Source organism: Miscanthus floridulus, chromosome 2 (genome assembly GCF_019320115.1).
Source record: "Miscanthus floridulus cultivar M001 chromosome 2, ASM1932011v1, whole genome shotgun sequence".
NCBI classification, from domain to species: domain Eukaryota; kingdom Viridiplantae; phylum Streptophyta; class Magnoliopsida; order Poales; family Poaceae; genus Miscanthus; species Miscanthus floridulus.
In genome coordinates this window covers 14,354,253-14,424,609 of record NC_089581.1, presented here as the reverse complement: position 1 = coordinate 14,424,609, position 70,357 = coordinate 14,354,253, and the positions used below count along the sequence as shown (strand labels likewise).

Sequence of the window (70,357 nt, the reverse complement as noted above, 5' to 3'; positions counted from 1 at the left end):
GGAAAGCCTATCGAAGTATAGATGGTTTAACGGATTCTTCGATTTTAGTTTGTTATTATCATCATAGCTGCCATCGATCTAGTCGAACCACACTGTTGATGGTAACAGATTAGATTTAGAGCAATTGTAGGTCCATTTGTATTAGATAGTCGATTTGTTTGCATGCTATATCCTTTCTTGATTAGATTCATCAGCTCAATGATTCATACTGTTAATATCCACCTAGTTGATGATTTCACTTACATCTACGGGCATTGTACTTATCAACATAAAACCAATTGCTACCCACGAGCTTTATAGTTAGTAACAACCAATTTCTATGCGTATCGGCTATTTAGTTGTTTTTCGTCTGGCTGCTCCCGAAGCGGCACACTTAGAACTGTCTGGGCGTAGACCGGCATGTTCCACCTTAAATTACTGATAAAGTTTCTCTTCTTATCAATTGTAGTATCAAATTAACTAGCATGTCTCGGGAGGAATATGCAGGATCGGTTATTCCTGCGTTGAAGCCAAGCGGATCTCTAGCTCCATCAAGCAGATCCTTCTGGCTTGCTGTGTGCGACACATTTTCATGCCGACACTTGTGAAGTTATTTAGCTCTTCATGCATAGAATTCACTCAATCAACATCTAATAAAGCTTCATCTATCTTCATAGGTTCAATGGAAGACACAAATGAGAAGTGTTCACAAAATGATGTCAATCTTGATCTTGTTTGTACACCTCTAGAGATATCACCAATGATAGAATCAAATGGATGATCCCTTACAACATTGGTTGGTTGGAGCACTCGCACTTGATTGCTTGCATTTGATTGATCACTTGGTTGAGATGATAAACTATCTTTACTTGTTTCAACTTGCACATTTGAGTTAGAGAGCACTTGATCTTTGTCATCTTCAACTTCAATCATCTCTCTAGGCCTTATGTCACCAATGTCTATGTTCTTTATTGCATTGACTAATTGAGTGCCTCTCACATCATCTAGATTCTCATCTTCCTTTTGGGAACCATTGGTTTTATCAAATTCCACATCATAAACCTCCTCAAGAGTACCATTAGCTAAATTCTAAACTCTATAAGCCTTGCTAGTAGTGGAGTAACCAAGCAAGAAACTCTCATCACATTTCTTCTCAAACTTGCTCAATCTTGTGTCTTTCTTCAATATATAGCATTTGCAACAAAAACCCCAAAAATATGCAATGTTGGGCTTTTTTCCATTCAAGAGCTCATATGGTGTCTTCTCCATCATGGGGTGACAATTGAGTCGGTTGCTATAGTAGCAAGCTATGTTGATTGCTTCGGCCCAAAATGAATGACTCACATTATACTCACTCAACATCGATCTTGTCATGTCAATCAATGTTCTATTCTTCCTTTCAACTAGGTCATTTAATTGTGGAGTATACTTGGCCAAGAATTGATGTCTAATCCTAAATTTATCACACAAATCATCAACTCTTGTATTTTTGAATTCCCTTCCATTATCACTTCTTACTTTCTTGATGGTTGTTTCAAACTCATTATGAATTCTTTTAATAAACGTCTTGAAGGTTGCAAACATATCACTCTTGTTGACAAGAAAGAACACCCATGTGTATCTAGTGAAATCATCCATAATTACAAATCCATATTTGTTTCTACCAATGCTAGTGTAAGTGGTTGGTCGAAATAAATCCATGTGCAACAACTCAAATGTCTTAGATGTACTCATCATGCTCTTCTTAGGATGTGTGTTGCCAACTTGCTTTCTGGCTTGACATACACTACAAAGCTTATCCTTCTCAAATATGACATCTTTCAAGCCTCTAACTAGATCATGCTTAATTAACTTGTTCAGTTGTTTCATTCCAACATGACCAAACCTTCTATGCCATAACCAACCCATGCCAGATTTAGTGAGCAAACATGTTGACAATTGAGCTTCACTAGCATTGAAATCAACCAAGTATAGATTTTCATATCTAAATCCATTGAATATCAAGTTAGAGCCATCTACACTTATGATCCCTACATCATCAACTCCAAATATGCACTTGAAACCAAGATCATAAAATTGGACTACCGACAATAGGTTGAAGTTCAAGCTCTCTACTAGTAGCACATTGGAAATGCTCAAGTCATTGGATATTGCGATCTTACCAGGCCCTTTGACCTTGGCTTTGCCATTATCACCAAATGTTATGCTATCAATCCTATTGTCATCATTAGAGTTGATTGAATTGAATATTCTTGAATCACCAGTCATGTGTTGTGTGCAACCACTATCAAGCACCCAATGCCTTACTCTGGTTTTATAATTGACCTATAAAAAAATTAATTCTTTTTAGGTACCCAAACTTGTTTGGGTCCTTGAAGGTTAGTCACTAAGGTATTTAGTACCCGAATGGCTTTCTTCTTTGAGCCCACAATAGGTGTACCAATAAACTTAGCCTTCACACCATTCACACCCATGGTATGCAAGTAACAAGAATCAAAATAAATTGAGGATACATTAGCATTGATCTTGTTCATGTTCTTTATGCAAGATTGCTCTAAGTGTCCTACTTGCTTGCATCTATTGCAAAACCGATCATTGCTCTTCACAAAGCTAGCTTTGGGAATAGCAAAGGCTATCTAGCCATTCTTAGGGGTATAGCCCAATTCCTCTTTGTTAAGAGAGAACCTTTGGCTACCCAAGCACTTTAGCAAGTAGGCCTCATCGACATAGGCCTTGCCTAGGGCATGAGTGAGCTCATCCACCTCTCTCTTGAGAGTCTTATTTTCAACCATTAGTGAGGCATCACAAGTAAAACCATCACTAGTAGTAGAGGTTGGAGTGGTAGCAGTGGTACAGTGGTGGATGATGAGCTACAAGAAAGGTTAGTGGGAACAACAACAATAGGTTCATGAAATGAATCTTCAATAATGTCACATGTTATTTTCACATCACATGATACTATAACCCTTTCTTTTTCTTGTTCAAGAGGCAAGGAGTGAGCCTTTTTAAGCTTGGTGTGAGCTTTGCCAAGCTTCTCATGGGCTTCCACTAGCCTCTTATGAGTAGCATTGAGCTCATCAAAGGATTGCTCAAGAGCACTAAGCTTCTTTAGGAAATCTTTGCACTTCTTGTTTTTCTTGTTAATTATTGAGTCGGCTTATTCTAACATGTTCATTAGTTGTTCATTTGAGAATTCATCATCATAACTATCATTTTCACTTTCACTATCATCATTTTCACTCTCATCATATTTTACCTTGGAGCCCTTGGCTATTAGCATGATGGAGTGTCAAATAGTGAAGGCTTGTTGTTGATAGCAATGCTTGCTAGAGCCTTCTTCTTGGATGCCTTGTCATCATCACTTGAATCATATTGGTGGAGGCACCACTATTCCATGTGACAACATATGATCCACCCTTTTTCTTCTTCTTGAAGGTCATCTTCTTCTCTTTCTTCTCCTTATCTTTTTTGCTCTTCATCTTCTCATTATCCTCATTCACTATTGTAGGGACAATTCGCTACAACATGATCGGGGCTCTTGCATTTGTAGTACAACCTCATATACTTCTTGTTCTTGAAGCGACCTCTCCTCTTCCTTGCACCGTAGCCTTTCTTCTTCTTCATCTTGCCAAACTTGCGTACAAAGAGAGCTAGTGCATCATCATCACTATCATCGTGAGAGCATTCTTCATCACTTCATTATTCTTTCTTAGCCTTGCCCTTGCTCTTGTTCTTGGAGGATGAAGTGTCGGCCTTGAATGCCACTCTTCTTCTTCTTGTCTTCCTCCTTCACAATTTCTTTACCATCACTATTGTATTGGTCCTCAATCATCACAACGCCAAGCACCTCATTTGGAGTAACATCCTTCAATCCACCTCTAAAGATGATGGTTGTCAATGTCTTGAATCTCTTTGGCAAATACATCAAGAACTTGTGAGAGAAGTCCTCATCCTTCACCTTCTCACCCAAACTCTTGAGATCATTGATGATGACTTATAGACTATAGAACATCTCCGGGATAGACTCATCATCATTCATCTTGAAGTTTGATAACTTGTCTTTGAGCATGTAGAGCTTGGCACTTTTTACCATTGAAGTGCCCTCATATGTTTCTTCTAATCTCACCCAAACTTCACTTGCCATCTCAAGATCTTTGATTTGCTCAAACACCTTTGAATCAATGATATTGTATATGGTGTTGAGTGCCATAGTGTTGCATTGCTTATTGATCTTGTCATTGTCGGTGAGATTGGTAGGGTCAACAATCACAAACTCATTCTCTACCACATCCCACACCTTGACAATGATTGATCCAAGGTACATCTTCATCTTTTTCTTCCAATAATCAAAAGATGTGCCATCAAAGAACGGTGGTTTACCTCTAACATGGTTGAACACAATTTGAGCCATAATTTGAACCAAGATTGTTAAGCCTTGAAACAAACAATGATCACAGCTCTGATACCACTTGAAAGGTCCTAATATGGCTATAGAGGGGTGAATAGCCTATTTAAAAAATCTACAAGATCAATAGAGCAATTTGATTAGTATGATAAATAGTGAAATGCAAACTTGCTCTAGCTCTATGAGGGTTGCAAGCCATATATCCAATAATTCTAGTTACTATAATCACTAGGCACACAAATGGCTAAGTCACTACTTACTAAGAGCTCTCACACTTGCTACACTAAAGAGCTCCATAAGATGATCTTAAGCTACAAAGCAAGCCCTTAATTCTAGCTATACTAAAGAGCTTGCCACAACTAGTTTATGGGAATGTAAACAAGTGAGTAGGATGATTATATCGTCACGAAGAGTGAACTAATCACAAGATGAGTATCAATTCAATCACCGGAAGATTACCAAAGGGCAAGAGATAACCAATTTTTCTCCCGATGTTCACATGCTTGTCGGCACGCTAGTCTACGTTGTGTCCACCAACACTTGGTGGTTCAGTGGTTAAGAGGTGTTGCATGAACCTCATCCACACAATTGGACAACGCAAGAACCTACCCACAAGTGAGGTAAATCAATGACACGAGCAATCCACTAGAGTTACCTTTCGGCTCTTCGCCGAGGAAGGTACAAGACCCCTCACAATCACCGGAGCCGATCATGAACAATCACCAACACATGCCAAAGCTCCTCCGCTGCTCAAGCCATCTAGGTGATGGCAATCACTAAGAGTAACAAGAACTCTGTAGCCATAACGATCCCCAAGTGCCACTAGATGCAATCGCTAAAGCAAATGCACTAGAAATCACTCCCAATCTCACTATGATGATGAATCAATGATGTAGATGAATAGAAAGTGTTTACATAGGCTTACAAGAATGTCAAGTATGTCAAAGTGCCAAGAGGAGGAGCCCAAGGCCGGCCATGGTCTATTTAAAGACCCTTAAACGAAATAGAGCTGTTAGGCACAAGAGAGGGCTCCCTACGCAATGACCGGACTCGTTGGTCGGGATGACCGGATGTGTCAGGTGCATAATTGCAATAGCCTACGATGCAAGTTGCAGTAGCGTCCCATCAAAGTTGCAGTAGCATTCGGTCGTAGACTTATTTGAATTCAACCGTTGGCGCCCAATGGTCCTCTCGTTGCAGTAGCATTCGGTCATTGTTGCATCAGCGTCCGGTGCGATCTAGAGAGGTATTTTGGTGACCGGACGTGTCCGGTCACTACTGACCGGACTCACCCAGCGTTAGGTCATCCAACCGCATGTGTTGCCTATCTATGAACAGTTGCACAGGCGTGTCCGATCAATGTTTCAATAGCATCAGACGCATGTTGCACTAGCGTTCGATCCAAGTTGCAGCGTCCGGTCATGCCTGAAATCATCCTTTTCAACTCAAACTTCACCACCCTTGCTTCCATGTGCTAACCACCAAGTGTATCACCAATATGCATGTATGTTAGCATTTTCACAAAGCATTTTCAAGGGTTAATTGTTAGCACACTAGGTCCCTAATGTATATGTAAGAATCATATCACCTAGTGGCACTCGATAACTGCTTAGCCAAAGATTTCCCCTCTTTATAGTACGGCTATCAATCCTAAATACACTCACACCCTCTATAGTGTCTTGAATGCCAAAATAAAAACCAATTTGATACCTCTACGTTGATCATCTTGGTTTTTTTTCTCTTTCTTCTTTTCTAAGGTGAGCTTGATCATCTTCAACACATGTCCATCTCCATCTCCATGGACTTCATCACCATGCTCCATCACTTGGTATGTACCAACCTTGCTCACATGACACTCATGACAAAGGTTGGTACTTAGGTTTCATCAATTAGCCAAAACCAAACTAGGACTTTCAATCTCCCCCTTTTGGTAATTGATGACAACCTTTTCACAAAGATATACAATAAAATCTTTTTGGATTCATATTGCTTGCCCAAACATTTTACCATGTATAAAGGATATGGACAAGTTTCATAAATCTGAATTGTTAGCATTAGCTCCCCCTACATATGTGCTAAGAGTTTGGATTTTACAGCTTGCACATATGTATAGTTTGAAAGTGTGGAGAAGTAATGACTACCAAATGATGCTAAGGTGTAAACAATTGATCTTTGAAGCGTGATACCAATCGGAGTTGTCATTTGAACACCATCCTTAGCACCAAAATTTGCTAGATATCACTTGAAAAACAAAGACAAACTAGATACCTCGTGAGATCAATATTAAAAGCAAGGTTCTAGTACCACTTGTAAAAGTTCAAGGAATATCTAGCTATCCTATGCATGCTAGTTTTTTATTTCATCTATGGTGTCTTTATAGTACGGCTATCGATCCTAAATACACTCACACCCTCTATGGTGACTTGAGTGCCAAAACAAAAACCTATTTGATACCTCTGTCTTCATCATCTTGGTTTTTGTTTTTCTCTTTCTTCTTTTCCAAGTTGAGCTTGATCATCTTCAACACATGTCCATCTCCATCTCAATGAACTTCATCACCATGCTCCATCACTAATCACTTGGTATGTACCAACCTTGCTCACATGATACTCATGACAAAGGTTAGTACTTATGTTTCAGCAATTAGCCAAAACCAAACTAGGACTTTCACCCGGACGTGCGCCGCCGACTTTGTCCGCCTCCCTCCGCTGCTGAAGGAGTCCACCTCCATCTGTCGTGCTGCTCTGCTCGCGGCGAGCTCGACCTGCTCACGCGAGGAATGAAGTAGAAAGGAGGAAGAAGAAAGAGAGACTGACAAGTGGGTCCCTTTGTTATTGTGTAAGTAAATAGATTTGGGGGCTCAAATTTTGGTGCTGTTGTTGGAGTGAAAGCAGAAAACTGAGCCAACAAAAATGGGGGGCAGATTTGGGTGCTGTTGGAGTTGCTCTAACTATGAATTCTTCTGTTTTTTTATCACAAGTTATTTTTAAAACATCAGATAATCTATATTAAATTTGCAAATAATCCCACTAAATTTTATCGATTCCATGTCCTATCTTGCATTGACACAAAACTGAATTTGGAATCCTACACATAACTGAATTTGGTTTATACATATTATATTAAAAACTCTTTCTAAATCTTCAAAATTCAAATTTAGATCGGATCCAAATATTACCCGTGCCACTTTCACCGCTAACGAGGACACTCAGACATCTATCAACTGCATTGAAAATACAGTAAATCTACTACACGAACAATTAACCAAACTACAGTTGTTCCTCGTAAAAAAACCAAAGCTACAGTAGCAAGCATAATGACATTTTGAAAGACAGTGAGAGCAGTTCAAGGCTCTGTTAGGCTGCCATTATAAGTCGGCTTATTAGCCATGGTACAGTATTTTTCTCTCCCAATAAATCAGCACAAGCGGCTTATAGACCAGCCGAACAGAGCCCAAATGTCTGACGAAATTAGTGGCCCAAGCGACGTTCCGAAAGATGGTAAAAAACAGTTCATATGGCTCAACGAAGTAGTAACTAGTCCAACAATGCATGGTAAACACCGTCCGTCCGGACGTCCGCGCCTGCAAGTCGTTTTCGTGTCGTTTCACACACCCACGCGAGGCCTGCGTCGGCCCGAGCGTCACCATCATCGAGAAAAGAGAGGGGAGGGGGCGGCGGATGCCTAGTAGGCGCCGGAGGAGGAAGAGACTCTGATGCGAGATAGAAAAGCGAGGAGGGAGATGCAAACATCTGATCTACTTTTGAAACATCCAGATGCAACACTTACGACATACGTCTGAAGGTAGATGAAACACTTCAAATATGTATATGAAACACTTGCTGCAACACTAAATCTACTTTTGAAACATTCAGATGAAACACTTGCAATATACATACGAAAACAACTAAAACACTTGGAACATATACGTCTGAAACACTTGCAAAAACATATGCAACATACAGATAAAACACTTACAAACATACGTCTCGAAAAACAAATGAAATATTCGGAATATACATTGAAACATATGTGTATAGCCATTGCAACATGTGCAACATTTCGATCTACTTTTGCAACATCAAGATGAAACAACGGAAATACATGAAACATACCTTTGCAACATGGGCTTTGAACGCAATGTCATCTTGTTGCTTGGATGAATAGGCCTGTCGTTGTGGAGCTCAACGGCGGCACATGGAGCTCGTCGTGCGCCAGCGACGCGGGCAACTCGCCGACAGGACGGCTTCACACGAAGCTCAACCCCCCCCCCCCCCCCCCCCTCGCCTATTTGCTGGAGCGTCCGTCGTGGAGGCTCGCCTGCTTGCCAGATCGGTGGAGGCGGCCGCGACGAGTAGGTAGCACGATGGAGCACGAGCGCACGTGATGGGCGTGCGACGGGACAGCGCGGTGGAGGCGGGCGCGCGATGGGGGTGGGCTGCTCAGTGGAGGCGGACGGTGAAGAATTTTATTTTTGGCTACGTGCGGATGAAAGAGAGCGAAGACGTGTTATCCAGTGGAGAGACACGTCCGTCTGCAAAGACGCCCGGTGGAATCATTATCGAGGCAACAAAGGTGGAACATCTTTAGCTAGCAGAGCCGTGCAAGAGCGGTCACCGCATGGGGCAGCCGCCGGCGGGGATATCTGCGACCGTGCGACGCCGCCTTCCACGCCCTGCGAGTCGGGCCTGCGCACGCTCCGCAGCGACGCGAGGAATTCACTCGGGGTCGACCGGGTCGTGAGTTGATTGGACTCCCAGGCCAGATCGCCACAGTGAGCGGATTTCGTCGGGAAGGGCCGGGGTTAGTTAGAAACCCGAGTGGGCTAACGGAACGCAACGTTCATTGTGGGCTGGGGGTTCAATATGCGTCAGAGATACCCCGTGGATCGGGCCGCAACCCCGTCCCGATTTGGATAGAGCAATTCTGCTCTCATCATCCTAGGGCTTATTTGGATAAACCATTTCTCCGAACAAGCACTTTACTTGTATGCGGTGAGCATGTTTCAACAATTCAGCTACCATCATTCTAAAAAAAAAAAAAATCGGCTACCGTCGAGGCAAACGAATCACTGCATCCTGCGCCTGACCCAACGCCATGAGCCAACGGGTAGGTTTCGAATACGATAGTCATTTTAGTTTGTCATGTGTTACATTTTTTTGATCAATTTTTCTTAACCTTTGACCAAGTTTCTAGAAAATGGTGTGAAAGTAAACGGATGAATGAAACACCTTGACGAAGCATACAGCCGATAAACAAAACTCAGGCCTGCGATAGTCAGCCTGCCATTTTACAAATATATATACCCCCTCAGTGAAAACCGAGTTATTGGTTCCTTGCCTAGCCTAGCCTTTTCGAACCACTTTGCGACTCTCGTCCTGTGGATCTGCTTTGCCCGAAAGCGATGGAAGCGGGATCCTAGTACTGTCGGATGAACAACGCACTGTGCAAAAGTCTTCAACGAGTCGTCTCCTATTTGCACTGCACCGATGACTTATAAGGATCTTTGCAGCCTGTCTCTTAGTTCACTCATATAATAGTTAGTTCTTTATTATTAATACATAGCTCATTGGTCTCTCTTATAAAAATTTACGGTTCTTATGTCTAAACCGACTATAGTCTGTTTTTTCTCTCTTTCCTCTCCTATCCTCTCCTCTCTCTCCTCCGCTCCAGCATTCAACTTGATTATAGCGTGCTATTATATGGAGTACTTGCTCTTATGAGCGTCATGCATGATATTGCAGTGGCTTGTGCAGTTCCAACCTCGAGGACCAAGGATGGCAAACCGATTGCCGAGATCAACAAGCAGAGAGGATACCGAAGCCGTCGCCGCACGACTCCCGAGCAGGCAACATCGACGGTAGAAGCATTCATTCAATGCCTGCCGGGAGGCGTGACAGCACAGGGACATTCGTGCCCAAAGATCTCGGCATCCTCGCATCACTGTCTTCTACTACCCTTCTCTTATCTTAAGCTAAAGTTAAGAAAACTTTAACCCCCCGTCCAAAATATGCACACTTGCATTTGCATCGCATCCTGGCTGTTGTGGCATTTGTACGGTTATCTCCAACAATAACATTTAAAATACAAGACTAATTTATTGTTTGGATAACACTACAGACAAAAGATTCAATAATTATTCGGTATCTTCTCCAACAATAAGACCCAGAAGAGAATCATTTCTGTAAATAGGTTTTCAAGAGAGAGGATGACCATATTTAGGTTGTGTCTCTCAAACAATCCAAAATAGATCTCCCATATAAGTACTTCGTTGGAGACTGATTTTAAATTTCTTGTTATCCAATTTAGGTTTAGGTGTACTTATTGAAGACAGTTAATCTGTGGAAATATGGATCCCTGCGCCTTTTTTTTCCCACCAAAAGCAGCAGCATCCGGCTCCCCAAAAGTTTACTTTAGACAAAGGTTACGGAGTACGGCTGGGACTGATTAGCCCCAAAAGAGCCTACTGAAAGCCCTAAACCCTTCACATCCCCATCCCCATCCCCATCTGTAAAGCAAGTGTGTCCACAGTCAGCTAGGCCAGGCGCCCATGGCGAGGGTGACCACCACCAGGCAGCAGCATTCCGCCGGCAGGCCCCTTGTTGTCCGCGGCCGCCTTCGCCACGGACCAGAGGTCGGCGCCGTTGCCGCCGTGGCTGTTGCCGGCGAGGTGCTCCGTGCAGGAGACGGGCACCAGGCACAGGCTCCGGCTCCTCAGGTCGCTCGCCCGCGGCGGCTCCACCACCGTCCCCGCCGCGCTCTCCTTTGCGGCGAAGTACGAGCACGGGTGTTAATTAAGTTAAAAAAGTCCGGTTAATTACTGGGAGTAGAATAGAATAGTTATAGTAGTAATTACTGGCAGTAAGTTTTGGGTTTGGGTTGGCGTTTGCCGCTTGGTGCTTACCGGGACGTGCGCTGAGGCCGGCTGGCGCTGCATGTTCGGCGAGCTCAGGACCTGACATGAAAAGCGACCGGTTTCAAACAGCGGGTGCACGGTGCACCAGACCTGACCAGCAGACCTAGCCACCACAGGAGTATACGCAAAAGATATACAGACATTTTACTGGGATTCCGGGATACATACATTATACATAGACATGGCAGGAACACACACTGTACCAAGCATCGTGTACTGCGCTAGTTTTCGTATGTATCGAGAGAGATACTAGTAAGGACTTGTTTAAATAAATTTAGTGCGTAAAGTTTTGGTATATCAAATCGGGTGTTATACGAAAATGTCGCACGTGGTGTTCAGATGCTAATAAAAAAATAACAGAATCTGTAATACACAAGATGAATATATTAAACCTAATTAATTCATCATTAGCACATGTGTTACTGTAGTACAACATTGTTAAATCATGGCCTAATTAAGCTTAAAAGATTCTTCTCGTAAATTAATATAATTAGTTATTTTTAGTCTATATTTAATACTTCATGTAATGTCCAAACATTTTATTTAACCGATAGTGAACGGAAGAAACTAAACGAGACCCAGACGGCGCACCTGAACCTGGTCGTGAAGGAAGCGTATGTATCCCAGCGCCTCGTGCAGAACGGAGGCCGTATCAGACTGGCAGCACCGCATCACAGTCGCAGGCAGCGGCAAAGCAGGGCCGGGTCCATGCAAATGCAGTTCATATCAACCCGTCAGTCAAAGGTCAAAAAAGAGGGAAACAGGGTTAATCCACTGCGCTAATTAACTGCTGCTGTTGCTACTCCTAGCATGCAGATGCAGCACCAGCATAGCAGCGCAAACAAGAAATCTGCACTGCACGTCGGTTAATGCGTATCAGTACTCCATGTCACTTTGACCGCTTTCTTTGGCTCAGAGTAGTAATGTGACAGGGGATGCTGCCTGCAAGTCTGGGCCTGTTTAGAATCCAAAAAATTTTGCACAGTACTCGTCACATCGAATCTTGCGGCACATATATGTAGTATTAAATGTAGAAAAAAAAAATAATTACACAGTTGGTCGAGAAATCGCGAGACGAAAAACTTTTGAACCTAATTAGTCTATAATTAAACACTAATAACCAAATACAAACGAAATGATACAGTGAGATAAAATCCAAAAAATTTTGGATCTAAACGGGGCCTCTGTGTTGCATTGAGCGGCCTGTTTGCTTTCGCCGGTGTGGTGTTTCACGGCAGCAGAAAGGCTCGCAGTTAATTTGGCTGTCTACGTTTGCACCAGCAAAGGAAACGCCGAAAGGCAAGTACAGGTACAGCGAGCGAAAGTAAAGGGCGTATCGCCAAAAGCCTGAAGCGTCTGCCTTTTCTACCTTTCCGAACGGAGAAACCAGCTGCTGCAGAGCTATGATCCTCTCCCCGAGCCTCTCCCTCCTCACCTAAAACAAAGATGATTTTTTTTTATGATTTTGGATGAATGAATGAACTGATTGATTAGCAAAACATGAACAGCTCACTAATTTGGTGTAGTACTAATAAGTGCCAGATTGGACCACAGCTGATTAGCAAACATTACTGCCACTCGAGCGGAAAGAAAGCACTAACCCTCGGCCTCTTGTTCGTAGCACCACCAGCAGCAGCGGCAGTGGCAGCGGCAGAAGCAGCCTTTCTTTGCTCACTGCTCCTTGATCCCTTCTTCTGCACAAGAACCAACAACTACCAACTACTTACTGTACTCCGTAGTTTATTACAGAAATTGCAGCGACAACCGTTCATGAACCGCGCGAAGACCCAACAGAGACACCATCCAAAACCATCACTTATTCACAATGCAAGAAACCAAGAAAAAGAACCAATCCGGCTTGCAGCCAGTAGCGACGATGGCCTCAAGGGCAGGCTGAGAACGCACCTTGAAAGCCTGTGGCTTTGAGCAGGAGACGGCGGAGATGGCTGTCGCAGGCGGCGAGGACGACATGGAGGAGATGGAGGAGGAGCACTCGGTGGTCGGGCTGGACTTCTGCGGGACAGCCGCCGGAATCGCGTGATCGCCTCCGTAGCACTGGAAGCCGAGGACGCCGTCGCCCTGGTACTGCTCTTGGCCAGCGAAGCTCAGCATGTGGTGGTAGGCGGGAGCCAGGTCCAGGTAGGAGGTGCAGGTCGTAGGCAACGACGCGGCAGCAGTGGTGGAAGTGGTGGCGCTGGTGGTGGTGGCGGAGGCGATACTGGAAGTGAAGTAGGAGGAAGGGGACAGGCACAGCAGGTAGTCGTCTTCTCCGAGACCAAGCAGGTCCATGTAACTGCGCCCTCCTCCTGCCTCGGCCATGATCTCCTCTTCCTTCACCATGATCGCTACTAGAAGCTGGTACTACTGCCACTGCAGAGGAGAAGGAGATGACGAGTTACGAACAAGGAGGGATGTGGCAACAAGGTCAGATGGGTGGGCGATTTTGGATGCAAGAAGAGAAAGAGGGAGAACCAAGATTGGTACCAGTCGGGGTCCTCTGTTTGGGTCAAAGAAGTTTCGCGCCTTGTTGTAGCCTTCTGCGGAAGCTGTCTCTCTCTCAGGTCTGAGCTCTGTCTCTGTGTTCAGATTCATACACGCTTGAACACGCCTCCATTTTTGAAGGGTTTTATTGGGGAGCGCTGCACGAGATTGGAGAGAGACGGGCTGAGCTGAGCTCGGCTCAGGTCTGGTGAAAGGGGACCATTTTTCCGTCGTCTGTGCTCGCTCGTTTCGCCTATAGGCAACAATCGATTGAGCAGTGTGTAAAAGAGAGCAGCACAATATCGAAGGGAACGGAGGCTACTACTACTAGAGTACTAGTGATGTGGGACCAGATTTTCAGTGGGTCCGACCAAGCCATTTTTTGGTAGAGATGTACGTTCAGCTCATGAACCATTTTTTAGTTACTATAAGTAGGTAATGTGTTCTTTTATTTTTCTTGTGAGACATGCGAGTAAAATGACGTGAAAGAAACCAAAAGTTGGGCTGGATCTGGCTTCGGTTATTGTTTGGCTAAAAACAGCAAAAGGTTATATTTATTTTCCAGATCTAAACACCAATATATATGGTTTCAATTATTCGATGGACTAAGATGAGGAGGATATGTCTGGATATCATGACACTAAGCTTCGCAAGTATTAAGGGCTATGTTTCTTGAGCCTCAGGCTTCGTACTACAGTATTGGAGGAGTCATAAATCATGACTCCTCCTAACTCTATGTTCATTTTGCTATGAACCGTGCCAAGCCTTGCCAAACACGCCATAAGGTGATCTTTGGTAGGGTTTGAGCTTCTAGAAAGGAAGGAGTCGATAAAAACCCTATTTTAGTAGATTTGGCTTCTAACCCTAAAACAATTTCATCTTCACCTTTTTTCATTAGTTTTGGCTTTAAAAGTTGTTCTTTGTTTACTTGTTTAGTAGGGCTTTTTAATTAAACAGATAGAGAAGCCTCAACAATAGACCTGAGTAAACCGAGCCCGACCCAGCCCAGCCTACGGGTTCGGCGGGTTTTAGCCTGCCCACAAACCTTAGTGGACAAGGCCTAGACAGAGATCATGCTGCCCAAAAGTTTTTTTCTCGGCCCGAGCCCAGGCAAAATATGTATTTTAGCTGTTACACTACAAACGGCACCGGAGGCCCGCCCGAGCCCGGCCCGACTCGCCCATGCAACTCAAAGTGTTCCTTTCGATCTATGCATGCACAAGTGAATGAATTGTGAATTACTACGAGACAACTAAAATGACACTAAGTTGTCTATTAAGCTAAGTCATGATTACGTGAAACTATAAGGTGGTGGTATATTATTTGTAGCGATGGTTCCAAGACGTGAAAAGCATTGCAACCGATACTATTGGAAAAAAGAAGTTATAGTAATAGAAGATGCAAGATCAACTTGAATTTAGATCTACAAGAGAGCCAATATATAATTTACGGAAGATTTGGAAAGTGTTTTTTACGCTAATATAGCTCATCAAGATGAGACTTAAGGCTGCTTGATTTGGACCACTAAAACTGCACAGTCATGGGATTAGAATAGGAGAAAAAGGGAGAGACGGATAAAAGATGTCGATAGCTCTAAACGAGGATTAGAGGTTATGACTTTAGATAGAGTAAAGACGTGTAGAGACAAGACAATTATCATGTATCTTTAGCTAGATCGTTGAATATATTTTTAGAATAAATTTATTAGAGATATAAATATTATTAATATTTTTTATAAATCTAATTAAATCAACATGAATAATATAACGATACTTTGAAAGGGATAGAGCAATACTAGTTCGAAAGTCAGTTTATAGAAGCCATGACCAAACAAGGCCGAAAGCCTGAAACTGTGGTATGACACCCGGTGAAATACTGCATAATTTTTTTTTACACTCCATAATAAAATGACCAGCTCCTATAGCCTCTAGGCAGACCTAGGTTCTAGCTACTCCTAGCTGGCTAGCCGCCGTGACTTGACATTCCTGTTTATTTGAACTTATCAGCTTAAATCTATAGTATTTTTCCCTTATAACCAAATAGTTTCAGCCAGTTTATCAGTCGGCTTTAATACGTAAGTTTGTGGTGTTGCCTCTGCGTAGACGAGGCAATTAGGTCCACAGATATGCCTGGGTTGTGGTTGGTCGTTTAACCCTAGCCTTGTCCCCGCATCGCCGCCTACGCGACAGACCAACGACCGCGATGCGCAGCGGGCCCACACCGGAGACACGTTTGCGTAGGACTTGTCGTTTCCCTTTCTTCTGTGTCTGTCGATATAATATACTACGGCTACGACTACCGTCGACTCCGGGAGGGGAGTACAGGAGACGGGACTTGCCTCTCGCCCCGACTCTCCACTCCTCGGGCGGGCCGAACCCCAGGTGGGCTCGAGCTGCTTGCTCTATGGGCTTTTTTTTTTCCTCTCTTCTCTTCCCTTCACGTGTATCATCAGTCATCACACTATAGAGCTCTGGCTGGTTTGTTTACTGGGGCCTCGGATACCGTGGGGTCAAATCCCCGACATGCCGAGCCCGAGAAGCCCTAGAAGAAGGCGCGGCTTCGCCTGTCCTGTAGCTGGGTACGTCCAACTCCCAACCACGCATGCCTCGATCTGTCGCGCATCTCTTCATAGAATCTACCGTAGTACGTGATGCTGTATAGCACTAGTACAATCGCGTATACCTGCAAGAAAAACGTGTTTCATCAAGAATAGGTAATTTTGGGAACTTCAATTGCAAATTTGTAATACCAAGAGGCAAGAGCTCAACATGACAAGTGGTACAGGGCCAGGACCCAGGAGGAGGCATCTAAACGCTGCTTTCTGGTCTCGGATAAACGGCTGTGGACCTTCTATTCTGTGTAGGCATCTAGTGCTAGCTTTTAACTAGATTGAGAAAAGAACCCGTGCAAGAATCAAATGGATGGCCTCGACTCTCGACCGAAGTCAGAGGCCGTCCGTGTTCCGCCAGACCTGCCTGCCATTACCAAACCAAAAGGAATCGCGGTACTAGCATGCAAGGAGATGCAAATCGTAGTACTGTATGTCATTTGATTTTGACGGGAGAGACGTCTTTATTACCAAGTTGAGTGCATAGTTAAATCCTGGCCATTTCAGCAGAGCATACTTAGCCGCCTGTTCGCTTGCTCGTAAACGATCGTAAATTTCCAGCCAGGAATAGTGTTTTTCTCTCACACCAAACCAGCCAGCAGTAAATAATCCACGATCGTTTACGGCCTCCCGAACAGGCTGTAGGTCTTTAGGGTCCATACTCCGTAGCCCATAGTTGTTTGCCATTGCCTAACTAGGCGGCAAACTCCAAATTCGATGGTTCCTCAATCTTGCGGAAATGCAATGCATACGGACGCTGGAAGAGGCCGCAAAATCCAAATACCAACAGACTTTCAGAGGCAATCAGCCTGTTCGGGAGGCCGTATCGTATCGTGGATTATTTACTGCTGGCTGGTTTGGTGTGAGAGAAAAACATTGTTCCCGACTGGAAATTTACGATCATTTATGAGCAAGCGAACAGGCTGAATGATGGCCTCATTTCCTAATGTTGATTAGCCTACTCTACGGCCTCACTTCAAGTGACGCTGGATATATAGACGAACACCAGTTCAGAGTCCAACTCTACGATATTGTAGTACCAGTAGTATATTACTTTGCCGCATCAGTCCATATTGCAAGATGCTTCTGCAGGCTGAGCTGTTAGCCTCATGACAGTCTAACAAGGGCCCACTAATCAGTTAGAGGAAAATGTATTGTGCAGACTCTAATATGTTTCTTACGACAGACAGGAACAACAAAAAATGAGGTCCTGAATAGGCCTGCAATCATAATCTGTTCATACTTATTAGGCCCCGTTCACTTGGCTGAAAAAACAAGTCGAAACACTGTTCCGGTTAATTTATTGTGAAAGAAAAATATTATTCTGGCTAAAAAAAATAAGTTGAAAAGTACGGATAATAAAACAAACGAACAGGGCCTTAGTCATCATTTGTTTGGACACGAACGGCTTTGGCTGGCTGCGACGAACAAGACACGAAGTACATCACGATCCAGACAGATGATATGAGAAATTTTATGCTATGAATCATGAGGTAACAACAAATAACTAAATTAAAGGACAGTTGGTAGGCGTCCATTTCGGCACGCCTACGTAACTTGGCTGCTCGTGAAGGGGTTCTTGTAGAATGAGAGCGAGGCCGAGGCTGCTCGGATTAAATACACGAACGTTGACATCACAATCAAAATAACAAGACTATGGAATCGTCTGCCTGTGTTCAGGTCGCACAAGGTGGCCTACCTTCATTTGATTTTTTGAATGCAAACTTGTCTCCTTTTGTGCATGTATGGCCCAACAGATCACGGGTTCCGCGTTCCGTTTTTTGCCTACTTGGCTTGGAATTTGGCAAACGGATAAATAACAGCTGCTGCTAGTCTCTTTCCTCCAAAAAAAAACATAAGCAAAAGTTAAGCCTTTTTTTACTGAAAGTGACAGAACAGAAAAAAAAGATGTACTCTACAGTCCTGTTCACAGATTCAAATTTCACTGCATAATTTGAGCTTATTACCGAAACAGGACAAGATCTAAAGGTTAGGCTATCACGCCTCACAACTATTGAGCTCATTTCACCACCACTCTAGTTCAACTTGATTTACTAACTTTTCAGTTTCAGCTAGACAAACTGAAGAATTAGTTAATTAAGTTGTAAATTGGATTCATGAATAAATCCATGGCCATTCTTAGAAAAAGGGTTTACAGTAGAAGAAAAGGCACAGATTTTGAGAAGAAATGCAGCTTAAAAGATAATGAATCACGCATCCCGCAGCAATATCTTAAAGCAGAGCTTAACAGTAAGCCCACCGCTTGCCTTTGTGAAAGAACCCTAAACGACAAGAGAAACACTCATGGCAAACTCCAATTGGGCTTTGCTTGTGGTTCAGGATCTCTAGAAGGCCCTAATAGACAAACGATGGGCCAAGCATGGGCCTGCCAAATTCCGGTTCGTACAAAGCAGCCACACTCAGACTACAGACGTGAACCCCATGTTTAAGATCCTACACCGCACTTCCATTTTCTTCGGAACATGGTCTCAAATTTTGTAAGGAAGGCTTTGACTAAACGATTGGATGCTCCATATCAGCTAAAGTTATTGGTGTCCACTAATCAGCTGGTCAAACAAAGATACATTAGCAGAGAAATGGAGAGCCACTTACGTGATCTACAGCTGCAGCTGTCCGATAGGAAAACCAGACATAGTGGACCAAGTGCCCCCCCCTCTACTTCAGCACCTACAAGGAAAATCAGGATGCCAAATACTCTTTATTAGACTAAAAATTGTTGAATATTTGGTCAATTTACGACTTATATTAATCCATAGAAACGACTTAACCAATAGTAACAATACCACTAACCATACTGTAACACCACCACTACTGCAGGTAGTATTTAACGGAGCAGCAACCAAGTACGCTATCAACGCTAACAGAAAAGCATATGAACAATAGCGCACAGTGGGATTAGGTTTACACCCTAGGGTGGGACTGCCGGTACCCGTGGACAGTGAACCACCATCTTCTCCATCGGTGGCATTGGTGCGGGCACTAGTCCTCCTCGTGTCCACCATGTTGCAGAGGAGGTCGCGCCGGGAAGCTTCAGCAGGTGCGGTGTCGGAGCAGTAGCACGGACTCTCCCGTCAGGAAGCAGAAGCAGGTGCGGTGTTAGAGCAGTAGCACGGACTCTCCCATCAGGAAGCAGAAGCACCCGAACAGGAATCTGCAGAAGCGGAGACGGGGCAGCAGTCGCGCCGGGAAGCCGGCGCTCCCCAAAAACTTGATTCCCCGCCTACCCGTGCAGGTACGCTTGACGGGGGAAGTTCCGGAGGCCTGCTACCGAAGCTCCCTGTGCGCGTAGGGGAACTCCGGTCGGAGATGCAGACGAACAGCTCAACGCTCAGATGTTGCGGAGAGGAGGAAGAGGAAGAGTCGGGGTGTGTACCCGTCGGACAGGGGCGCCACCCCCTTATAGCCGCGCCGTTCCCATCTGTCCGTTAGGCCCTGTCGGGGGAATAAACCTGGACAGGGTGGTTGGGCGTTGGGAGTTGGCTGCGGCGGCTAGGGTTTGGGTTGGGCCAAGCGACAAAACCAGGCCAAGCCAGGCCATGGCCCACGCCCCACGCCCCACGGCCCGGCCCGGCGCGTCGCGCGCGCGGGCGGCCTGGCGCGGCGCGGCGCGGCTCGGCTCGGCGGCGGCGGCGCACGCGTGTGGCCTCCCGGTTCTCCCTCTCAACTTGTCTATGTGAGAGTCCTAAGACTCACTATTTAAGTTGAGAATCTTTTTAGTGAATTTCCCATGTGGTACTAATCACTTTTCCACTTAACAATAATTGTGGCCCTTTAAAGTTTATTTGATTAATTAGAATAAATAATGGGCCTGGCCCAAATTAATCTAACAATCCCCACCAAACTTCAGAAGTCCACAGTTAATGTCTTTAGTTCTGAGCTTGTTTGATATACCAGTGTTTCGATGGAGACTGTTAAGTTGAACATCCATCTAGAAAAGGAGTTTACACTCATTTACAACTGACCAATGGACTATGCCTTGAATTGACAGTTTTGTGCAAAGTGAGGCTCACTCAATTTCTTTACTGATACTAGGCTGCCTGTAGCATCCCCTCTGGTTGGAGCATATAAGTCATACTCCTGGCCTGTTCATGAGTATCTAGAGATCACCCAAATCTCATAGATTGTGACTAGCAATCGAACTCACATAGGTGTGTTTCTTTAAGATGCCCTGTAGGCCGACATCTTTACTTCTCATTAAGCCACTCGGATCACATTGAGGTATTTACCAACCTGCCATACAGATAGGAAGAGAAGTGCATTACTCAAGAGATTGACCTTTATTAAAAGGGTCTCTTCCCTCGGTCTACCCATAGCTTGTTTCACCATCCTAATTCACGGGATCTCCGATCACATAGGACAGGTTGCCACTACGATAGAACTTCATGTGGGTCTTAGTCCCATCTCACTCGATGCACTATCTATCACATTACGTGATAGTCCCTTAGTAAATTGATCTACCAGATTTTTAGACGTATGGACATAGTCCAATGCTATTACTCCGGAGTTTCTCAATTTTCTGACAGATTTTAACCGCCGCTTTACATGCCTAGTGGTCTTCATGTTGTCCTTTGAACTGTTTACCTTGATAATTACTGTTTGGTTATCACAGTTCATAGAAATTGCGGGCATAGGTTTGTCAACCACCGGCAAATCCATAAGGAGCTCACGGAGCCATTCAGCCTCAATAGTAGCGGTATCAAGTGCTGCAAGTTCTGCTTCCATTGTTGACCTCGTTAAGATGGTCTGCTTGCAAGACTTCTAGGAAACAGCGCCACCTCCAAGTGTGAATGCATATCCACTTGTGTCCTTTAACTCATCAGCATCAGATATCCAATTTGCATCATAATAGCCCTCGAGTACCTTCGGGTACCCAGTATAGTGAATGCCAAAGCTCGATGTTCCCTTTAGATAGCGCAATACTCTTTCAAGAGCACGCCAGTGATCATCTCCTGGATTTGAAACAAACCAGCTTAATTTGCTCACAACAAATGAGATGTCAGGCCTCGTTGCACTAGCCAAGTACATTAGCGAGCTGATGATTTGGGAGTATGTCAACTGATCCCTCATTATTCTTCGGTTCTTTCTCAGGATCACGCTTGGATCATAGGGAGTGGACACTGGCTTGCAGTCACTATAACCAAAGCGACTCAGTACCTTTTCCACATAGTGAGTTTGTACAAGTGTTACCCCACCATTTTCTTCCCTTAGTAGTTTGATGTTTAGTATCACATCAGCCACTCCCAAATCCTTCATGTCAAAGCTCTTTGACAGAAAGTCCTTGACTTCCTCAATCACATTGAGGCTTGTCCCAAAGATCAGTATGTCATCCACATACAAGCATAGGATTACTCCTTCTCCCCCACCATAGCGGTAGTACACACATTTGTCGGCTTCATTCGCAACGAAGCCAGCAGATGTCATAGTTTTATCAAACTTTTCATGCCATTGCTTAGGTGCTTGTTTTAGGCCATACAAAGACTTCAATAATTTACACACCTTTCCTTCTTGACCTTCTATTATGAAACCATCAGGCTGATCCATGTAGATCTCCTCATCTAACTCTCCATTTAGGAAAGCCGTCTTAACATCCATCTGATGAACGAAAAGACCATGAGACGCAGCCAGGGCAAGTAGTACTCGGATTGTGGTCAATCGGGCCACTGGTGAATAAGTATCAAAGAAGTCCTCGCCTTCTTTCTGGGTATAACCCTTAGCCACAAGCCTTGCCTTGTACTTTTCAATCGTACCATCAGGCCTAAGCTTTTTTTTGAACACCCATTTACATCCTACAGGCTTGCACCTATAAGGACGATCAACAATCTCCCAAGTTCCATTGGTCATAATTGAATCCATCTCACTTCGCACTGCTTCCTTCCAGTAGTCAGCATCGGGAGAGGAAAATGCCTCAGCAATGGTGCTTAGAGTGTCATCCACGAGGTATATAGTGAAATCATCACCAAAAGACTTTACAGTCCTCTGTCTCTTACTCTTTCGAGTAGCTCCACTATTATCCTCCTCAGGATTCTCAACACATGTTTGTTCAAGATGTTCTGTTGGCGCCACGGGGGAATTAACAGGTTTTTGACTAGATGTGCTAGGTACATTTCCTCTCATAGGAAATTCATTCTCAAAGAATGTAGCATCTCTGGACTCAATCACTGCACCAACACGCATGTCAGGTACTCCAGAGCTTACAACTAGGAATCTATAGCCGACGCTATGTAAAGCGTAACCGAGGAACACACAATCTACAGTTTTTGGTCCAAGTTTGCGTTTTTTGACGATTGGCACATTCACCTTGGCCAAGCATCCCCAAGTGCGCAGGTATGAGAGAGTCAACCTTTTCTTTTCCCATTCCTCGAATGGTGTTACTTCTTTATTCTTTGTAGGAACTCTATTCAGGACATGACATGCCGTCAATATAGCCTCACCCCACCATTCGTTGGAAAGTCCCGCAGTGTCTAACATGGCGTTAACCAAATTAGTTAGAGTGCGATTCTTTCGTTCGGCAATCCCATTGGATTGGGGGGAGTATGGAGGCGTCCTCTCATGAATAATTCCATGTTCCTCGCATAATGAATCAAACTCATGTGAAAAGTATTCTCCCCCACGATCAGACCTCAACCGTTTGATTTTTCTTTCCAATTGGTTCTCTACTTCAGCTTTATAGATTTTAAAATAATGCATTGCTTCATCCTTTGTTTTTAGCAAGTACACATAGAAAAATCTAGTGCTATCATCAATAAGAGTCATGAAATATTTCTTTCCTCCTTTGGTTAACACACCATTCATCTCGCACAGATCAGAATGAATGAGATCTAGCGGTGCCAAATTTCTTGCCTCTTTCACAACCTTGTGAGGCTTGCGAGGTTGCTTCGCTTGAACACAAGCATGGCACTTAGACCCTTTGACCAGATCGATTTTAGGGATTAATTTTAAACTAGCTAAACGCGTCATACAACCAACATTGATGTGACAGAGTCAGGAATGCCAAACATTAGACTCATCATCATTTCTCACATGGTTCACAATTTTATCACAAGAATCCATCAAAGAGAAGCGGAACAAGCCTCCGCTTTCATAGCCTTTTCCAACAAAGGTTCCATACTTGGATACAACACATTTATTGGACTCAAACACAAGTCTAAAGCCGTCTCTACACAATAGAGACCCACAAACGAGATTCTTCTTGATGGAGGGGACATGCTGCACGTTCTTTAGCTGCACGATCTTTCCCGAAGTAAACTTCAGATTGATCGTACCAACACCAAGTACAGCAGCATGCGTACCGTTTCCCATCAGCAAGGAGCAACCTCTTTGTTCCTGATAAGAAGAAAACAAAGAAACATCTGAACATACATGAATGTTAGCACCTGTGTCAACCCACCACTCAGGCGAGAGACAAACTGAAAAAACTGTAGGTAGATGATTACCGTACCCAGATCCTCCAGATTCGCTAACAACCATGTTTGCAGTCTTCTTCTGCTTGTCCTTGCGGTCAGGGCACTCTTTTGCCCAATGGTCAGATGCACCGCAAACAAAGCAAAGACCCTTTTCTTTTTTCCTTGCCCTTCTTCTTAAAAGTTGCGGCTTTAGGCTTGACTGCAGGCTTGTTTTTCTTCTTCCTCTGTGTGGCATGAAAGTTCTTCTTTTGCACTAGATTGGCGCTAGAACCTTCCTCATGTGCTTTCTTGCCATGAGTGTCCTTTGCCCTAGCATTCTCCTCCACACCAAGAGTAGCAATGAGATCAGTCACACTGAACACTTGCCTCCTGTGCTTCAGAGTAGTGGCAAAGCTCGACCAAGTAGGTGGCAGCTTAGCGATGATACCGCCGGCCACAAACTTGTCAGGCAACTCACACTCATTGTTCTGGAGTTCCTTTGCCAGCATATGTATCTCATGAGCCTGCTCTACTACAGATCGGTCATCGACCATCTTGTAGTCATAGAACTTCTCCATGATGTACAGCTCAGTGCTAGCATCGGCAACACCGAACTTGGCCTCAAGTGCATCCCACATGTCCTTGCCAGTGTCCATATCCATGTACACTTGTACCATGCTTTCAGCTAATATGCTGATGAGAGCCCCCTTGAACAAGTTATCTGCCTCATTGAACTTGATCTCCTCCTCGTGAGAGAAAGGAGGTTCAATGCGCTTTCCCTTGATCACGTGCTCACAACGCATACTAGTGAACCACAGCTTGGAACGGACACGCCACACTTTATAGTTGGATCCATCATCTTTCAATGGTGGTGGTTTTAGTGACGCAGCAAAACTAGCAGCCGAAAAAGACCTATCAAGTTTTTAGATTGTTGAATATTTAGTCAATTTACGACTTATATTAATCCATAGAAACGACTTAACCAATAGTAATAGTACCACTAACCATACTGTAATACCACCACTACTGCAGGTAGTATTTAACGGAGCAGCAACCAAGTATGCTATCAACGCTAACAGAAAAGCATATGAACAATAGCGCACAATGGGATTAGGTTTATACCCTAGGGTGGGACTGCCGGTACCCACGGACAGTGAACCACCATCTTCTCCGTCGGTAGCATTGGTGAGGGCACCAGTCCTCCTCGTGTCCACCATGTTGCAGAGGAGGTCGCGCCGGGAAGCTTCAGCAGGTGCGGTGTCGGAGCAGTAGCACGGACTCTCCCGTCAGGAAGCAGAAGCAGGTGCGGTGTCGGAGCAGTAGCACGGACTCTCCCGTCAGGAAGCAGAAGCAGGTGCGGTGTCGGAGCAATAGCACGGACTCTCCCGTCAGGAAGCAGAAGCACCCGAACAGGAATCTACAGAAGCGGAGACGGGGCAGCAGTCGCGCCGGGAAGCCGGCGCTCCCCAAAAACTTGATTCCCCGCCTGCTACCGAAGCTCCCTGTGCGCGCAGGGGAACTCCGGTCGGAGATGCAGACGAACAGCTCAACGCTCAGATGTTGTGGAGAGGAGGAAGAGGAAGAGTCGGGGTGTGTACCGCCGTTCCCATCTGTCCGTTAGGCCATGTCGGGGGAATGAACCTGGACAGGGTGGTTGGGCGTTGGGAGTTGGCTGCGGCGGGCCAAGCGACAAAACCAGGCCACGCCCACGCCCGCGTCGCGCGGGCGGCGTGGCTCGGCAGCGGCGGCGGCGCGCACGTGTGGCCTCCCGGTTCTCCCTCTCAACTTGTCTATGTGAGAGTCCTAAGACTCACTATTTAAGTTGAGAACCTTTTTAGTGAATTTCCCATGTGGTACTAATCACTTTTCCACTTAACAATAATTGTGGGCCTTTGAAGTTTATTTGATTAATTAGAATAAATAATGAGCCTGGCCCAAATTAATCTAACAAAAATAACAATATGATCTTGTACAGGCAGATGGGCAATAACTTGGATTGCACGTTTTGCTGGAACAAGACATGTCTGCATGATAAGAAAATGAAAGCTGGTAGTATTATTCAAGGCGTTGCACAGGATGACAGGAAGCTTAAGTATGTGATTCCTGGACAGACAGACTACACAAGGTTCTGAGATCAAACCAAATCCATGGAAGGGAAAAGATATACAAACATGATAACCGAGATAGTTATGTTGATTACAGCAATAAATGGGGCACTGGAATCTAAGATAACAATGGTCATCCCTCATAACCGTGTTTGATAAACTAACCTCCTTTTCAAACTGTCAGTTTGGGTTACAATTACTTAAGCCATTAGCTGGGTAAACAGCAAAGAACCAACTGGTAATTAGATTGATTAGTTCCTCCATTAATATCATACAACAAACCATCGCAAGAAAAGAGCTCTCAGATTCCAAATCTCAACCAACTGGAATATGTTATGAACGACGTATAGGAATATGAAGTAAAGAATCAAGCCACAGAGGAGACACACGATTTAACGTGGAAAACCCCTCCGATGTGAAGGGGAAAAACCACGGGCACCAGCCAGCAACAATCTCACTATCTCAAGAGTTTTGGGTTACACGCCTATGACGACTTATAAGAGAATCAAGTCTCCACGAAACCCTAGCAAGGGTGTATATACCTTACCGTCAGAAGCCCGGCCTATATCCTGGAGTGAATTTGGAACAACTCCAACAGAATAAACCAACATGATACAGCTATTCTTTTTTTATGAAAATGATGAGTGCAACACCTAGATAGCCATGCTTAAATTATTCCAGCCTGACTATTGTACTCCAGCTATTGGCCTGCAAGCTCCCTTCATTCGACGTCCACATGTCAGCAGTACAGGAGCTCGGAAAAGAATATTTGACGATAATGGCCAGTTAATAATTAGACATGATATTTAAGTTGCAACCTGATCTCATCTGGACGTGCACTCAACCAATACCTTATATCTCTGTAATCAATCCATTCCCTCCAAAAGCGAACCACAGCCATCATCCATCCCTGCACCCTTTCCCTCTCTTCTTCAAACCCTGAGACCACTTTCCTCCCCATGAGAAACCACCAATAAGTTTTGCTACATACTGGTGCTTCTGATGCCAACATCAACAAAGATGGCCAGAAGCATGCTTGAGTGGACAAGAGTACCAATGTTTATCATCCTCTCCATCCTTGGTATCACTAGACACTAGTGTAACCAGCACCAATGCAATTGCATCACAAAAGAGCCCGTTTGTACCTCAAGACAACTACCTCATTAGCTGCGGGGCATCTGGTTCTGTGCAGCTTGATGATGGCAGGACATTCCGCTCTGATCCAGAGTCGGTATCTTTTCTACCCCAATGGACATCAAGATCACAGCTAACAATTCTCCAACTGCTGCTTCACCATTATCCCCACTGTACCTGTCTGCAAGAGTTTTCTCTGATGTTTCAACTTATAGCTTCTTTGTCTCACAGCCTGGCCGCCATTGGATCCGTCTCTACTTCTTACCTATCCCTGACAAAAAATACAACCTCACCTCAGCAACATTCTCTGTGTTCGCTGACAATATGGTTCTTCTCCATGACTTCTCCTTCATAGCCAGTCCCCCTAACCCCATCCTTAAGGAGTATATTGTTGTAACACAGGGAGACACCTCGAAAATCATTTTCACCCCAAAGGACTCAATAGCATTCATCAATGCTATTGAAATTGTCTCAGCACCACCCACCCTAATTCCAAATACCAACAATGGCCTGCCTCCTCAAGAACAATTTGACATCTCCAACAATGCATTGCAGGTAGTGTACCGGCTAAATATGGGGGGGTGCACTTGTGACAGCCTTCAACAACACACTGGGCAGGACCTGGTTACCAGATGCTTTTTGAAGCTTGAGGCAGCAGCACAGGCGGCTTGGGTTCCTCCTAGAACCATCAAGTACCCTGATGACAAGGCAGTCACACCACTCATTGCTCCAGCAAACATATACTCAACGGCACAGCAGACAGCATCGTCAAATACCTCGCAAGCAAGATTCAACATAACTTGGGAAATGGAAGCAGAGCCAGGATTCAAGTACCTCATCCGCCTACATTTCTGTGATATTATAAGCAAGGCACTCAATAGCCTCTACTTCAATGTCTACATAAATGGCATGATGGGTGTATCCAACCTTGACCTCTCAAGCTTGACAGTGGGCCTTGCAGTAGCCTACTACCAGGACTTTACCGTGGATTCATCCAGCATCATCAACTCCACTCTTCTAGTGCAGGTTGGCCCAAGCACAACCGATTCCAGCAATACTGATGCCATCCTTAATGGCCTTGAAGTCATGAAAATAAGCAACCAAGCAAACAGCTTAGATGGCCAATTTTCACCAAAAACAAGCTCACAACTTGGTAAGAGGATACTAACTGGCATAGGTCTTTCTGTGGCAGTGATTGCAGCTGCATTGGCCATAGTGATGTGCTGCAGGCGAAACCGAAGGCCAGAGTGGCAGAAGACAGACAGCTTCCATTCGTGGTTCCTTCGGCTCAACTCCAACCAGTCCAGCTTCATGAGCAGCTGCAGCAGGCTCTCCAGAAATCGCTTTGGCTCCACAAGGACCAAAAGTGGTTTTTCTAGCCTGTTTGCATCTAGTGCTTATGGACTGGGCCGCTATTTCACCTTCGCTGAAATTCAGAAAGCCACAAAAAACTTTGAAGAAAAGGATGTCATTGGTGTCGGTGGCTTTGGGAAGGTTTATCTTGGTGTTCTTGAGGATGGTACAAAACTAGCTATCAAGAGAGGCAATCCATCTTCTGATCAAGGTATGAACGAATTCCTGACTGAAATCCAAATGTTGTCAAAGCTTCGTCACCGCCACCTGGTTTCACTCATTGGTTGCTGTGATGAGAATAATGAGATGATCCTGGTTTATGAGTTCATGTCAAACGGTCCACTCAGGGATCATCTATATGGTGGTACAAACCTGAAGCCTCTATCTTGGAAGCAACGCTTAGAAATTAGCATTGGGGCAGCAAAAGGCCTGCATTATCTTCATACAGGTGCAGCTCAGGGTATAATTCACCGCGATGTCAAGACTACCAACATTCTCCTTGATGAAAATTTTGTGGCCAAGGTTGCTGATTTTGGCCTATCAAAAGCTGCTCCATCCCTTGAGCAAACCCATGTCAGCACCGCTGTCAAAGGAAGTTTTGGCTACCTTGATCCAGAGTACTTCAGACGTCAACAACTAACAGAGAAATCAGATGTATACTCGTTCGGGGTGGTACTCTTTGAGGTACTGTGTGCAAGGCCAGCCATCAATCCAGCACTTCCAAGAGACCAGGTGAACCTCGCAGAATGGGCCCTTACATGGTACCACAAGGGAGAGCTCAACAAAATAATTGATCCTCACATTGCAGGTCAAATCAGGCCTGATTCACTTGAGATGTTTGCTGAGGCTGCTGAAAAATGTCTTGCTGACTATGGAGTCGACCGTCCATCAATGGGAGATGTTTTGTGGAAACTTGAATTTGCCTTGCAACTTCAAGAAAAGGGTGATGTTGTTGATGGAATCAGCAATGGGATACCAATGAAGCACTTCAACGACTCCCCACTCAATCAAACAAGCAAATCAAGCAATAACTCAATTTCTTAGGGAATGGAAGTGTATGATGACATGGAGAAATCTAGCAGTGCAGGGCCACCTGTTCAAGGAAGATAACAATATGACCACATCACCAAGATTTGCAACTGTAGTAATCCAGTATAACAGTATTACATTTTTGTTGTCCAGTCAAGGAAAACGATAGGGGCTCCAGATATAAAGATGTACATTATTTTGTTTCTACTTTGAAGATCTAGTTATTCTTTGGTTGAGGCTATATTCTATGAACTAGAGAGCATTCTCAAACTATTTGTAAACTAAACTGTAGCGTCAAATTCTTAATTTTAATTATTTGATTCTTGGAGGTAAATTAATTGCTTGCTCTACTGAACTTAATTCTAGTTCCAAATATTTGAAGTGTAGAAACTAGAAAGTGATAGCAAGTAATAGTGAAATACAATTGTTAGGATAATTGTGAAACAGGTACTATGGAATTGTATATATGTTATACTGTTATACGAATATGCACCCCTAGAGTTCACGTTGTGCTACAGTAACGTGGGTACTGTTTGTGCGAGGGAGAGGGCAGGGACGGCTGGCTCCCAAGGGAAGCCAGCAACTTAATTGTTGCTTTCTGCTTAATTTCAATCATCCCCGATTACAAGTATTTATCCTTCCCTATAGATGCTATAATTAAGGAATTATATCTATCCCTAAGAAAATACCAAATAAGCGATAAATCGGGCCTCTAAGCCCTCTAAGCCCCGATCGGCCCCCTAGCCACTATTGGGCCTACGCCTGGCATAGGGGATGCCGGTCATAACATCTCTCCCCACCTGCGCAAACAACTCATCCTCGAGTTGGAAGTCGGGGAAGTGCTTGCGGAACTCGTCAAGAGTCCTCTGGTGATATGGCCACGTCCCCGTATTCGGCGGGCACGGCGTCCTCCTCAATGTAGTCCCCGGACTCCAGGTAGAAGAGCCGCTGACACACATGTCCAGGGACGTAGGGCTCGTCGCAGTTGTAGCATAGTCCTTGGCGACGACGTTCCAGCTGCTCCGCCGGTGTAAGGCGGCGAAACGGGGGCGCCGCGGAGGCCGCATTGGCCGCAGCGGGGGCCTGCCCCGCCTGGGCCGCCCCGGGTGTGCGCGCCGGAGGAGGCTGACCCTGACGCGGAGCCGGCACTGGCTACATGGCAGCCGCACGACGCTCGAACGCCCGGGCGTAGTACATGGCCGTCTGGAGGTCCGGGGGGTCGCGCATCTCCACGTCCACCCGGATATGATCCGGAAGGCCACCAACGAAGAGCTCGGCCCGCTGACGCGCGGAGACGTCCCGGGCGTGACATGCCACCGCCTGGAAGCGATCGGCAAACTCCTGCACAGTGGAAACAAACGGCAGCCGGCCCAGCTCAACCAGCCGACTCCCGTGGATCGGAGGGCCGAAGCGCAGACGACACAGCTCCTTGAAGTGCTCCCACGGTGTCATGCCCTTGTCCTGCTCGAGGGCATAGTACCAAGTCTGGGCCGCCCCCCAAAGATGATAGGAGGCGAGTCAGGTACGGTCGGAGGCGAGCGTGCGCTGACCCCGAAAGAATTGCTCACACTGGTTGAGCCAATTCAGGGGATCAACAGAGCCGTTGTATGTGGCGAACTCCAACTTGTAAAACTTGGGCGGCGGCGGGTTCTGTGCGGCGACCGAGGGCGCCGCGCCCGTGCTGTCCAGCGAGGGTGATGCGGCGGAGAGCATCGCCATCAGGCTGCCACCGTGGAACAGGGGGCGTCCACCCCGCCGTAGAGGACGCCTGGAGCCGGGGCGCCGCCAGGCGCCATGACAGCCCCGGTGGTCGGGAGTGGTGGTAGGTGCGGCTGGGGACTGGGCGCCGTGTAGATGGGTTTCGACGAACCGGCGATCCAAGCCGGAAGCAGTGATGGAGATGGCGGGAACTTGATCTGCTGGATGGGAACGCCCTAGGACGGTGGCGGTGCGGCTGGGAACGAGGTCGTCGCAGTCCCGTCGTAGGGCATCCCATACTGGTACAAGATGGCCGGCACCGTGGTCGCAGCTGAGGGCGGCGACGGTGGGGGTAGCTGCTGTTGGTGTGGCGGCGGAGGTGGTGGCAGCTGGGGCTACAGCTGGGGCGCATAGGGCCCGACGAGGAAGGCCCTGATGCCCGCCACGGCCTGCCCTAATTCTAGGACTGCGGCCGTCATCTGCTCTGGGGTGAGGACGAGGGCGGACGGCGCCAGGGCAGAGGGTGCAAGCGCCCCTGAGGACGCCAGCGCGCCCAATGCCGACGCGCCCACTGTGTGGGGCAGCAGAGCCGACGAAGACGCTGGTGGCGGCGGGTGGGTGTGCGGCGGCGGCGGGTGGGAAGAACTCTGTAGAGGGCTGGACATGATCGAACCAAAGATCTCTGATACTAGATTGATAGGACTTGATACCCTACCAGTGTTGCTGCACAGGTTATAGGGATGGAAGAGGGGAGGACGTGGTCTGTACTCTCGACGTCGACGAGGGGCCGTGTCGGCGAGAGCGGCGGCTGCTACTGCAGCCCTAGAGTTCACGTCGCGCTACAGTAACACGGGTACTGTTCGCGCGAGGGAGAGGGTAGGGACGACTGGCTCCCAAGGGAAGCCAGCAACTTAATTGTTGCTTTCTGCTTAATTTCAATCATCCCCGATTACAAGTATTTATCCTTCCCTATAAATGCTATAATTAAGGAACTATATCTATCCCTAAGAAAATATCAAATAAGCGATAAATTGGGCCTCTAAGCCCCTTAGCAGACCGGCCCCCTAGCACTATTGGGTTTGCGCCTGGCATAGGGGATGCCGGTCATAACAGTGTAACTAACCAACAATAGAACAAGGCACATCAGTTGTAAACCTATGCATTATAAATGATCACTTCTTATCACAATATTCTACTGTAGCAAATATACTATCACTCACTTAAAGTTATAATTGTTATTACCAAAATATCAGGTAATCATGGATCAGAAAAATGATTGTGATATATAGGATTCAATGAATTTTCACAACAATATGAAAAATACTTGTAATCTAGGGGACTAAAAAAGGCCCGCATGACATCCCGAGTCTATGACTCCAGGGGAAACAACCTAGAGAGAAGGTCCTAGAGCTTGGATGCTCCGCCAAACACCAAAGGCCACATTCATCTTCCACTATCTATAGGAGGCCCTGAATACTGGGAAGAGCTCCTTTAAACACACATGCATTTTTGAAAATTTACACCTTCAAATAACACAATAAGCTGCGAAGAAAGAGGTAATTTGGAGTACTGTTATTTGATCTATCACTTAATTACATATAAAAAATCATACAATTGGGGATGCAGTAAAAGTAACTCCGCCTATGTTGTCTCAACATATCAGGTTCCAAGCCCTGGTAAAGGAGGAGGGTTGTGATAGGCGTGGCGAGCCAACGTTAAATCTAGGCATTCTAATGGAGATGAAACTCGGAAGAAAACCATTGGGGCGTAACCCTCTTAGCGACGCGCCATATCGGAACCCGGGTATGGTGTTAAATGGGTAAGGGCCGGGTCAGCACCCCCTTGGTGTTAAACGGATCTGGGCATGGTGTCAAGTGAGCAAGGATTGGGTCGTCGCTTCCTTAGTGACGCGCTACATCGGCGCCCGGGTGTAGTGAAAAATGAGCAAGGGTCTTCACATCTGAGTCGACGGGTGCGAAGGGTAAGAAAACTAGTCGAACCAACTAGGATCCGTTTAGGTAGTTGGAATGTAGGGTCGCTTACAGGTAAGTTAAGAGAATTAGTTGATACCGCGACTAGGAGACGCGTAAATATATTATGCGTTCAAGAGACTAAATGGAAGGGTCAGAAGTCGAAGGAGGTGGACAATACAGGTTTCAAGCTTTAGTACACAGGGACAATCGCGAATAGAAATGGAGTAGGAGTTTTGATTGATAAGAGCCTCAAGAATGGTGTGGTGGGATTGAGAAGGCAAGGAGATAAGATTATCTTAGTCAAGCTTGTCGTTGGTGATATGGTCTTGAACGTAATTAGTGCGTATGCCCCTAAGTAGGCCTCGACGAGAGTGCTAAGAGACAGTTTTGGAAAGACTTAGATGGCCTGATTAGAGCTGTACCTAGTAGTGGGAAGCTTTTTATAGGTGAAGATCTTAATGGGCATGTAGGTACTACAAGCGCAGGTTTCAAGGCAGTTCATGGAGGTTTTGGGTATGGTAGTAGGAATCAGGAGGGGGAGGAAGTTCTGGACTTCGTGGTAGCTTTTGACCTGATGATAGCCAACACTTTCTTTAGAAACAGAGAATCTCATCTAGTGACCTTCAGTAGCGGACAACACTCTAGCCAGATTAACTTTGCCCTCGCAGGAAGAAAGGACAAACGAGCATGCTTGGCTTGCAAGGTGATACCAGGGAAGTGTGTTGTTTCTCAACATAAGTTTTTGGTGGCAGACTTTTGTTTTCAGGTGCGTGCCTGTAGGGATAAACAAGCTAAGATTGAAAGAACAAAGTGGTGGAAACTGAAAGGGGAGACGTCAGAGGTATTCAGGGAAAGGGTTATCAAAGAGGGCTCTTGGAAGGAAGAAGAGGACATAAACAACATGTGGGAGAAGATGACAACCAACATTCGGAAGGTGGCCTCAGAGGTGTGTGGAGTAACCAAAGGAAGTGGAGGCGAGACTAAAGATACTTGGTGGCGGAACGAGGAAGTCCAAAGGGCTATTAAGGAGAAGAAAAAATGCTATAGACGCTTGTACCATGACAGGAGTGTGGACAACATAGAGAAGTACAAGGTGGCAAAGAAGACTACAAAGCGAGCTGTAAGTGTGGCAAAGAGTAGAGTGTACGAGAATCTTTACCAACATTTGACTACGAAGGAAGGAGAGAAGGATATTTATAGGATGGCTAGAGTTCGTGAGAGAAAGACAAGGGACTTCAACCAAGTTAAGTGCATTAAGGATGAAAGGGAGCATGGTGAAGGAGAATGAGACCCGACATCGATGGCAAGAGTATTTTGACAAATTGTTCAATGGTGAGAATACGGACACAACCTTTCAGTTGGATGACTCTTTTGATAACACCAATAGGCGCTTTGTGCGGAGAATCCAAGAATCTGAGGTCAGAGAGGCGTTGAAAAGGATGAAAGAAGGTAAGACGATGGGACCGGATGGTATCCCAATCGATGTGTGGAGATGCCTCGGAAACATAGCTATAGTATGGCTAACCAAGCTGTTCAACCATATTTTCGATCGAACAAGATGCCTGACGAGTGGAGAAGTATATTGGTACCGATCTACAAGAATAAAGGGGATATTCAAAGTTGTACTAATTACCGGGGAATTAAGTTGATGAGCCATACTATAAAGCTATGGGAGAGAGTTATCGAGCATCGCTTGAGAGCAATAACACAGGTCTCTATGAACCAATTTGGTTTCATGCCCGGAAGGTCAACCATGGAAGCCATTTTCTTAATAAGACAAGTTATGAAGCAGTATAGGGAGAAAAAGGACCTACACCTGGTTTTTATTGACTTGGAGAAGGCTTATGATAAAATACTAAGGAATGTTATGTGGTGGGCTTTAGATAAACATAAAGTCCCAACGAAGTACGTCGGGCTCATTAAGGACATATACAACAATGTTGTGACTAGTGTTCGAACAAGTGATGGAGACACGGATGACTTCCCGATTAGGATATGACTACATCAAGGGTCAGCTTTGAGCCCTTATCTGTTTGCCTTAGTGATGGATGAGGTCACAAGGGACATACAAGAGGACATCTCTTGGTGTATGCTTTTCGTGGACGATGTAGTGCTAGTTGATGAAAGCCGGACAGGAGTGAATCAGAAACTGGAGTTATGGCGGGAGACTTGGGAGTCCAAAGGTTTTAGGCTCAGTAGAACTAAAATTGAGTATACGAGATATGACTTCGGCACTACTACTCGGGAGGAGGAAGATATTAGTTTGGAAGGTAAGTAGTGCCTAGGAAGGATACCTTTTGATATTTAGGATCAATGCTACAGAGAGACAGGGATATTGATGAAGATGTTAGCCATAGAATTAAAGCAGGGTGGATGAAGTGACGCAAAGCATCTGGTGTCCTATGTGATAAAAGGGTACCACAGAAGCTAAAAGACAAGTTTTATAGGACGACGATTAGACCTGCTATGTTGTATGGTGCAGAATGTTGGCCTACGAAAAGATGACATGTTCAACAGATAAGTGTCGCGGAAATGCGTATGTTGCGTTGGATTTGCGGTCATACAAGAAGGGATCGAGTTCGAAACGATGATATACGTGATAGATTAGGGGTAGCACCAATTGAAGAAAAGCTTGTCCAATATCGGTTGAGATGGTTTGGACATGTCCAATGAAGACCTCCAAAGGCACCGGTGCGTAGTGGAATCCTAAGCTAGGATAGTAACGTGAAGAGAGGCAGAGGAAGACCGAAGTTGACTTGGGTAGAGGCAATAAAAGGAGACTTGAAAGGATGAAATATACCCAAAGACTTAGCCTTAGATAGGATTGCTTGGAACACAGCTATTCACGTGCCTGAACCTTGATGACTTCTGCTGAGTTTCAACTCTAGCCTACCCCAACTTGTTTGGGACTTAAAAGCTTTGTTGTTATTGTTGTTGTTGAGGATGCAGTAAAAGTGGCTCAATTGACTGATGAAGAATTGAAGACTGGTGTAAGAGTGTGACATATGACTTCCAGTTTCTATAATGATATGAATTTTCCTATAAAGCATAGACAAAGGCATTCTAGTCCCAAAGAATAAAATGCATTCATAAGGTTTAATCATTTGCCTAAGGCAACACCTCAACGCCACAACGCTATGTTAACCAATACCACTGAAAGTTCAAGTGGTGAGATCAGGCAGATGATGAACGTGAATGGAGTAATTACTTAATACAGATCAATACGACAACATTGGACTTGGACAAAGTGGCGCTGATCTTTTTCAGATAGAGGGCACGTTTGGTTCACAGCCACACATTTGGTGGCGAGTGTGGCGGCACCTAAGCTGTGGTGGTTGAAATCGGCGCCGCAGCTGTGGCGTATTTTTCAACTGGGAAAGACTGTGGCTGCCACGTCCAAACGCTGAACCAAGCAGCAGCCTTCTGCTGGTGGCGAGCCGCACTTGAGGCTAGCAGGCTGTGGCGGGGAAGCAAACACCTCCAGAATTATGGTACCACTATGCCACACAAAAATAGAGGTTGATCTGATGGCATTACATGAAGAAAAGAACATCTAGTAATCTAACTAAACATTGCTTGATTCAGATGCTAATGGTTCTTTTCTTTCTGAAGCACGAGCTGTTGACAACATGCTACTTCCGAGACATTTCAATAAAGCTCAGAATGTTAAGTTACCACTAGATCCAGGGTTGGATACTACTAATTATCTGACTGAGAAACAAGATGAAAGAAGTCAAGAAAACTAAGAAGATGGAGATTGGAGCATATAGCAATTGTTTTATCCCTTGATGCCCTACAATCATGGGAACTAGACAGATCAGATACCAATATAGTCTAAAGCCAACAACAACAGTTGTTACAGCCTAGGCTAAGGCTGCAAAGGCTATCTTCTGTATATATACTTCGAGAGGGGGAAACTAACACTCCTGGCAACCTGTAAATAATAGATAAAGAAATCACAAAATGATCATGATACAGCCAGTGTCTTACAGATGAATGTTACAAGGTGCTCACCTTGAGTGCTAAATCTTCATCAATGTTAGATCGATATCTAGCTGAGCCTTCTAGCGGGCAGCTCCGGCTTTTGGAGAGGAAATTAGAATTGCAAAGTGTTGAAAGTTGCAAAAGAACATCTGACATCAAACCAGTCATTCCACTTCCATTCATCATACTATCAGGACATTCAACATCACCGAGATAATCTTCTGACACTGACGTGATGCACTGAAATATAGCCAAGAGCCGCTCAAGAGGAAATGTGCCAGGGCCTTTCAAAAGCATCTCTTCAGCCATGGTGTCCTTCATATTCATCGACGCCTGAGAGCTCCTACATCAAAGAACAATGATGTAAGCATCTAATAAGATGATTAGACTGTTGGCAAGTCAAGAGATGGCATTAGGTGGCATACTTTCTCTTTCGCCTATGGTTATCTGACCCTCCAGTTGAATCGAACAAAGCTGCATCAAGAGTAGCCGGGTTCCTTGAAGCCAGGAAAGCTGACAATAGTAAGTATTTCGCAGACAGAGACATGTGGAACTCCAATTCAGTCAGCAAACCATCCCTACTGCCAAACCGTCTTTTACTACTAGCCTTCCCACCAGAACTAAGATCCTTGCATTCATCCACAGAAGTCCTCGTGGGAACACTGAATGTCTCGTTCAAGGCAACAGCCAAATGTGGCTGTATATGTTCAAACAACCTCCTTTTGATGCTCTCATCCGGAACTGCCTTCAAATCCCCCAATGGCTCGCAGTACCTCCTGAAAAGTGGCTCCAGTGCAGCCACCAGTTCATCTACCCTCCTTGTTACTCGGAACAATGGCTTCAGCGCCACACTGCCAAACAACAAGAGGAATGAAAAAGAAGAAATAGCACGATTGAGTAATCACGCTCCAACGATACTCCCAAGGCACTAGCATACCCATGTCAAATATACTGGTTGGTATTTGATTCGACCCATTCCCAGGATCAAATTAGCACAAAAGCCAGAATCACTGATGAATGCCTTACCTAAGGAACGATGAGTACAGCTTCGGATTGGGATGGCCTCGCATCAGGATGTCTCGGACCTCGTCCACTGTGTAATCAGGGAAGTAAATGTGATTCGGCTCGACAGAGCCAGTCATGGAGTAGTACGCATCAGGTGTAGCACTGCTCACGTAGACGAGCACGACCTGCGGCAATCGGAGGAGATCGTAGAGGCGGAGGAGGAGCGCCAGAAGTTGACCGCCCTTGTCCCAGCTCCTAACAACCTCCAAATTATCGAACACCAGATACACGGCCTCGCCCTGCGCGGAGAGGCCAGCAAGCGCGTCGCGGAGCGCGGCGACGAAGTCCGAGGGCTTGTCCGGGATGCGCAGGCGAGAGGAGGAGGACGACGACGAAGGCGGGCTGAGCTGGGTGAGGAGGGAGGCGAATAGGGCGCGAGGGGACGGGAGGGAGCGCAGGGCGGCGTAGGCGACGCGCCGCGGGCGAGGGCGCACGTGGCGGAGAGCGAGGAGGAGCGCGCGCGTCTTCCCCGTGGCGGCGCCCCCGTGGAGGAGAAGCGGGAGCGCCGGCGCGGGCGCCAGGAGCCGGAGGAGGTCCGTCGCCTGCGTGCGGCGGCCGGGCAACGCCTCAAGGAGCGCGTCGACGGTGCTCCGCTCATGCTCCCCTTCCTCCTCCTTCGCGGCGGCGGTGGGGACGGGTTGGCGCCTGGGCGTCGATTTGGGCCTGGATCCGGACGGGGAGTTCGGGGAGACGGGATCGGCCGTGGAGGAGCGGGTGGCGCGGCGCGGGGTGACGGGCTGCGACATCGCGGAGGGTGTCGGCGGTGGTCGGCGTCGGCGTCGGCGAGGATGCCGTCGGAACCCTAGGCGGCAAGAGGCGGGGACCGGGTGGGACTTGAGAGGGGATCAGGGAATGGCGAGCCGCGAGCGGGACTTCGGGGAATTTTTGGGCGCGCGCCGCAGCGTGGGCGGGCGGGAAGATGACGCACGGTTGGGCCGTTGTTGATTGGCCTTTGTTAGGCCAGTTCCGTTCCGAACGGAAATGGATCCACGGGCGGTCAACTCGGTAATCGGGCGAAGCCCAGAATGCTCATGGGATACAGGGGCAGTGGCAAGCTGGGCTGGGGAAATGGTTGGCCTAAATTGAGAAGAGCAATTCTCCTCTGAGGAATGAATGAAGTACGGCCTTTCTCACCATACCAAGCCCAAACCTGAGCTATAGAGGTCCACAGACCAGAGTTCTTCAAATGAGATTCAGGAGAGAAGATGTGGAAGAGGAAGACAAAGGAAAAGGCTCATACATGGATTTCTCCTGATCTTGAGAGTGGTTTGCACAAAATGAATGTTGACGCGGCTTTTGCATTTGCTGAAGATTATGGTATTCGTAATCATAAAAGTGGCTTCAGACTGCCTAAATGTTTATATAAAAAATATTTAAGAAATGTCCATATACACTTCCACCACACTAGAACACGCAATCACTACAAGACCATCACTACCGATTATGGTAGAGACGACAGTGATAGGTATACCATTATCGGTTCAATGTCTTCAATTGACAATGATAGCACACCATATCACTGCCGGTTCGTGGCTCCAATTGGCGGACTATCCACCAGTTTTTGCTGCTGAAGCAGAGTACTACAACTAGAAGAGATGTAGGATAATTGGTCTCGGTCATGACGGATGTTTTGAAGGAAGAGTCGTGCCTGTTGATCTAACGTGATTTTACTCGCAACTTTGAAACCTCTGGTTGATCAGCTTTGAAACCTTCCAAAAGGTAGGTGTGGAATTGTGGATAACATTAATTAGGACCTGTTTGATATAGTAGCTAATTGCTAACTAGCTAAAAATTAGTTCTAGCGTAACCAAACAGTAGAGCTGAATAGATGGGCTATTTTTTTAGTCAAAATCTTTAAATAGTTGGTAACCAACTGGCTAGTCAACAATAGCTAATCTAGACTATTTTTTAGCCAAAACCAGTAACTGTCCATATGTATCAAACATGTCCTCACTATAAGTTGATGTTGTTTGTCACTGCTATACTAGAAAAAAAACATTGGAATATCACCATCCAGTACTAATCACGTCCCACATGGATAACACACATCGCACGGTTCACTGCATTGACCAAGTCTCACAAGTTTTTTTTTATATAACTCATTGAAGCAAACTTCCAAAACGAATTTCTCCACGTGTTCCCTTTAGAGCCCTATAAGTTTTTTTTTGAATTTCGTGTTTGCGCCCCCGCTGTATAGTGCAATAGTGTTGTTTATTATCCGACGAGAACAACCATGATGTGCCGCGTGACCGAGCCGTCACGGCGCCACCACCCGTCCGAGACCCAAAAGCACGCGGCCGCTGGAGTGGATCTGTGGAAGCCAAGTTCACCAGCACGGCCCTCGGCAGCTCTTAATTACCTGCACTGCACGTCCGGTCGGCCCCCGAGCTACGGGCCTTTTTGTTTTCCCCTTCTCGCGTCTCCTGCCTTCGTCAGTTCGTCTAGAAGGAATGTGTTGAGACTTGCGGTCTCAGATAGTGTGGAGGAGGTAGAGGCCTCCGCCCGCCAAGCGCTGCCCTCAGGCGGAGGCTCCGGAAACAGGCACAACAAGTGGGCGTGTAGGGAAATGGCACGTAAAACTAGGGTTTCATTAATTCATTTTTCAACCCCCCATACTGTTACAAGTGTTCCCTATTTATAGGGCTCAACTACCACTTTTACAGAGTTTATAATAATACCCTTCAACTGCTACAGTACATTCTCGGAATATTCCACTACTCGTCTTTCCTCTCGGGGGTAATCTTGTCATGCCGCCCTCGGGTACTGGGCCTGCGCGATCAGCCGACCCATCAGGCCTCAGCATTCGGCGATGGGCCTTTGGACCTCCGCCGTCGGTCTCCGCCCCATCTGGCCTCAGGATTCGGCGATGGGCCTTTGGACCTCTGTCGTCGGTCTCCGCCCCATCGGGCCTCAGGATTCAGCGAAGGGCCTTTAGGCCTCCGCCATTGGTCTCCGCCCCTAGGACGCCGAGGCCGCAGACCCCCGATGCCCAGTATTGCCGTCCTCCTGCTTGGGTCTCTGCCCCTACGAGCGGAGGCCGAACCGGCACGCCCGCGCCGTCCACGAACGCCTTCCTCTGGTTACCTGCACACACACGTAGGTAACGTTGGCACTTGATTAGCCTTGCAGCGGGGCGGCCTCCGCCCCCTTCGCCCGGAGACGCCTACGAGCTAACCAGGCGGAGGCTACGCCAGGGTCACCGGCAGTGTCCTACAAGCAGTCTGAGAAACCCTCATCTTTTTAGGTCTGGAGGCGTGGTAGCTGGGCCTTTGCTTAGGTAGTTGGTTGGAGATGTCTTTGCAAACTGCTGGCCGCATAGGTCTCCGCCACTCTCAGAGGCCGTGTTACAACAGTTCCCCCCTTTTGAGACCACGGTCCGCCCGAGCGTGTCGTGAGCTCAAAACGCCCTAAGCAAGGACGTCCACGGGGGCGGAGACTGTGCGTAGTCACATCTCCGATCGATCCCCGCAGGTTCCCCCCTGGCCCGCTCTAGCGTGGCCGCTGGTCTTGTCATAGTAGCCGTTAGGCTGCAAAACTAGCCGTTGTCCTACGCTGTGGCCGTTTACGCCGTATTGCTTTCCGTTGTATACCTTGCAACTTCTCCAGAGATGACCGTTGGGCGGCAGGCGAATTCTCCAGAGAAGACCGTTGTACGGCGGGAGATGAACCGCCTGCCCGCGGCCTATATAAGGGCGAGGTTGGTGGCGGGGTCCCCCCCCCCCCCCGCAATGCTCATTCGCTTTCCTTGCGTCTGAGAAATCGCTCTCTGCTCTCTTCGCTTTCGCCTGAGCTGCCTTCGTGCGTTCTGTCTTTCCGCTTGCGTCTTCCGCCTAGGCTGCCGCCGCGGTGGCTTTCTTTTCCGCCTCCGCCCATACTCGCCGGCCTGCCTTCTTCAGACCCTATCGCCACCTTCTCGGCGTTAGGGCCACCGGCTGGAGTGCACACTTTGAGGAGTGCATGCTTGCCTCTGCCTCCGCGTTGGAATTTGAAAAGCTAGTGGAGGAGGATTTGGGGAGTGTCTCCACGTCTGTCGGAGACTTGATCGCTGCGGATTCTAGAGACATGGCGATAAAGTCATGGGATTTTAGCCCCTCCTCCATTACTGAAGAGGCGGTCGCGGAGATGTTGAAGGAATTGTATTTTCCTTCTTCGAGGGTAAAAATCCCTCCGCCTGGCCAGACCGTTCCGGAGCTGGAGGAGGGATATGCGGTGGTGTTTTGGGACTTCTTCACCTGCGGCCTCTGACTTCCTAACATCCCCTTCCTCTGTCGGGTGTCGGAGACCTTCAATGTCCAGCTCCATCATCTGACTCCTACTGCCTTCCTCACGCTCAGCAAATTCTGCTGGGCGTGTGTTTCTTATGGCACCGAGCCAGATGTGGACACCTTCTGCGCTTACTACGAGCTACAAAAGCAGCCAAAGAAGAAGGAGATGCGTGTGGGCAAGGAGGTGGAGGTGATCTACCAGTATGGTAGTTGCACCTTCATGTCAAAGAGGAACCAAGGCATAGACCGCCTGGAGATTTCTTTTTGCTAGAATGGCAAATGGGACCGCGGCTGGCTTGAGCAGTGGTTCTACGTGAAGACCTACGGGGTCCGTGGCACTACCGAGGATGGTGTGGAGGTCGTGGAGTATCCATTGACTTCAAGAATGGAGGTGATGGCACCGCATACGCGCGTGGATCTGCCGGAGGAGATGTCTCCGGCGAGGAAGGCTTGCGACCGGGCTTTTGCGGCAGCATGCTGCTACTCCAGGGGCCGCGACCTAGTGGAGGAGATTATGGCCTCCAACTACTGGCCCCTGGGCAGAGACAACCCAGCCTTTCGGCTGGGAAAGGTGAAGGTTCCCATTTTTAGGCCGGAGGTCGGGATTCCTTTCCCCTGCTTTGGCCGGTCTTTGGGGGAGGGGGTGACAGAGGACAGCTTCGTTGCCGACGTTGAGGAGGCCACCGTCGGGTTGGTTGGCAAAATTTCTGAGTGTGAGTACACATCTCGGAGAGCCGTGGCAGGCACCATGCCACGGCTCAATCAAGTTTTTGAGGAGCTCGGGATCATCTACCGGGAGCGCGAGGTTCCCGCTGAGGTCCTGGCTTCGATTGACAAGAAGAAGAAGGCGTCCGCGAAGAATGTTACGGTGGAGGCCAAGTCCTAGAAGAGGAAGGGCGCCGCTGTTGCTCAGGCGCCTGTGAAAGAGAAGAAGAAGACCGGTGCTTTGGTGATCACACCGGCCGTGTCCTCGGCCGATAGTGCGGGCGTTGCCTCTGTCGGTAGTGAAGACATTCAGAGCTCCTCCGTCCCGTCAGTGGACGTGCGGGTCACGAGCGGCGGGGTTCACGGCTCTCCTGTAGCTGAGGAGAGCCGGCCCTTTGGGCCTTCGCCACATGATGGGGCGGAGACTTCTGCCCAGGGGGCTCGGCAGGCGGCCCAGCCTTGGCTTTTTATGAGTGAGTTTGTTTGGCGCACATTTTTGTGTTTACTGTCTTCGCTCGGTTTATTTGTTTATGTATTCTATCAAGTGCTAATACTGTGTAGTTGTTGCTTTGTAGGTGATGTCATGGCTGGACTCCTCACCCCGGAGGAGCGAGCGGCCGCTGCCAGCGTCAGGTTTAGTCCGGGGCAGCCGGGGCCGATGGCGCCGGGTCCGAGTGAGTATAGAGTGTTTTTATCTTACTCGTCTTTTGGCCTATTGTTATTGCCTATTTCTGATCGGCCCTCTGACCTAAGTTGTTGTTGTTTTTGTTTTTTTTTGCTATGCAGGCTCCTCCGACACTTCTATCTTAGGTTGGGAAGAGTGCTATCTTGGGGTTCTTGGAGACGTCGGAGGTGGTCTCTGGCAGTTGTTGTATTTATTGTGAGATTTGCTTTTCTCACCTTATGGTTTTGTGTTTGTTTGTTCTTCTTTAATCAGATCGCTTCAAACAGCGTCTGAGGGACATGGATTTCTTCCAACTTCTCCGTGTTCATCTAGAACACCAGAGCTTGGTGCGTCTTTGGTGGTTTACCTTTTTTGGTGTATGTTCGCCTTTAGACTTGTTTTTGTTTTTATTGCTGATCGTCTTGGTCTTCTTCTTTCTGATCACAGGGGTATCACACGGCTGTTGTTATGGAAGAGCGCTGCACTCGTGAGGTCTCCGACCGAGATACTGCGATTGAAGCGCTCAAGGCGGAGAACGAGCGCCTGGAAGGTGAAAAAGGGGGTTTGGCCAACTCCCTTGCAGCTCTCCGCCTTTCTCTAGCGGAGAAGGAACAAGAAAAGGAGGCTTTGAGGGCCGATCTCGCCAAGGCCCGAGATGCAGAAGTTTTGTCTGCTGAGCAGGCCCATAGGGCGAACGAGTTGGCCGAGGGTCTCCAGCGAGAGCTGGCCTCTGAGAAGGAATCCACAGCTACGGTGGGGGAGCAGCTGTCTTTGACGATGAGGCATTTGGACTCGGTCAAGGGGGTCCTTGCTTCAACCGTTGGCCATTACCGGGCCATCGTCGCCGAGTTTGGAGGCAAAACCTCCGCTCCTCCGGAGGAAGACAGCGTCTACGCCCTCGCCTCCTAGCTAAAGCGTCACCTTGCGAAGCTCCCCAGTCTAATCAATGGCTACACGGACTATGGGGTGCTGGCGGGAGTAGCGAATTACGCCAAGCTTTTGGTGCGCGGCGGGTGTACGCATACCGAAAGTATTCCGGATGGAGCGCTGCCGGGTCCGGAGGAGCTTGGTGAGACTTCTCTTGGTTTACGAAAAACCTTGAGAAATTTCATTGGGTACTTTTGGGCTCCATTTGGGAGACCTGCTGCCCGGAAACTGGCGGAGGAAAAGAGGGCGAAGGTATTTCTAGTCTTTGTAGCCGCTATTTTTCTCTCCTTGCTTTTTTGCGAAGCTGCGAAGGCTTTCATTGCCTGTGCCACTGATATTTAGCCTGTGCTACAGGATGTGTAGAAGAGTCTTGCGGGCAGGCCTCCGCCAGTTCCGCGCTCGGTGACCGCGGGCAGTGCCTCCGCCACCGATGGCGCTCCGGTAGGCGCTACGATTGGAAGTGGTGATGGTCGGAGGCCGCAGGCGCCGTCCCCGCCCACAGTTGATGCGGGCTCCGTTCCAGGGACTTCTGCTGTGGCCAAGGTGCCGGAGGTCTAGGCTCTTTGTAGGACTTAGCTGTTTTGACTTGTATATTGTAGTCCAGTTGGGCTCTTGTAAATAAAGTTTCTTTTGTTCTGAATGATTTTGTGGAAAATTTTAACCTTGCGTAGGTTCCGAATCGGGAGCCTGCGCAAGATGTCATGCCTTTGACTCTCTACAATGATGGTACTTATGTGAGCGGAGAGCTTTGGGAGTATTGGCGTTCGGCCTTTCCCCACAGCGTTGCGCGCGACGTGTTTGAGTCAGTTAAGTTTGACATAGACGACGAGCGCGCTGGGTTTACTCACGCGCTTGCCTGGCGCGGACCTCCGCCACAATAGTTTGGATTTTATTGTAAATTTGTGTCCTGTAAGAATGCTACTTGACGTTTTATGGAATACAAAACAGGTTCACTTTCTTGATTGTTTGTGCGGGAGCTTATGTCTGTTGTGCTAGTTTACATATCTCGTCTAGTCCCGAGCTTGCACACCATGGGCCTTTGCTTGGGTGAACGTGCACGATACAGAGGTGGTGGCTAGGACCTCTGCCCCATGTTCTCTCTTTCTCTGTGCTTGCTTGATGGCCGGGGTAGAAGTGTTTGCAGTTTTTTGGTCGGCGGAGGCGTACTTGAAGTCCGCCTGGCGAGGCTTGTTGAATCGGTGTGTGATCTGATAGGAGGTTTGGCGCGGCTTGTGCAGACGGTGGAGACTTTTGGTATTTCTTTAGCTGGGTGTTTTAGCTGTCTGGTGGTATGGGCCTCTAACACTGCACACCCGTGGGACATGTTTCATTTGTGGAGATGGCAGGTTAGGTCTCCGGCGTCGGGGGGATGTTACGAGATTTCATGCGATATCCCCCTTCTTCCGCAGGCCTGCACTGTTCATCACCGTGCCGTAGTTCCTGTCTCTTTTCCCACTGTCTCCGACCGTCTACTGGTGCCTCTGATTTTATGAGTTTTCATACAATATCTACGGCCGACTTAGATATCTAAGGAGACCCCTACCTCCATGGCCGTTGCTGTGGCTTGTGCTTGTGCTCTGCCTTCTTCCCCCCTTGCGCCTTATGTTGACTGAGGTTTTAAGGGTGTGGGGGGAACCCGTTTTATAGCGGGGTGGTGGCTTTTGGTTGTTAAATTTTTGGTACGTTGTTTGTTGGAACGTATCTTGGCTTTAATGGCCTATATCTTGCTTGAATTATTCGTGCCTTTTGAGATCTTTTGAAGTAAATAGGCCTAGTGCCTAAGTGACAAGGTTTTGTCAGACCTTTTCCTCGTTTTGCTGTTTTCGATGGCGGAGACCTTCTTCCTGGTTCTAGCGCCATAATGGTGTTGCCCCTGATGCTTGGGGTGGTTTTTTTGTTAAGGTCGGAGGCCTGTTTGGCCGAGGTTGTTTTTGCCTTGATGCCTTAATTTGTTCGAGTCTTCGTCAAGGTCGGAGGCCTATTTGGCCAAGGTTGTTTTTGCCTTGATGCCTAAATCTGGTCAGGTCTTCGTCAAGGGTCGGAGGCCTGTTTGGCCAAGGTTGTTTTTGCCTTAATGCCTGAATCTGGTCAGGTCTTGGTCAAGGGTCCGAGGCCTGTTTGGCCAAGGTTGTTTTTGCCTTGATGCCTGAATCTGGTCAGGTCTTCATCAAGGGTCGGAGGCCTGTTTGGCCAAGGTTGTTTTTGCCTTGATGCCTGAATCTGGTCAGGTCTTCGTCAAGGGTCAGAGGCCTATTTGGCCAAGGTGGTTTCTGCCTTGATGCCTGAATTTGGACAGGTCTTTGTCAAGGTCGATGGCCTGTTTGGCCAAGGTGATTTCTGCCTTGATGCGTGGCTCTAGACAGGTCTTTGTCAAGGTCGAAGGCCTGTTTGGCCATAGAGGTCGTTTCAAATTGCCAATGCCTGTGGCTGGTGCTTTGAAAGGACCTGTGCTTATTTTTGTTCACCGAATATTGTGGCGCCAGAGCTGGCCGCTTTCGGTTTTGGACTTTTCAAGCGTTCTTTTGGGGAGTTACCTCTTTATACTTCTAGAGGATTTTTACATTGAGCCTGCCTCGTTAAAAACCTCACCTCCGCTTGGAGTTCCCCTATGAGGAAAAGAGTACAGGCTCTTTTACATTTTTTTGGGTTGAAGAAAAAAGAGCTGAAAGGTAAATGAACGGAGGGGCCTCCGCTTATTATTTGCGGAGGTTACCCTTTGGTACATTGCCTAGATGTAGTATCTATGGAGGCTATCAATATTCCAGGTGTGGGTTGTCGTGACACCTTTGCTATCGGTCAAGTGGAAAGAGCCAGGGCGGCCTGCTGCCGTTGCTGTGTATGGGCCTTCCCATTTTGGTTGCAGTTTGCCAACAAGTTGTGCGTTCGGTTTTCTTCTGAGTATGAGGTCTCCGTGTTTTATGTCTTTCCTTACCACCTGAGAGTCTCTCCACTTCTTGGTTTGGGACTGATATTTTGCAATGTTTTTGACTGCTTCTAGTCTTATGGCTTCTATTGTTTCTTTTGCATATTCTTCATCTTGCAACATTAGTTGTCTCGTTGTGCGGAGGCTTTCGTGCTTGATTTCTTCTGGTATCATGGCCTCTTCTCCATAAAGCAGTTTGAATAGTGTGAATCCTGTTATTCTTGAGATAGATGTATTGTGTGACCAAATCACTCTGGGTAATTCATCTACCCATTTTCCTTTGCGTAGGCCCAGCAATGTTTTTGATATTGCTGAAAACACTATTCTGTTTGCTCTTTCCACAGCACCATTGGACTCTAGGTGGTATACTGAGGCGAAGGCAAGTTTTGTCCCAATGCTTTTGCAGAATTCTTTGAAGTTCTCTGAATCGAATTGTTTTCCATTGTCTACTGTCAGAATCCTCGGTACACCGAATCTGCAAATGATGTTTTGCCAGAAGAATTTTCTGACAGTTTCTGAGGTTTTCTTCGCCAGTGGCTTTGCTTCTATCCATCTTGTAAAATATTCTACTGCCACTACTGTGAATCTGTTTCCTCCTTGGGATGGTGGTAATGGGCCGACCAGGTCCATTCCCCATCTTTGTAGCGGCCATGTCGGGGGTATAAGCTTGGTCTCCGATGATGGTTTTGACTGTCCGGGAGAGAATGTTTGCCATGCTTTGCATGTTCTGACTGTCTGCTCTATGTCTTGTATGTGTGTTGGCCAATAAAAGCCTTGCCTTATTGCCTTTGCTGATAATGCTCTAGAGACAATGTGCGACCCGCAAATTCCTGAGTGTATTTCTTGAAGCAACTCTATGCCTTCGCTCTGCGATATGCATTTGAGGAGAGGCTAGACTACTCCTTTCTTGTATAGTGCACCATCTATGATTGTGTAATTTCTTGCCCTGGCCTATATTCTTGCTGCTTTTACTTCATCTTCTTCGGTGGTTTTGCCTTCTAAGGATTCTGTTATCGCCTTTCTCCAATCTTCATTTTGCAGGTGTAGTATGGGCTTAGGTGCCTTAGATGTCTCCGCAGTTGCCGGAGACTTCAGGATCTGGTAAAAAGTGTTTGGTGGCAGTGGCAGGTTATTTGCCATAGCTTTTGCTAGTTCATCTGCCTCTGCATTTTCTGATCTTGGGATGTGCTTCAGGGTGAAGCCCTCGAATCTCCGCTCTAAATTTCTGACAGCGGATAGGTATTTGATGAGTTCTGGCTCTCTTGTTGTGTATTCTTTCTCTACTTGGCCAGTAACCACTTGAGAATCTATTTTGACTGTCAATGTTTTTGCCCCTAGGGCCTTTGCTTTACTGAGCGCTAGGATCAGGCCTTCATATTCTGCTATGTTGTTTGTTGATTTGAACTCTAGTCTTGCTGCGTATTTCAGTCTGACGTCGGAGGGTGCCGTTAGGACGGCGGAGGCTCCTGCTCTGGCTTGGCCCAAGGCTCCATACGTGAATGCTATCTAGCCTTGAGTGGTTGGTTGTACCTTGGGCTCTATCGAAGGTGTCCAATCTGCTACAAAATCGGCTAGTGCTTGTGATTTGATTGTTGTTCTAGGGACATACGAGATACCAAACTATGATAGCTCTGTAGCCCATTTGCCTATTCTACCGGAGGCTTCTTTGTTTCTGAGCAAGTCTTACAGTGGCAGCGATGTTGGAACTGAGATTTCGTGGGCTTGGAAATAATTCTTTAGTTTTCTTGATGCCATCAGCACTGCGTAGGCAACCTTTTCTACCTCAATGTAGTTTAGCTTGGCTCTGAACAGTGCTTCTGAGATAAAATAAACTGGCTTTTGAGTTTTGCCTGATTCTTTTTCCAGCTCGTGAACTAAGACTGCGCTAACTACATGGTCGGAGGCCGCCACATATAGCAATAGGTGGCTGTCCAATTCTGGGACGGAGACCACCAGTGAGTTTGCCAGATACTCTTTAAAGTTATGAAATGCCTTCGACTGCTTGAACCCCCACTCAAAGTTGTCTCCGCCCCTCAGGGCTTGGAAGAAGGGGAGGCTGCGTTCTGCTGATTTTGAGATGAATCTGTTGAGCACTGCTATTCTTCCCGTCAGCTTTTGCACTTCTTTCTTGTTTTTGGGTTCTACCATTGTCATTATTGCTCTGGTTTTGTCTGGGTTCGCTTTGATGCCTTCGCTGCTTATGATGTATCCGAGCATCTTCCCTTTTGTAACTCCAAATATACATTTTTCTAGGTTGAGGCGGAGGCCAGCTGTCCTGAGGTTGGCGAAGGTCTCCTATAAGTCAGAGACATGATCATCCTTGTTCTTGCTCATGACCACTATGTCGTCGATGTAGGCTATGATGTTTCTATCTAGTTGTGAGCCCAAAACTTCTTTTGTCATTCTGGCAATGGTTGCTTCAGCATTTTTGAGGCCCTCCGGCATTCTGGTGTAGCAGTATGTCCCGAATGGAGTGGTGAAACTTGTCTTATCTTCGTCTTCTTTTTTCATCCAAATTTGGTGATACCCAGAGAAATAGTCGAGGAGAGAAAACCTCTGGCATCTGGCTGCCTTGTCGACGGAGGCATCTATTCTTGGCACTGGGAAAGGGTCTTTTTTGCAAGCTTTGTTCAGATCTGTGAAATCTATGCACATTCTCATTTTGCCATTCTTCTTTGGTACCAGTACTACGTTTGCAAGCCATTTTGAATACTTGACTTCCTTGATGACTTTTGCATCTAGCAATCTTTGCACCTCTGCCTTTGCTGCTAGGATTCTATCCTCCGACATTTTTCTCTGTTTCTGCTTTCTTGGCCTCATGTTTTCATTGATGTCTAGTTCATGCTGTATGATGTCCCTGCTGACTCCCTATAGGTCAGAGGCTGACTAGGCGAAGATGTCTTTGTTTTTTACTAGAGTTTCCATGAGCTCTTCCTCCTCTGCTTTGCTCAATTCTGAGCTGATTGTTACTTTTCTGTCTGGTAACTCCTTTTCTAGAGGGGTCACCTTTGTCTCTTCTTGACCTGCCATATCTATTTTTCCTCTGGGCATATCCGAAGGCTCTAGTTCTTTGTCTACCGACTCGACTACATTGATGTTTCTTTAGGCTCTGTAGATTGCTTTTTCTACGTTTCTTGCTTCTTTTTGGCTGCCTCGGACTATGATAATACCATGGAGTGCTGGTATTTTCATGCACAGGTAGGCCATATGTAGGGCTACGTTGAATTTGGTTGTGAATCCTCTGCCCAAGATGGCATTGTATGGGTAATACAAATCGACGACATCGAAGGTTATGTACTCGGTTCTAGCATTTGCTTGGGTTCCAAATGACACTAGGAGTGAGATTTTTCCTAATGCTTGTATCTGCTTGCCTCCGAATCCTATCAAAGGGGATTCGGAGGGCTTTAGTTGATTTCTGCTGAGCTTCATTTGGTCGAAGGTATTTGCGAAGATGATATCTGCTGAACTACCAGTGTCAATCAATACTCTGCTTATCTCCCATGCTGCTATGTTGGTCTTGATTACCATTGCGTCTGTGTGAGGGTAGCTTTCTAGGTGGAGATCTTCTTCTGTGAAGGTGATTGGGACTCTGGACCAATCTAGGTATTTTGTTGGGCCTTGGACTGCTACGTTGTTTACCAGGCAGAGGTGATCCTTTTTCTGCTTTTTCGTTTGAAACTCCATTGATGATCCTCCGGTGATTGGTAGTATCATGCCTATTGTGGGTAGCGGTCCATGGGGTTGACTTGGTTTTCTGGGTTTGGCTTATTTTTTGGTGTTGGTGGTGTTGACCTCTCTTGCACTCTGCTATGTCGAAGGTTGGACAGTCTGTTTGTTCTTCATCCTTTCCTGTGTCTCTTTTGTCTCCGGACAATCTTTGGTGCTGTGCCCTGCGCTTTTGTCGTGAAAAACGCAATATGGCCTGCGTTGTTTCTGGTTGTGGTTTTTGTTCTAGTTTTTGCCTTGGTAACGTTGCCGACCTTGGTTCCTGGTCTAGGTCTCTAGCCCTGCTGGCGCTGCCAGTTGCCCTTGTTCGGGGTAAGGTTGACCCTCGATGCTGAGCACTTCCCCCTAGCCTAATTTCTGATTTGATGTATTCTGGTTCGTATAGCTTTTCTAGGAGTTTTTGCTGCTGTTTTGCTGTCTGTTTTGACCCTGCTTCTCCAGCCTTTTCCGAAGGTCATTGTCTGATCTGCAGTATTTCTCGAACTCGTCATACAACTGTTGTATGGAAGTTGGTTTCTTTCTTGCTAGGTGTGCTGTGAACGGTCCGATTCGGAGGCCTTTGATCGCTGCTTCAATGGCGTTCTCGTCTGGGACGTCTAGTGCCTTCACCTTTAGTTGCACGAATTTCTAGAAGTAGTCGTGTAGTGTCTCTCCCTGCATTTGCTTGCACTGGAACAGATCTGTGGAAGTCAGCGACTGTGCTGTTAGCCCCTTGAAATTTGCCAATATCTTGTCCCGGAGGTTCTCCCAAGAATAGACTGTGCTTGGTTTGAGCATAGAATACCAAGCCAACGCGTCGCCTTCGGCTGCAATGACAAATGACTTTGCCAAGACGGCGTCGTCTCTGCCAGCGAAGGCTACTGCTGCCACATAACTCATAATGAACTGATGAGGGTCTATCTTTCTGTTGAACTTTGGTAGTGTGATTGGCTTATACGCCGTTGGCCATAGCGACTGTTGTATGCCTTCAGATAGTGGGGACTTGGGATCGATAGGCCTCCGTATCACCTGAGATGGCATCGTGGACGGACTGATCACTGGTGGAGGCCCTTGTGGTATGGTTGCAGTTGGTGTTGCTGCGGAGGCTGGAATTGCGGAGGTTGACGCTGGTACTGCATGCTGCATACTTAGCATCTCAGCATGTAGGACTGCCAACTACTGCCTTATTTCTGCTGCTTGTGCTGATGCTTGAATAGCTTGCTAATTAGCTACGAATGCTGCTGCCATTTTGTCCCTCTCTTGTTGCGCTCTTTGCAACTGTGCTTGCAGCTGTTGCAGTTCTTGCTCGAGTGTTGTGGCTGAGTTTGGTTGGGCCTCCGGATCTTGAATCTCTAGATCTTGGGGTTCTGGTGGTTGACCCTGGGCATCTGCTCTGGTGTCATCCTCCGCTGGCGAGGTTGTGTAGGTGCTACGAGTGGTGCGCCTAGGCCTTCCTCTCTGACCCGTGGTCGTTGCTGCTCTAGTGGTGGTTTTTCTTTTCCCTGCCATCATTGGTTTGCCTTGGGCAAACCACGATGGGCACCAATGTTGAGACTTGCGGTCTCAGACAGTGTGGAGGAGGTAGAGGCCTCCGTCCACCAAGCGCTGCCCTCAGGCGGAGGCTCAAAAAATAGGCACGACAAGTGGGCGTGTAGGGAAATGGCACATAAAACTAGGGTTTCATTAATTCATTTTCCAACCCCCCATACTGTTACAAGTGTTCCCTATTTATAGGGCTCAACTACCACTTTTACAGAGTTTACAATAATACCCTTCAACTGCTACAGTACATTCTCAGAATATTCCACTACTCGCCTTTCCTCTCGGGGGTAATCTTGTCATGCCGCCCTCAGGTACTAGGCCTGCATGATCAGCCGGCCCATCAGGCCTCAGGATTCGGCGATGGGCCTTTGGACCTCCACCGTCGGTCTCCGCCCCATCTGGCCTCAAGATTCGGCGATGGGCCTTTGGACCTCCACCATCGGTCTCCGCCCCATCAGGCCTCAGGATTCGACGAAGGGCCTTTAGGCCTCCGCCATCGGTCTTTGCCCCTAGGATGCCGAGGCCGCAGACCCCCGATGCCCAGTATTGCCGTCCTCCTGCTTGGGTCTCTGTCCCTACGAGCGGAGGCCGAACCGGCGCGCCCGCGCCATCCACGAACGCCTTCCTCTGGTTACCTACACACACATGTAGGTAACATTGGCACTTGATTAGCCTTGCAGCGGGGTGGCCTCCACCCGAAGACGCCTACGAGCTAACCGGGCGGAGGCTGAGCCAGGGTCACCGGCAGCATCCTGCAAGTAGTCTGAGAAACCGTCATCTTTCTGGGTCTAGAGGCGTGGTAGCTGGGCCTTTGCTTAGGTAGTTAGTCGGAGACGTCTTTGCAAACTACTAGCCGTGTAGGTCTCCGCCACTCTTGGAGGCCGTGTTACAACAGAATGCTTGTTGTTTTATTATCTGACGAGTATACAAAAACAAAACTAATCCATCTTAAACTACTAGCGTAGTACTACTACTGATTAGTCGAGCATGTCTAGATCATTGTGTTAGATGGATCTCCATCAATTAATCTAGTTGGGCTCTTAGATCCACGTCCTGATCGGAGGTGTCCAACCGCTCTATGGTTGGTGGGCCCCCGTCGCACAGTGCCGTAAAAAGGGAGGTGGGGGCTGGAGCACAAGGCACGAGGTTCACCTAAGCCGCCAGACGTCCCACCTACAGTCCCTAAACCCTAAGCCGATCTAGTGAGGGAGATTACCAGTGACGGGAAGACCGCCACCGACCACCGCCGCCTCTGCACCGCCGTCACTGCGTCCGCGACTTCATCGCCGAACCTCACTGTGCCACCGACAAGCACCCCATGGCCCGCCGTAACATGGTAAGGAACTCCGCCGCCGCCTCGTCGGTGCATGGGGAGAAGCCGAGCCGTGCTCGTCGCCATGTAAGCGAGACCGGTCGAGCCCACCGTCACAGGACCGTTCATCGGCGACGCGCTCACCCGATGGGGAGCGCGCGCTCCAGCGAGGGGACTAACGGCGACGCTAGTAAAATCTAGGGTTTGGGGTCATGCTCCACCACAGCGGTGTGGGGGCGCAAAGTGCACCACCGCGGTGCCGCTCGATGGCACTGCACGCGGATCAAGCCGCACGCGTGCACCAGCGAAGGGCGCCACGGTGGTGCCACCACGCTATTCTCTTGGGCCGCCGTGGTTCGGAGTGAGAGTGGAGAGAGAGCCGACGCCACGGTGAAGAGATAGAAGAGAGTGAAGAATGAGCTAGGGTTCGGGCGCGTGGCCGTGATCAGCGTTTTTATGCGAGCGATAACGACGGACGACCGTCCGATCTGCTTGAACGGCTCTGAGCGCTCGGGCCAAAAATGGCCCATGCGGGTTCAGAGATTCCCGGCCTAGGCCCATGTTGCGGCATGGGCGCACGGGTGGCATTTTGCCGCTGGGCCGAGCACTGTTTCAACAGGCTAGGCCAAATGAACAGTAGGAACCGTGTTATTGTTTTATTCATTTTCAGAAGCAAATTTTGATAATTTTTTGTCTAGTTTAAATCTCTGTCAAAATTTGAACCAACGGGATAATTTTTTCAGAGAGTAGATGGGTACAGTAAAATGCTTCTGAAAAGTAGATAAAGATTTTTTTATGTTTCCGCTGCAATGTTAAAGTTTCTTATCTTCTAATTAAATTCGAACCAATGGGAGAATTTAATTTGAAGAGAAGTCATTTTTAGTTAGTAAATTATAATATTGTTATTTTTTTGATGGACGTTGATAATAGCAATATTATAAGGGTCCGTTTGGATGTAGATATTAAGGGGGTTGGAAGTGAATTGGGTTCAATACCAAAGCAGCCATGGTATTGAAATGGCCACAATTCGAATACCATTGTTTGGATGACTATTGAATTGTTTTTTGGAATCCTAGCAAGTAGCTCAAATCCAATACCTAGATGCAAAACCATAGAATTGAAACTCGCTCACACCCTGCAGTTAGGACAAGACCCATCGGCGGTGTTCATGGCGGGCGAAGCGCGACCTCAGTGGGAGATCGACCGCGGGGGAGACCGATGGCGGCATCCATGGCATGCGTGCCAATAGTAGGGGGAGCGAGACCGCCAGGGGGGCTCAACCCTAGCGACTCACCAATAGCAGGAGCAGCGAGCGAGGCCGCCATGGGAGAGTTTGACCCAGGCATGGAGAGCAAGAGGAAGGGGCCCTGAGGAACCTCCATGGTCAAGCAAACGTACTGCTCCCAACACCGGTGCTAGATCTAGGGCCCGTATCTCCAGCGGGGGCGCATGGCGAGCAAGAGGGAGGGGTCACGCGCGAGGCCGCCATTGGGGAGCGAGCTCATGAGAGAGGGAGCTCGACCTGGCTCTTTTTCCACGGGCGTAGAGGAAGGTCGCATAGCATGGGGAAAAAAGGGGAGCGCCGATTCAGATGAATACGGAGGGGGTGGGCTCGGTATTGTGGGTGAGGCTATGCAGGTGGACCAAATGCCTCGTGATATTGGAGCCCATTTCCACAGGCAAATACCAAAGCCATCCAAACAATAGAATTAGGGGCTACCAATGCCAATTCCAAATTCTAGGCCTGAATACCAACATCCAAATGGGTTGTAATGTTTATTCATAAGTTTTCCATGCATTAATTCTATTTCTGCCCAATGGTGATGTAGAATTAGTGTATAAGAATGTTGTATGTTTTAATTTTTGACCAGCGTTAAATTAAAGCATGCAATTATGATGTCATATTTTCTCACTATCTCTAACGGTGTTTTTCAGGACTCAACCCAATGGCATTTATCTCGCACATACCACCTCTTGAAGGGGGCAACTATAGGGTATGGCGAGAGAAGTATGAACTAGCACTTGCGCTGTCTGAAAATGACCTAGCGTTTATCTCTCCGTGTCCTACTGAGCTAGTGGACCCGGTAAGGAAAGAAAATGAGACTAATGTTGATTTTACTGCTCGGCAACGAGATCATGCAGAAGTGCGGATGAAATATGATCTTGAACGTGAGAAATGGGACATTTCAAACCGCAAGTGCTTGATGGTGGCTAAGTCCATAATTTAAGATGCTATAAGGGGTCTATCCTAGATTGTGATACCACCACAGAGTATCTTAAGAAAATAGAGAGTCAGTTTACTAGCTCTTCAAAGGCTTATGCCAGTACTTTGATCAAGAAATTGTTTAATGAGAAATACACTGGTGGCGGTATCAGAGAACACATACTGAAGATAAGCAACACGGCTTCGAAGCTGAAGCCAATGGATTTGGGGCTCAAGGATGAGTTCCTGATTCATTTGGTTTTTGCTTCATTGCCCAAAGAATATAAAACTTTTGTTGTGACCTACAACATGTAGCCCGATAAATAGGATATAGAGAAGCTCATTGCAATGTGTGTTCAAGAAGAGAAGAGGCTGAAAAGCTCACAGGGTGACTCTACTAACCTTGTGAAGGACAACGAGAAGAAGAATTTCAATAAAAATGCTAAACCTCAAGGGAAAGCCCCTCAGACTAAGCACCATCAGAAGAACAATAATGTCCAAGTTCAAAAAGATCAGTGCAAATGGTGCAAGTAGCGTGGACATTACTAGAGGGACTGTCCAGACTTCCTGAAAAGCCTTCTGAAGAGAGGTGAGGATTTCATTACATTCATAGATGAATCCTTGTATTTAAGTTATACAAAATCTACTTGGTGGATTGATTCAGGTGCAACTGTTTATGTTGCAAATTCATTATAGGAATTCCGTACGAGAAGAACCCTGCAAAGAGGAGAAAGAAGAATTAAAGTTGCAAATGGAGTTGAAGCTGAAGTTGAAGCCATTGAAGATCTCTCTCTAGAATTAGATGATGGTTTTAGACTTTAGCTTTTAGATATTCTTTATATACCCTCTTTGCGTAGAAAATTGATAAGTGTTTCAAGATTAGATGATGATGGATATGATTGCTATTTTAGTAATGGCGAATGTCGGATTGTGATTAATAATAAGTGTGTTGGTCTTGTCTTCCGACAAGACAAGCTTTATTTATTATCACTTTCTGAGAATGTGAATATTGTGAGTACTGAGAATGAGAATGCTTCCTCGTTTATGAATGTAACAAATAAGCAGAAGAGAGTGCATGATGTATCTTTGAAATTATGGCACTGTCATTTAGGCTATATTTTGAGGGAGAGAATAGAGTGGTTGATTAAGAAATCAATTCCTCCGCCTTTAGAATTTTCAGATTTAGAACAATGCATTGATTGCATAAGAGGAAAATACGTTAAAAATAAAGAAAGATGCCAAACGAAGCGCATGAATTTTAGAAATAATTCACACAGACATATGTGGTCCTTTTCCTGTGAAGAGTGTGGATGGTTATGATTCATTTATAACATTCACAGATGATTATTCTCGTTTTGGCTATATTTATCCAATTAAGGAAAGATCGGAAGCATTGGATAAATTTAAGATATTCAAAGCTGAAGTAGAAAATCAGCACAATATAATGATTTAGTTAGTAAGGTCCGACCATGGGGGAGAGTACTACAGACGACACACCCCATATGGCCAAGTTCCTAGACCCTTTGCAATGTTCTTATCGAAAAATGGCATAGTTGTCCAATATTCTACACCAGGTGAGCCTTAGCAGAATGGAGTAGCTAAAAGACGCAACCGTACCTTAATGGATATGGTGAGAAGCATGATAAGTTACTCTACCCTACCGATAAGTTTATGGATGGAAGCGTTAAAAACCGCTATTCATATTCTTAATCGAGTGCCAAGCAAGTCGGTGCCTAAAACATCGTATGAGTTGTGAACAGGAAATGAATCCTCACTTAACTATTTACGTGTGTGGGGTTGTCCAGCTAAGGCAAAAGTCTTTAACCCAAATATAGGAAAGTTAGACTCCAAGACAGTCAGTTGCCATTTCATTGGCTATCTAGAAAAGTCAAGAGGTTACCGCCTCTATTGTCCTGACAGACAAACGAAGTTTGTAGAAACAAGACATGTAATGTTTTTGGAGGATGATATGATCAGGGGGAGCATGGTAGCGCAAGAAATTAATTTTGAAGAGAAACAGGTATGCGTGCCCACTCCGATGGTTCAGGAACCATTCTTCATGCTGCCTGTTGTTGCTATACAAACAGTGAAAGACACTATAGTAATAACACCTGTTGTTAGTTCTCCTGTGCAACAATGAATGAACATGAGGAACCTATCTTTTAGGATCCCTTAGAACCCATTGTCACACACGAGGAAGGGCAACAACAGCCTCATATAGAACAATCGTCATCTAACGAGGCCCCTAGAAGGTCTCAAAGAGTCAGAAGATCAGTCATTCCTGAAGATTATGAAGTTTATGAATGTGAGGAATTTCAAATACAGGGTGATCCCACCTCATTTGAAGAAGCTATGAGAAACGCTCACTCATCAAAGTGGCTTAAAGCCATGGAAGATGAAATGAAATCAATAAAATCCAATGGTGTTTGGGACTTAGAAACAATTCCTAAAGGAGCCAAGACATAGACTATAAATGGGTCTACAAAACCAAACATGACTCCAAAGGGAATATAGAAAGATTCAAAATGTGACTTGTGACGAAAGGCTTCACACAAAGAGAAGTTATAGATTATAATGAGACATTTTCACTAGTCTCATGTAAGGATTCTTTTAGAATCATAATGGCGCTTGTAGCATATTACGATTTAAAATTACATCAGATGGATGTAAAGACGGCATTCCTAAACGGGGATCTAGAGGAAAATGTTTACATGGCACAACCGAAAGGTTTTGTTATAGAAGGAAAAGAACGTATGGGATGCCGCCTGAAAAAATCCATTTACGGATTAAAACAAGCTTAAGACAGTGGTATTTGAAGTTTGATAGTACAATAAGAAAGTTTGGATTTCAAGAAAATGTAGAGGACAATTGCGTTTATGCAAAGTTTAAGAATGGGAAATATATTTTCCTAGTCTTGTACGTGGATGACATCTTGCTCGCTAGCAGTGATGTTAATCTACTATTAGAAACAAAGAAGTTCTTCTCCTCGAAGTTTGATATGAAGGATCTTGGTGAAGCTTCGTTCGTCCTAGGAATAGAGATTCACCGAGATAGAGAAAACATGGTTTTAGGATTATCACAAAAGGCATACTTAGAAAAAGTTCTAAAGAAATACAGTATGCAAAATTGTAAGTCTTCACCTGCTTTCATAGTCAAGGGCGATAGATATGGGAAATTTCAATGTCTCAGGAACCAATATTAAATCGATCAAATGAAAGCGGTTCCATGTAGTCCAGCTGTCGGAAGTTTACAATATGCTCAAGTGTGTACTCGTCCTGACTTAGCATTTGTTACCGGGTTAGTTGGCAGATATCAGAGTAATCTAGGAATAGAACACTAGAAATTAGTAAAGAAAGTTTTACGTTACCTGCAAGGTACGAAGGGTCTTATGCTAATGTACAAAAGATCTGATTCTCTGCACATAGAGGGGTATACAGATTCTAATTATGTGGGAGATGACAAAATGTCCACGTCAGGATACATATTCACTCTCGCAAGAGGAGCTATATCGTGCAAAAGCTCAAAGCAAACCATCACTACATTGTCCACAATGTATGCCGAGTATGTAGCATGTTATGAGGCTACATGGCAGGTGAATTGGCTGAAGAAATTCATGCCTGGGTTGAAAGTGGTAGACGGCATACATAAACCACTCAAGTTATACTACGATAATAATCCAGCAGTATATTATGCTCACAACAATAAGTTAAGTGGTGCTGCTAAATACATTGACATAAAGTATTATGTTGTGAAAGACAAAGTCCGGGATCATATAATTAGTCTTGAGAATATAAGAACAGAAAAGATGCTCGTGGATCCGCTTACAAAAGGCTTACCACCCAGTGTGTCCAGAGAACACTTAGCCGGTATGGGTCTAAGGGAAAGCCTATGATTTCTGGACAATGAGGGCCTAGTTGAGAATTTGTTTCAAAATAGAGAGGTGCATTGTAGCTATTTAATCTAATGGAAACAGCCCGTGACGATGATGCATGCTCTATGCACTGATCTGTGATGGAATGGGAACAAGATAAAGCAAGTAAGTTGAGTTTATGTCATAAGGTGAGATCAAGGGGGAGAATGTTAGATTGATCTCCATCAATTAGGCATTTGGATCTGTGTCCTGATCGGGGGCGCCCAACCGTTTCATGGTTGGTGGGCTCCTGTCGCACAACATCATAAAAAAGGGAGATGGGGGCCGGGCACAAGGCACGAGTTTCACCTGAGCCGCCAGACGCCCCACCTACGGTCCCTAAACCCTAAGCCAATCTAGTGAGGGAGCGTTGCCAGCGCCGGAAAGACCGCCACCGGCCACCGCCGCCACTGCGTTCGTGACTTCACCGCCGGACCTCACCGCGCCACCGACAAGCACCCCATGGCTCGCTCGTCTTCTACGAAGGCGGCCGATGGTTTGCACCTTCGCAACCTCTCTCTCTTTCTTTCTATTTCTCGCACTAGCATGTTCTAGGGTTTGCTATTCAATCAGATGTCAGTATGTATGCTACATCTATGACTAGTGGTCTTGTTATGCAACTAACAATGATATCGAAGCCAGAAATAGAAAGAGGATTTGATTTGAAGAAAAGGATCGGACCCAACCTAAAACCCTAACTCTAACCCTAATATGAACCTTAGAGTAAAGGTGAAGGATAGGAGGACCTACCTAGACTGAGTAATAAATTAGTCGTGGACCTCTAAAAAAATAAAAAAAAATTGAAAAAAATAGATGTGGTGCATCTCGGAGATGAGAGGGCGAGTCACGGCGTGCTGACCTGACAGACAGGGACCTGTCTTGGCATCATGCTGCGCAGTCTTTCCGCATCAACATGATTACAAGGGGACAGGGCGACAAAGTGCCCAAAGCAACATCAACAGTATTCCTTTATTTGTTATTAATTAATTAATTAATTAATCGAGTAGTACCTTGCAAATCCCTACCTGATGCTGTTTAGAACTTTTTACTGCGAAAAAAGAACGGTGAGTAGAGTTTAGTGGTGGTTGATATCAGCCGCAGCATTTGTTCATCTGCCTCTTTTTTTTTCAAAAATGGATGGTAAAAAAGAGGAAGCAGGGGACTTATTAGTGCTGCGGTTTATTTATAGAGCTGATTTGTTATGAGAGAAAAACATTATTTCCATAGCCGGAAAGAAGTACTGATTCAGAGCCGGTCGTTCCTCTCGTGCGCAGTTATCAACTGGCATGCCATTTCCTACATGTGTAGCTTTTCCAGGGTTCTACGGATGGTAATTTTCGCCGAAACCCGATTGCTTAAAGCTTACGAACGAAGTAATATGGAATTGCATCTCAAAGGACGGCTAGTATGACGCCTAGTATGACCTTTCATGAGTTCCTTCGGCATCCTCTACCAAGTCTTCGCGCTTTATTTTTTTTTGTCATTATAAGGAAAACCCCTCATGTGCTAATGCTAGAGTAAAGTTTACTAGAAGCATTATGGTCGACCTACCATTTTTGCTGATTTCTCCGGTCGTTTGTATCGAAGATAATGATAAGCAAGGTCGTCCGTCCGTGACTCTGGTCCAAACGCGGCTCTACAGGAGCGGGCAGTATCTCTCCATCTCTTAGAAATAAAAAAACGAATTTTCACTCGCTCATCCTTATCTGCCAGGCGCTCGAAGCAGCAGCATGGCCGCTTATTCGTCCGCGCCCCTTCCCCCACCGCGCGCCCATCGGCTGCCACGCCACGCGCTTGTCCCAGACACCTGTGCCGCTCGCTCCCTTGCCATCCACCCGTCCGTCGCCGTCGCGCACGCCGCTGACCCCGCCATGGCCGCTAGGGCGCATGTGTCGTGGCTCCTCAGTTCTTCCCCGCCCCAGCCAAGGGCACCCACGAACGTAGGCGGTGCTAGTGGTGCTCGCGCGCCAACTCCTACCCTAATGGCATGAATCGACCGGCTCAGCCTTCCCCTCCCCTATGTTGCATATGTATGTTTCAAGTCTTTTAGAAGTTTCAGATGTATGTTGCAATTGTTTTATCTTGACGTATTAAAAGTAGATCAAGGGATGCTGCATATGTTGCAAGTGTTTTGGACGAATGTTGAAAGCGTTGGTTCAAAATGTTTCATATGTTTCCAAATGCATGTTGCAATTGTTTTCGATCTTGATGTTGCATATGTTGCAACAATGCGTTCCAAATGTTTTAGTTGTTTCAGTCTTATGTTGCAGCAAGTGGTTTCATGTTGCAAGTTGCAAGTATTTTTTTGAATGTTTCATGTGCTTTCACACGCATGTTATAAGAGCATGTTCTAAATGTTTCATCCATTTCTAGTCTTATGTTGCATTCATCTTGCAAGTGTTTATGTTGTATGGCCGGTGACGAGCCGAGGACCGATGGATGGACACGCGACGTGCCGACGGGGGGGGGGGGGGGGGGGGGGGGGGGGACGTTGGGGGCCGACGGACGAGGGTGCTGTAGGTCGGGGCGTGCTCGTCCTCAACTACTCATCCCGGCTCCCATGTGTTGCCCGCGCAGAGATTCAGGGAGAGAGAGGAGGTGGTCAGGGGAAGGACCGACGGACGCAGAGACAACAGAACACACTCAAGGGCGGGAGCGAAGGTGGATAGGGGTGGGGCGAAGGCGAACGGGGGCGGGCGTCCGAGCGTCCGAGCGCTAGCCACCCCCTTTATCGAGATCCAATTTCCTATTCGTGTAAGGGCACTCCCAAGCATAAAACTATGGTTTCTATCTTCATTAATTGTGGTGCCAACTAAGCAACATATTATATGGCACTCTAATTAAAGAAGAGAGATAAGAAAATGATACCATGTCTATACGAGAACCAAGACATGAAGAGATATGGTTGGTAGAGGATGGAGAGAGAAGGTATGTTTTTTTTTGGATAATTCTGTAGGGGCTCTCACCCTTACCGTTGAATTTATTGAATTAAATAAGGGAAATAAAAGTTACTGACAAAGTTTAAGAAACAAAAAAAAATCACCTGCAAGACAGATACTAGACTATTAAATGAAGCCGTTGATCAATAGCTTGATTAAATCTTGGGCTAACTCTGTGCGTCAACCCGTCAGCATCTGTAACTCCTTCACAAAAACTGCCTGGCTGACTGCTAATTCTGGCTGTATACCGTTAAAGATGAGTGCATTACGCGAGGTCCAGATAGCCCAGCAGAGAAGGATTATGGCTTCCATGTAGAACTAGGAAGGCCATAGCATTTGGAAACTCTGCATCCGAAGGAATGTCAACCCCAATTGCTTCTTAGCACTGCTTTGCAAATTCACACTGTAAAAAAGATGTTGGGCTGTTTCTTCAGCGTCCAGAGCACATAGGACACAATTGTACGACGGTAGGAACATGTTTTTCATTCTCAGAATATTTCTCGTGCTTAGTCCGTCCTTGAGCAATAGCCAAAAAAAAACTACCCGGTGTTTTGGCTGGCAGTAGCATTTCCAGATCCACTGGATTGATGGATGATGATGTGAGTGACCAACTAGTAATTTGTATCCCTTGATGATGAGAAATTATTTCCCCATGACTATTGCCCTTTCCAAACTCTGCAAAGCTTCAGAGAGCAATTGGCCGTCCCCTTCTTCATGAAAGTCATAATCCTCATGTGTTGGACCATCTGGAAAGCTAGAAATGACCTGATTTTTAGGCAGGTAAATCCACTAATAGTCACTGGTCACTGCTAAGGATGACTTCAGAAAAGAATTTGGGCTTCTGCTACTCAGAGCAAAGCAAAGTTATTCTCCAATAATCGACCAATGGATTGCAAATCTTGCTTAGCCTGGTTCCTGTTTATTGTGTGGAGCATTTTCTCCACCTCTTTTTTTGTTTCCTAATTCTGTTGCCTCCCTCCCTTCCTCTCCTTTTTTTTTTTGTAATCTGTAATCTGTAACTGTTGGTACATCTTTGCAACCTTTTTATTTCAATAAATTTCAGTAGGGGCCCGCCCTCTCCTGTTTACTCAAAAAAAAGTATTGCCAGATGTCTTGCCCTTCATTCAATTTTGTAACTGATTGTAGGCTGTTTCTGGGAGATGTAAAAGTTGAGTCAAATCTTCTTGTTCCCAGACAGCTGCTACGGAAATCTTTCTCTTCTTGGCAAAAGAAAAGAGCTTTAGGTAGTTGAATTCCAAGCTTTGTCCTCCCCAGTTATCCTACCAAAATAAGCAAGTTTCCCCATTGTTGATTGGAACTGTTGCCATTTGTTGAAGCTTTGGAGGTTTTTTAGATTGTCCTTCCTGCAGAAAGACTCTTTATGGTGCTTGGGAGCTTTTCATTTGGACAGTGTTTTTCTCAAACCATTTGAACCCAAGGAATCTCTGCCCTATTAAAAAAATTTGTGCAAGTTTTTGAGATGTAGAGCTTTATTTTTGCTTTTCAATGATCACTCCGATGCCACCCTCCTCCTTTGTTGTGCAGATCATTGGCCATGCTGCTTTTGGCTGCCCTCTTCCATTTACATTTGATCATTCCACATACAGTGTTTACTGTACTTGTCAATTTACTTAATCACTGTTTTGGGAATGGCCAGAGTGCACATATAGAAGGTTGGTAGTACAGTAAAAATTGTATTGGTCAGCTCTAATCTTTCAGCATGAGAGAGGAAAGTGGAGACACTAGTAAGTAGAGAGAAGGTACGTGATTGGATAAAAAATAGTTCTGCAGAGACTATCTATTAAAACTATAGTTTTTAAGATGTTATAACAGGTATAGATACTATACCTAGTTTTAACATTGGGACTGCCGCCGTGCCACGTCCAGTTTCCCATCAGACGGCTATCAGAGAAGCACGCGGCATGTTCTTTCTGTTTCAGGTCACACAGCCGTGTCTGAAAAGAGAGAAACGCGGCCATTTAAATTGACGATTCGATGTGGCGACGTTGCGTACTCTCACCGCTCAGTTCGTTCCACGAAAAGAAATAGGTTAGAGAAAAAAAATCTTTTTTATTAACAGATGCAAATGAGGGCCACGAGGCGTTTGTTCGGACTCTGAAGCGTTCGCGTCCAACGAACGACCCGCGTGCTGCTGCAGCGGCACGCGGTCAAGTCTGGAACTGAACCATCCGGGATGCCGACGATTGCCGCAACGATACGATGCCCACCATTTGCCGCGGCGTTTCGCGGCTGCGGCTGCGGCTGCGCGCGTCTCCGTCTGAAAAAGCCTCTCGAGCTTCCTCTGTGCCCCACATCGGGGCAGCATCTGCATCTGGGCCTTGTTTATATGCCATCAAAATTCTAAGTTTTTTCACTCTTTCTTCATCACATCAATTTTTAGCCGCTTGCACGGAGTATTAAATGTAGGTAAAAAAAAACTAATTACACAGTTTAGTTGGAAATCACGAGATGAATCTTTTGAGCCTAGTTGGTCCACGATTGGACAATATTTGCCAAATAAGACGAAAGTGGTACTATTCATCGTATTCAAAAAAAAAAATTGCAAAGTGAACAAGTCCCTGGTACTGATGGACTGACCTGACACCCATTACTGGCTGTGCACTGAACTACTGCTTCGGATGTTCGGCCAATCCATCGGTTCAACCTTCTAAATTTTAGTCATCGTCCCATTCAACATTTGATATATGTATAAAGTAATAAATATAGACTAATTACAAAATTAAATACACAGATTAAGATTAATTTGTGAGATGATTTTTTAAACCTAATTAGTCTATGATTTGACAATGTGGTGCTATAGTAAACGTGCTAATGGCGGATTAATCAGGCTTAATAAATTCGTCTCGCGGATTACTGACGGATTCTGTAATTTATTTTTTTATTAGTATCCGAACACCCCATGCGACATCCCATATGACATCCGACAAGACACCTCTTAAACTTTAGTCACTGCGTCGAAACACAAGTCCACTATAAACATCATCACGAGTTCAAGTTCATCGCCCATCAGCACTGCTCTGCCACATTGCATTGGAGCTAACCTTCTGTCACTCACTTCTCTCCTCTCAGGTTAGTTAAATTCCATTAGCAATTTAGCGCTCGACTACTCATGGATTATCTTTTTGTCATGTCTGTTTCTGATGGAGTAGTTTGTAGTAGGCCTGTACTGCACCACTTTGGAAGTTTCAGCCGCACAGATGGTACGTCCATTCCATTTGCTGAAAGTAGATGAGACGTAACCAGACAGCCATTTCCACAAATTCCATTCTTTTTCCTGGAGTTGGATTTGACAATACACAGCTCGAGTGTGCCGTGGCCCTACAAGGCGAGCACGCCACCAGCAGACAGACACGCCGAGCAGGAAAACGATAGGGACGTGTCTCGCATTATCATGATGTGCTCTCGCTCCCCTCCCATTCGACGAAAAAGCAAGCCCTCGGCTTGACCAGTTGCATGCATGACATGATATGCATCGTTCTTTGGCGTGGCGGCTCTCCGGTATTTGGTTCAGGTTGGGAGGCACTTTTCAGCAGCTGGCCTGCAAATCATTTGCTGAAATGAAATGAAAAATTCCCTCTTCGGTTATGGTATTGGCTTGCAGCTGTCTGCCTCCAAAAAAGGCTCTCTTTTTAGGAACACTAGTAGGAGTAGTATATTGCAGCACCCCAATTATAGATGGTGATGTTTTGCTCAGGTGTCCGCGTCAGTCTCAGTCCCTCGATCAGCTTTCGAGATGCCTCACGACTAAGGCCGGACGAAAAACTCGAGGATGGTTAGCTCGCTCGACTCGGTTCGGCTCGGTAAGATAACGAGTCGAGCCGAGTTAAAATTTTAGCTCGTTAGCTATAACGAGCCAACTCGAGCCAGCTCGTGAACTAAACGAGTCAAGCTTCCAGGAAAAAAAAGTATTATTTAAGATAGTTAGATGCATGAATACTATAGTATTTTATTATACTTGTATATATATTAGCGCATATTAATTTTTTTATTCAATTTAAGGTTGTTAGATTCATTTCTTTTGTATTATTATTATTCTCAAACTTTAGATAAATACAAATATTATATTTTGTGTATTTTTTATACCTGACTCGCGAGCTTAACGAGCCAGCTCGAGCTTTTAACGAGCCGAGCCGAACTGACTTTCTGGCTCGTTAGGATAACGGGCCGAGCCGAGCTAACTCGTTATCTTAACGAGTCAGAACGAGCCGAGCCGAAACGAGTCGAGCCGGCTCGTTATCCAGCCTTACTCACGACGAGTAATCCAAAAATTATTCCCTGATGGAGTAGGAGTACATATTTTGCTGAGATTTGCAGGCCACCCAGAACGATATACTCGCATCAATCAGCTGCATATTTTTTTTCTCCCACAGTCAGTTCCTCGCTTCAATCCATTAGGTTTCCTCCATGACCAGGTCTTGAAGTTTATATACACGCACCTACATACTCTACTGCCCATTTGACTCTGCCAAACCTGGCCACACGAAAACCAAACCTTGAGCTAGCACGGACATGGAGCAGAGTAGTCGTTGTGTCACCTAACCTGTATTCCCTTGCCTTCCCCCGGCACGCACAAACCTACCAGAAAAATCACAAGGCGACTTCCACTAGACAATTGGAACCTTCACCGGTTCACCCATGGGCATGGCCGGAATTGTTTAGCGCTCGAGTGAGTCCCTGCTGCGGCTGGGGCAGGCGGCTAGGGCTCCTCCGGTTCTTCAAACACGCGTGACAGCGACCTGTACCATCTCCCCCGGCTCGGCCCGGCCCCGGCCGTTTCTTTATCCTATATACTCTCCCCTCTCTGAGACTCCGATGATTTATATGCCGTGCCTTTGCGGGGCAGGAAAGCAGAGGGATCAACACGCTTCCGGCAGCGCCATTCATACGCACACACACACGGGTCCTCCTCCCACTGCTATTTTTCTAATCGCATGCACATCACGTTCTCGTACCATTGCGGATTGCAAGTAGAGGGTGGCAGCTGAGGATTAATCCAGGTTGCTTCTGGGTGCTCGCTCGCTCGGTGGCCTGGCCGCTTCAGAATTGCCGCCCGTGAGTCCGTGACCTTTGATAAAAGCAGGAGGCTTTCTTGTAAGCATTATCCACGGAGAAATAAAGAGAGAGCGAGAGCGGGAGACAGTTGGAGGCCGGTCAGTTGCTGGATCGATTGATAAGGGTAACTAAATGCCTTTTTGATGGTTTGGTGATCGTTCTCTGATCAGTTCTTCAAGGTTGCTGATTCTGCAAGGTGCAACTTGCTTTTTCTTGGTGGTCGATCCAGTTCCAGGTGCGTAGCCTAGTTCGGCGGCCATGGGTTCTTGCGTGTCGTCGACGAGGCACCGGCGGCGGTCGAGGAAGCTGTCGGTCGCGGCGAGGAAGTTCCGGCGGAAGGTGTCCTCGGCGATCGCCGACGCGCCCATCATCCGCGGCCGGCACGGGGTCGTCCACGTGGAGGCGCCGGACTCCAACGTCACCCTGCACCTCACCAAGCTGCAGTGGCAGCACAGCCAGATGGACGCCGGCAGCGGTAAATAGCAGCAGCATAGCATCTCCTCCTCCTGAATTCTGCAATTGGTAGGTACTAGTAGTAGCAGATTTGCTCACAGCTCTGGAATTTTTGTGCAGTGATTTGCGAAGAAGCATGGTACGATTCTGTCAGCATCCTGGAGTCACCAGACTCGGACGATGATCTCGACAACGATTTCGCTAGCGTCAGCGGAGGTAATGTACTAGTTCAGATATTTGTTGTTCATACATAGTTACAAACTAAAAACGTGAACTGCAGTTTCAGACTTTCCAGCACTAACGTTTTTCCTTCCAATCCAATCCAGATCCTCTCCCTGATGTCACCGGTGGCTCAAATGCACCGCAGTGCAAGGATGCAGCGTGCTTCTTGGACACCATGCAGCTCCTCAGGAGCATTGCAAATGCAGAAGCTTGTGATCAAAGTGAACAACCCGACAATAGTGATGACTCGAATGTTGCTGCCACTGCAACTAATAGTGGTAGCTGCAATGATGAGGAGTGCTGCAGTAGCACACTGAAGGAACTTCAGGCTGCAATGTCGCCGCGGCCGCCGTTCCCGGCGTCGATTCCGAGCAACAAGGTCCAGCCGATGCCGATCGTTGGTGTCAGCCCGCACCATCAGCAGCAGAAGAAGAAAACAGCCGTGGTCAGGCTCTCGTTCAGGAGAAGGTCATATGAGGGTGACGAGATGACCGAAATGAGTGAGTTTCTTAGCGTTGACATCTCAGCTACGCCATTGCAGTGCCATCTTCATGCGGCCGTTCAGTAGCTGAATTATTCGCTGACAAATTCTGCAATCCCAGGTGGTTCTGCAAATTACTTGTACCGCCCAAGGGCAGGTTTCACGGTGCCGTGTTCGACGGGCGAGAAACTGTCCGAAGGTTGCTGGTCGGTTCTTGAGCCATCGACGTTCAGAGTCCGAGGGGAGAGCTTCTTCAAGTAAGAAGCAGTGGCAGTGTTGTAAACACAACTCTGACAGAATCATACATGATTATGCCTGACTGAATTGTGAAATTCATGCAGAGACAAGAGGAAATACCCAGCTCCAGACTGCTCCCCTTACACCCCCATTGGAGCGGACATGTTCGCCTACACAAGGAAGATTCATCACATTGCGCAGCATCTCTCGCTTCCGTCTCTGAAGACACATGAGACCTTTCCTATGCTCCTCATTGTCAACATTCAGGTAATTCAGTAGGTCATAAAGAATTCTTAATCACTGATTTCTAACTACTGACTGTTAATTGGTTATTAGTTCTGGCTTCTGAGCCTGACAAGTTTACTTGTTTGTGCAGTTGCCCACCTATCCTGCTACAGTGTTTGGTGATAACGACGGTGATGGGATAAGCCTAGTTCTGTATTTCAAGTTATCTGACAGTTTTGACAAGGAGATTTCTCCTCAATTACAGGACAGCATCAAGGTAGATTTCTCTTGTATATAGATGAAGCACCTCCTTAGGAAAAGTTTCTGACTGACTAGTTATGCAGAGGCTTATGAATGAGGAAATGGAAAAGGTGAAGGGATTCCCAGTAGACAGCATTGTGCCCTACACAGAGAGGCTGAAAATTCAGTCTGGTTTGG

The 70,357-nt window shown here is 46.5% G+C and overlaps 4 protein-coding genes, 1 long non-coding RNA gene and 1 pseudogene across 10 annotated transcripts in view; 3 read left to right on the top strand and 3 right to left on the bottom strand.

The window, feature by feature from the left end:
• Nucleotides 1-10,728: 10,728 nt before the first annotated feature.
• Nucleotides 10,729-14,007, bottom strand: LOC136537998 (transcription factor bHLH68-like). 6 transcript variants are annotated; one of them, XM_066529982.1, is made up of 7 exons: nt 13,785-14,007; nt 13,206-13,670; nt 12,902-13,012; nt 12,670-12,735; nt 11,892-11,957; nt 11,241-11,339; nt 10,729-11,144 (listed from the first exon to the last, which is right to left on the bottom strand). In XM_066529982.1, exons 2-7 carry the CDS (start codon nt 13,638-13,640, stop codon nt 10,920-10,922), a joined length of 1,002 nt encoding a protein of 333 aa, XP_066386079.1. In that variant the 5' UTR covers nt 13,641-13,670; nt 13,785-14,007; the 3' UTR covers nt 10,729-10,919. The 6 variants fall into 6 exon arrangements, with proteins under 6 accessions (XP_066386079.1, XP_066386082.1, XP_066386080.1 ...); XM_066529985.1 differs by having other exon boundaries at nt 11,289-11,339; nt 13,785-14,006; XM_066529983.1 differs by having other exon boundaries at nt 12,902-12,994; nt 13,785-14,006.
• A 12,831-nt stretch (nt 14,008-26,838) lies between these two features.
• On the top strand, nt 26,839-29,428 carry LOC136536125 (probable receptor-like protein kinase At5g61350; annotated as a pseudogene).
• A 1,137-nt stretch (nt 29,429-30,565) lies between these two features.
• On the bottom strand, nt 30,566-31,132 carry LOC136536124 (uncharacterized). Its single transcript, XM_066528522.1, has 2 exons — nt 31,010-31,132; nt 30,566-30,898 (listed from the first exon to the last, which is right to left on the bottom strand). The coding sequence occupies exons 1-2, from the start codon at nt 31,130-31,132 to the stop codon at nt 30,566-30,568; spliced, it is 456 nt and encodes a 151-aa protein (XP_066384619.1).
• A 5,272-nt stretch (nt 31,133-36,404) lies between these two features.
• On the bottom strand, nt 36,405-38,965 carry LOC136537997 (origin of replication complex subunit 5-like). Its single transcript, XM_066529981.1, has 4 exons — nt 38,095-38,965; nt 37,494-37,919; nt 37,099-37,411; nt 36,405-37,018 (listed from the first exon to the last, which is right to left on the bottom strand). The coding sequence occupies exons 1-4, from the start codon at nt 38,877-38,879 to the stop codon at nt 36,968-36,970; spliced, it is 1,575 nt and encodes a 524-aa protein (XP_066386078.1). The 5' UTR covers nt 38,880-38,965; the 3' UTR covers nt 36,405-36,967.
• Nucleotides 38,966-43,889: 4,924 nt separating this feature from the next.
• On the top strand, nt 43,890-44,380 carry LOC136537996 (uncharacterized). The gene is made up of 3 exons (XR_010779184.1): nt 43,890-43,955; nt 44,041-44,114; nt 44,215-44,380. It is a non-coding gene; the product is annotated as an uncharacterized lncRNA (long non-coding RNA).
• Nucleotides 44,381-68,090: 23,710 nt separating this feature from the next.
• LOC136537995 (uncharacterized) overlaps nt 68,091-70,357 on the top strand; it is a 3,081-nt gene continuing 814 nt past the window's right edge. Inside the window, exons 1-8 of the mRNA XM_066529980.1 lie at nt 68,091-68,425; nt 68,531-68,776; nt 68,875-68,970; nt 69,081-69,476; nt 69,579-69,714; nt 69,799-69,961; nt 70,071-70,196; nt 70,264-70,357. The exon at nt 70,264-70,357 is cut by the window's right edge and continues 101 nt beyond it. Of these exons, the coding sequence (XP_066386077.1) occupies nt 68,560-68,776; nt 68,875-68,970; nt 69,081-69,476; nt 69,579-69,714; nt 69,799-69,961; nt 70,071-70,196; nt 70,264-70,357 (1,228 nt within the window). The 5' untranslated portion in view covers nt 68,091-68,425; nt 68,531-68,559. The remainder of the gene's footprint in view (nt 68,426-68,530; nt 68,777-68,874; nt 68,971-69,080; nt 69,477-69,578; nt 69,715-69,798; nt 69,962-70,070; nt 70,197-70,263) is intronic.

Bases quoted from the DNA above. Each gene is read 5' to 3' on its own strand.
- LOC136537998 (XM_066529982.1), bottom strand. From the start codon at position 13,640: ATGGTGAAGGAAGAGGAGATCATGGCCGAGGCAGGAGGAGGGCGCAGT. The intron at 11,340-11,891 runs GTGCGCCGTCTG...TTTTCATGTCAG, and splicing joins TCCTTCACGACCAGGTTCAG to GTCCTGAGCTCGCCGAACAT. The intron at 11,145-11,240 runs GTAATTACTACT...GCCGCAAAGGAG, and splicing joins AAACCCAAAACTTACTGCCA to AGCGCGGCGGGGACGGTGGT.
- LOC136536124 (XM_066528522.1), bottom strand. From the start codon at position 31,132: ATGGCGATGCTCTCCGCCGCATCACCCTCGCTGGACAGCACGGGCGCG. The intron at 30,899-31,009 runs GTTGATCCCCTG...GGGGCGGCCCAG, and splicing joins TCGCCACATACAACGGCTCT to ACTTGGTACTATGCCCTCGA.
- LOC136537997 (XM_066529981.1), bottom strand. From the start codon at position 38,879: ATGTCGCAGCCCGTCACCCCGCGCCGCGCCACCCGCTCCTCCACGGCC. The intron at 37,412-37,493 runs GTATGCCACCTA...TCTTTGATGTAG, and splicing joins AACCATAGGCGAAAGAGAAA to GAGCTCTCAGGCGTCGATGA. The intron at 37,019-37,098 runs GTGAGCACCTTG...TATTATTTACAG, and splicing joins ATGAAGATTTAGCACTCAAG to GTTGCCAGGAGTGTTAGTTT.